The sequence below is a fragment of the Condylostylus longicornis genome, unplaced genomic scaffold (genome assembly GCF_029603195.1).
Source record: "Condylostylus longicornis isolate FDR11 unplaced genomic scaffold, ASM2960319v2 ptg000135l, whole genome shotgun sequence".
NCBI classification, from domain to species: Eukaryota; Metazoa; Arthropoda; class Insecta; order Diptera; family Dolichopodidae; genus Condylostylus; species Condylostylus longicornis.
Genome location: NW_026578103.1, coordinates 16,638,782 through 16,710,870, shown reverse-complemented (window position 1 = coordinate 16,710,870; position 72,089 = coordinate 16,638,782). Strand labels below are relative to the sequence as shown.

Here is a 72,089-nt window from a genome sequence, read left to right as displayed (position 1 = left end):
ACTTCACAAAGTGACTTTGAAATGCGGAAAATCTACACCCATATATGAGAAATCCTAAATATTTTACTGAAATTATAAGGTATGTGGTTTTGCATGTGACACAAAAATGTGCTTTTATAGCTGAAGTATTTATAATGAAAGTAATATTTCAACTTCCAAATCAAGTTTTACAAATGAAAGAATTAGTTCGAAAATATAAGCCCATATTTCCATTCTCTAAAAATTCAAATTTTTCCTATTTTTCTTTATTTTTATATTGATTTTGATTCCTTGAAACAAACTTAATAAAATACTCTCATATTATAAGATGATATAGTTAGAAGAGTTTGTTTGCGCAGTATATAAGATTAAATTGGAAAAAAATAAAGATCAAATGAGTAATTATTTCCTGGGATTATTAAGAAAAACGCTATTCATTGATATTTTTTCGTTCGGTTGATATTCAACAGTTTTGTATCATTGACAGAGAACACATATTTTACTAACAACAGAACTCACTTTTATTACACACGGAACACAATTTTCTCCAATTATTTCTTACTGCATTTGGAAACTATTATAAGTCGATAATTCTTAGTAATTAGTTCTTACAAATATAATAAACACAATTATAGTAAGTGAAATACGGCAAAAATTTGAAAACATAAAACAATTCTTGAATTATAAGCTAAGTTTAAAAATCATAATAGCTCTTTATGTTTCTTACATCTATACACAAATTTTGTGGTTTTAAAAATTTTTAGAAGATTTCCAGATATTCTAAAATTTAAAGAACCAAAAAAGAATTATTTTTAGGCACCAACTTTTTATTCTGACCTCATCCAAATTTTTATTTTAAATTTTTTTTTTACTCATTCTATTTCTAGAAATCAACGAGAAAGGGTGAGAGAAAGAGAGACCTACATAATAAAACAAGTAGTGTACAAACACCAAATTAAAAATGCTGAAATGAAGACCTTGACGTTTTTTTAGCACAAAAATAATAAAAGCAAAGATGTATGGAACCGTCAAGGAACACTTTAAAGAACATTCAAAAATATAGGAGAAGATAATAAAAAGCCACCAGAAAGCAACATTATAAACAACAATAAAAAAAAGGTAAAACAAAAACGACACCACCAATTTGTACCGCGACCTTATCTCTGTTTGACCTTTGAATTCTAATATTTTAAATCAAAGCTCAAATCTAACAAGTAGCAATTTTTTCATATATTTGTACAATTAATTGCATATAAAGAAAGTCTACTCGTATATATATATATATATATATATATATATATATTGAGAGTAAATCTTTAAACACAAACTTGCAAATTTTTCCAAACATTTTTATTTTTGAAATATTTTGATTACATCTTTCGTTATTTTGATTGCGTGCATTTTTGTCCTTTTTTTTTTTGTGTCTCTTTCAACGAAAAAAAGCAAAAATGTGTCCTATATATACACTTACAAGCTGCTATGTTACCTACGACATAATACGTTTTAATGATATTATACTAATATTGAAATATAAAAATAAAAAATTCAGATAAAATTTAAGGTTTTGCAAAATAGCACATTTTCCTTAAATGAGTGAAAACATTGTTCTTCAAACTTTATTCTATTTAGTATTACTTTGTTTAAATTATTTGTTATCTTTAACAACAACGAACGAAACCGAATATAATAGTTATGAACTAATATATTATGAAATTCGGTTTCGATCGTTGTTGTTTTCTTGCATACATTTAGGAGGAAAACCCTAAAACTACAGCATTAACATACATATCTATTTATTAAATTTTTAGATAACCTATGTAATGACCAAAAAATCATTCTACTGTTAATTATGTCATTTAAAATGGGAAAATATTTACCGTTGCTTGTTTGTTTTTATGAAATAACGGTGAAACTCTTAAAACTCAAAAAAATGCAAAAGCCGAAAATTGATTTTTTCTTATTTTAAGATTGGAGTTATTAATCTTAATTGAAATTACTCGAAAGATGCCAAAAATCTTCTTGTAACGAAATGAACTACTTATTAATGTTATGCGGAAGAGATAAGGAGTAACAACAACAACCAAATTGTCACAGTGACGTTTTCTATGTCTATATGCTATTCAATGGTATACGAAGCTATATTCATTCATTTCAGAAAAATAAAAATATTTTCTAGTTTCAATGCATTCTAAAAAAAACTGATTTTTCGGTTTTTGAAAGGCCATCATTTTTATAAGGAAAGAATGGATTAAAATTTCCGTATATACGGAAATAAATTCCCAAGCCAAATCCATTAAAACTTCAGCTTAAAGGTAGTACAAAATTAATAAGAGCACATTTTGGTTGACAAACGGACAAAATAAAGCAATTGGAATTATTACTAAAAACTAGGTTAGATCGGCAAAGAAAACGAGACTTTAATTTTAAGAAAAGCTGATGTTCATCACCAATAAATTAGTTTGAAAAATAAGAAAATGCAGAAAAAAAAAGTATTCACAACATATCTTGATGTACAAGGGGGGTAAAGGGATGACACTACAGCACAGCAAGCAATAAAACCAAAAAATGAAAAATAAAATATTCAAGAAAAAAAAACATAAAAATGGCATGCAACTAATAAAAAAAAATCTAAGGCAGGTTTCGTTTCATTTTAATTTTAGCCCTCCAGTAAATTTTTTATTTATTTTTATTATTACATTTTTCTTTTTTCATATCTTCTTCCTTTTTGAATTTTAATATTATGAAATTCTCTCTGTAGAATCTCTACCATTCCAAAAATATATTTATGTGTTGCCATTTGAATTCAATAAAGAGGAGAACATCAGAAAAACAAAAGAGAAAACAAAAAATACATTATAAATGGAAAGATAAAAAAAAAAACCTACGATTTTTAGCTTCTGTATAATAAGAGGTAGAGGACTTTAAAGAAATGCATAAATTTTGATTTTTACAAAATAATTGCAGGCTTTATACATGGTAATTTTAAATTCGTTATAAGGATTCGCTATACAATTTTTTAAATTTATTACAAAAGCAATAAAAAAAAAAAAGCGAAAACATTTTTAACAGAAAAAAGTAAATTATATTCGAATTTATTTTAAATTCTTTAGAAGATGAAGAAAAAAACATTTGTGTCTAATTTATGTCAAAAATTGCGATAGCAAAACGATTTTAAATTGAAATTTATAATTTTGGGTTACAGAGTTAAAATAAAACACAGAATTTAAAATTTAAGTGTTCTACGATAAATTTTAAATTTTCTCTAGTTGAAGTATCATACTCGTATTTGTAGTAAAAATGGTGCTGCCCCACCTCTTCTCTCTTAAGCTGTTAAATAAAGCAGACGATGCTAATTTTATTACGTTTTTATATTAATAAATACAAAGCTCTTATGCTTATAAAATTTAATTTTCATTTACTTTCCTTGTAAAGCCTATATCTTATGGAGCTGAAATGTTACGTCAAAAGCTGATTGCTGTTAAAAACTCTCACAATAAATTAAATGTCGCCATTTTACTTTTAAAAAGTCTGAGAGTAAATCTCATGAGAATAGAATAATTTCTATTATTTCACAAAATTAAATCTAACATTCTGTCGTATATATTTAAACAGTGTCTTAAATTCTATAAATAAAGTAAAACGATATTGCTCAAATTATTTTCTTATTACCATAAGAAGAGCTTAGGACAAATCTAAATGAACTTCGAATCTTATTCCCATGAAATGAATACTAAAATGAACTTCAATTAATATTTCCAATTAATTTGATTAACTAATAAGAGCATACTGTTGTATTAGATAACGATTATTGCCACATTTTTCCTTCTCTAAAAGTTGGATAAAGCTTAAAGTATAAAACAAATAGGGTAACCGAAAAAAAATTGATCTTTCACGAATTTTGGAAGATATGTATAATAACCACGGGTTACTATATAATAAAATATGTTCCTTTATTTGAAAATGTTCTAAAAACTGTTGAAAATTGTGACACATTCGTGCTGTCGCTTTGGAAAACCACTAAACGAGAAATGAGTATAAAGCCGACTTGAGATAAGAGTTAATTTTATGGGTCAATTTTGCCCTTTTAAGTACACTTAACCAGCATAAATCTAGTATTATTATCTTACAATTTAGAAATTTTGTAAAATTTTTAATTTGAATTCTTAAATTAATTTCTTACAAGAGGAACTTTTGTAATAATTGTTCAATGCAAAATATGGAGGACTACATCACTAGTTGTACTATAGAAAATCTTTCACTTACCAAAAATATTTTACAAGAATTTCTTGACCTCTTACCCTTTCGGGCAAAACAGAAAAATTAAAAAAATAAATGAAAGATCACTTTTGATTGATTCAATTTTGATTCTTAAATATTCTTTGCAGTTAATTTTCTTGAGATGCCCTTAATTAATCAAAAATAATATTTTGCTTGAATCTACATAATTATGCTTGTTAGGCACCTACATTATTACATATTGTTATTATAAAATTTAAAAATCTTTTATATTCTCCTGTCACGGAGAAATTCAATTCGTTTTTTTCTGTTTTTAATTGCATACATAATGTTAAATACCTTTTAAATATACATATTTATTGTTAATAATAATAAATAAGAAATTTCTAAAAAAGAGAAAAAACTTTCAATAAATTTTCATCAGTCATTTTTTTTTGACACGCAAACTTAAAATTAATGATTTTGGAGTAAATAGAATGGCTATTTTAAGTTAATGTAACCATTTACCTTGGGTATTTCGGAGCACTTGCAGTGTAAAACTGCAAGTGCAAGTGAATATTGCAAACTATGTTGGTTATATAGATTCGGCATTTGGCAAACTAGTGTTTAATTATTTTATGGTTGTCTTTTTCACAAATAATTGTAATATATTTAATTACTGCAGAATATGTATTCCAGGTTTAGGCTCTTCGACAATGTGTTTTAAAATTTAAACCCTTGCGATGACACATTAAGCCAGCCTTTTCATTTTGAAAACCGCGTATTTGTGTACTGTACTGTGTACACTATAGATATTTTCTGTTCCACATTAAGTTCTAGCTAAAATGGCCATAACATTTACGAAATGAGATACGAACGCTCATATAACGATTGTTGAATTTAAAATTTTAAAAAATGTTACGAAAGCAATGAGAAATATAAAGCAAATTTGTGTTTGTTATAAAGCGGTGCAAATACCTAATGGAGAATATATAAATAAATTGAAGAAAATGGAGCTTTAAACTTCATAGAAAAACATTAAATTAAGAATTTATCTAATTCATTAAGTTCCAAAATGTCAAATAGTCGAAATGGTTGATGAATATAAGTGGAATTCATTTTATCACAGAACCATTCTGTTTTTAAATTTTGAGTTGAAATAAATTTTTATATGTCAGCAATCGAAAAACAATTAAAAATTTGTAAATTTCTTTAAAAATTCTGACTTTTTGAATTGTGCTAAGCCATACTTTCACAAAGTTTTACGATAAAACCAATTGAAGCAAAATATTTTTTCAATATGAACTTGAAAATATGCAGTTTAACTATGGTGATATCTCGATTCTGTGCTCAATCTACCTAAGATGTTTTATATTTTTTTCAGTTTTGTTTACAGATGCTCATTTTCTTTTCTGCAATTTGTAAATTAGCCAATTTTAGAAATTAAACACAAAATATAATCACATTTATTTAATCATAAACAAATTTCAAATTGGCACTGCAAATATTTAAATTTTATTTTTAGAGGCTCAAACGATAAAACGATGTGATAAGGGACAAAAACATAAAACTCATAAAAAACATGAAAAGAACCATTTGTAGTATCATTAGTTTTCAGCAAAAACAAAAACAAACCTCAACTAATTATAGTTTAACACAAAATTACTTAGAAATCATTAAAAATTCATGTTGCCTTAATGCTTTTCGGAAATGTTAGCATTTATAGTGAAATTGACCAAGATAACCTACATCAGTTTCTGCTTTAAATCTAAATTTTATCAAGTTTAATGTCGAAATAAAATTATAATCATATCAACGATTGTAAATTAGGGTATTAAGACAATAAAAGATGAGAATTTTTATTTTTATATTTATCATCAAATGATGTGATGATAGTTAACCGGACATTCCAAATTATCCAAAAATTAATTTGACAGAAGAAAAAAACAAATACAATGTATCTAAAATTATTTCTGCTGATTTAAAGAATAAAGAAAGCCAACATCAAGGAATAAAAATAATAAAACGATTTTTTAAAAATAAAATTTCCACAAAAGTGTTGGGAAAAATGGGGAACGAATATTTTATTAAATTGTCGTCTAATTTGTTTTAATTGTCTGATTAAGGATTCTAAATAATTTAGTATTTACAAATAAAACCTTTGAGAAAAACTAACAATAACTTCTTCGTACATGCAGTAGGATGAATACCTCAGATTATGGAGCATGCAGCTCTTTACGAAGAGAGTTTAGGGAATAAAACACAAAAGTATTTTAATATTTCTACTAAAAACGTTTTTGATCAGTTCAAGATGATGTGACTGTGTTAACAAATTGAACTGTGTGTGCAATAAAAAACTACAAAATTTTGAAATGTACGAAAAAAACAATGACATGCTTATTAAGAAAAATTGGAAGATGAAAACATGTTGTGTTTATAATTTGAAGGTCTATAAATCTAGATCTTGGTATAGCGACTAGGATTGAATTGACTTGAAATGAATATTGTACATTCGACATGGGAGAAGCTGATGTCACGTGTTAAGCTCACGCTGTTTTATTGCGAATTGTTTTATGCAATTGAAATACTTTTACAACTAAAGATCCCCAGTTAAATGTTTCTTAACTGAACTATTCTAAAATTATGCCAATAGAATACCTGGTATCAAAAAAATAATGGCCAAATTTTATATATCTGTATCTCTATATATTATAATTTTTTTTTGCATGCCCGAAAACTGAAAACAATACTTCTATATTTTTCATTGAAATGCATCGATTATCTACTTTCTCAGTCCTTCCAAATTGATTTGGATACTGAAACAATTCAGATACTGAAATATTTCCCTATTACATTGATTTTGACGTCAAAATGTTAGTAAACCTTCGGATTTATTGTTAAATTTACTTAAGAATTTTCTATCATTCAAAGGTTACATAACGCTTATTAATTATTTATCCGAATATTGTTTATTCGAACCCACAAAACATAATTAAAGGTTTGTTTTTGAGTAGCTTAAGTACGTTCATGTTCAAGTGTAATCATATTTTAATATTGTTCCTTTCAAATTTGGAAAACAACATTTTTTTTTTTATTATTATTTTTGTGTATTTATTTTGTTGTTAACCTCTAATTTAATCCGACATAAAATGAACAATTTCTAGAAAAATATATAATTAAACACTTCAAAATTAATCCTTTCTTACCTTCAAATCCATAATATTCTTCTATCATTAAATTAAAGAAATTTCCCTTTGTCTATGAAGTTTACATATCCCATATTTTCTAAATTGACATCAAAATATGAAATAATGAACCGAAAGGTCTTTGTGATCAAATAATTTCTTCCTATTACAGAAAAAGAAAAAAATATTTTCTATTTGAAAATTTGATTATTCTAAATATTTTATGAAAATCATCCAAAAATAACACGATGGCGTCAAAAAATGCGATTCATACAAATTCTATATAATGTACGTATAAAGATTGTATCTTAACTAACATCGATCGACCCATTTCATTTTATAAGTATGTATATATAAGAATAAGGGATCTGCTTTTCAACAAACTTACAATTAATTTTCCGCATATAACCTATAATTACAATGGTATTTTTTCTCTTACATAATCATATCTTAAATTTAAACTTACAAATTATATAAACATAAATTTTATATTCGAAATGTGAATGCATATTGAAATAATATTATCAATGGTAGACAAGTATAGTTGACCGCGACCCTTACACGGTACTTAAATGCCTGTTTTTACAAGAGAGGGAAAAATTAGCTATATTCAACCATATAGGGCTAGTAAATAGAAAATTAATTGCTGAATTTGTCTATTTTCTAAAATTTTATATTAAAAATATTAAACATTCGATTAAAACGTTTCAGTTCTCCAAATTCATATGGGCTTTTGGCATTTTCAGCAAAAAAAATTTATTGAATTTTAGTTGGTCAGCCCTGCATAAGATGTTCCCTTGTAATTCGTATTCAAAAATATATGTGTACATATCTACATAATATGTATGTAGATGTCTATTAGAAATATTGAAAATGTACTTAATTTTCGTGTAACCTTTCAACTCTATAATCAAAGAATAAGAAACAAAAAAAAAAAATAAAAGAATCAAAATTAAAAATTCTAAAATTCTTTTGTTGTTTTTTTTTTTTGGTTTTTTGTTTCAAACCTTTAATGATTTTGATAATAAAAAACAAAAGAAAAAAAATTAAAAACAATTTCAAAAATTTCAAAATATCACAAGAAACGCATATTAGAATTTGATATGCATTTAATCTGGGTTACCAAATTGAATAAATTTGAAAACAAATTTTCTATTCTATATGTTCATAGATAATTCTTTGATAAGACATATTATAAAATTTCAATAGATTCTTGCGTTCTTGATCAACATTTTTCGAAAGTAGGGCAACTAAACAGCTTACTGCACAAAAATTTAAAATTCTGAAAATGTTCAAAACCTAATACTGGCGCAAAAAATCCAGATCTAAAAAATTCGAAAATTTGTTATTGCTGCATTATGCACTGCATAATATTTGATCTTGAAAGTCGATAGTACGAATTTTCAAAAAAAAAAATGCTTATTAGTCACTTTAAACTGTCAGTCAAAAAAAATGAAAATGTCGTGGGGTTTACTCGAGAGAAGTAAATGAAAAGTCGTACTTATATAATTATTATGGAAAATATTTATGGAAGTAATTTGAAACATTTTATTATAGACACAAGCCATTCCTATAAATTGGTTTGTGTTCAGAATAATTATAAAGAATATTATTATTCTGAGAAATGTTTTCTCAGAAAATAGATCTCATCTGGCAATTCTAAGAAAATTAAATTCTTTATGATAAACAAAAAAAAAAAGTTTTATAAAAAACAAAAATAAAACAAAAAAATTCTTTTGGGATGTTTCGTTTTTTTTTTTTCGAATATCTTTTTCGTCTTCTTTTTTGATTGAAAATTACCCCAAACAACATCATTTTAGACAATAACAACAATCTACATATATAATATACGTACACAAGGTGAGCACCTGAGACCTTGTAATAGAGTAAAGTCGCGACCATTTGTTCAAAAAAAAAAAAAACAAGGAAAAAATCAAATAAAAACAAAAATAATTTTGTATCCTCGAAATAAGAAAGAAAAAATATAAGGTTCTCAACCAGATAGGTACTAACAATTCATGCGCATCGGATACAAAAAACAAAATAATAACATGTACCAACACACACACTCACACACTTAATTCATGAATATCTTACAAATTGAGCAGGTTTTTTTTATAAATGCATAAAGAAGATTTGTAAAAATATATTATGAAAATAGTTGCATGCATATATTTAATAATATACACAGCACAGCACTGATACATGCATCACAAACTCAATGCACTAATACATAAAAACTTGGAAAATTTTTTCTTAAATTCAAAGGTACTGGGACTGGTATGGCATGCATTTTGTTTTGTTCTTGTTTTTTTATTTTTGTTTTTTAACTAAAAGAATTAGAGATTCAAATCAAGCAAAGTGAAAATAGAAAAAAAAAGAAAACCAAATGAAATGAAAATAAAAATTATAAAGAGAAAAAACAAAATAAAAAAAAATTTTAGACTGACGACGCGAACTATACAACAACAAAAACACCAGCAACACCAGCAATACTAGCAACAATAATACCAAACAACGGCAACATTAGCAATAAAAAATTACAAACAAAATAAAAAACGAAAAAATTTTCAAGATTTTCTTCTTCAAAAAAATTTTAAACGAAATGAAAATATCAAAATGTCAAGAGACGAAACGAACGAAACGAATGTGAAACGATGAAAAATTCATATTATAAAAACCGCGAATATTCCAGGCAAAATTTCGTATATGAAAACCCTATATAGAATTGTTTTTAGCGTTCTATACAACACAATAATTTTGTTTTGGTTTCAGTTCTTAGTTTACAAAAAAAAATATATTTTTTTTATAGTTATTTTTAGTTTTATTTTTTCGGGATTTGAAATTTTTTTGTTATAAAACTGCTGCTTCAAGAATTTTTCAGAAAACCAGCAGAGTTTCAGCAAAAAAACTAAATATGAAGGAATAAAAATATAAAAAAAAAAAATATTTTTATAAAAAAAGGTCTTTTTTCAAGGATTGGTATTTTATCTGTTTTAAACAAAATATAAAGATACTCAATTTTTGACCATCTGGCTTTAAGGAATTTAAAAATACAAAAAAGAAACAAAAACAAGAAAAGAAAAAATATTAACGCAAGGAAACAACAACCAAAGAATAAGAGAAAAAAAAAAAAACTCAAGGAATGCTAAAATTTAAAATGTTTTCCTCTTCTTCTTCTGCTTGCTTGTGTAATTTTAAGATTTTTTGTTTTGTATTTTTCAAGCCTTGTAATATTTCTTATAAATGCATATACATACATGCAAACACACATTTTGTTTTTATGTTTATATTTCTGTTTAATTCAAATTTATTTGGAAGAGGTTATCAAATAATAAGTATGTATAAACAATATACTCATAGAGTGGCGTATAAGAATATTCAGATTGAAGTCATATTGTGATTTGTTTCGAATTAAAATTAATCTTTGTCAAAAAAAAGTGCACAAAATTGCTACAATGTACAACAGAAATATGTATATGTATGTATGTATATGCTTGTATATCGTAATATGATTTTGACACGATTTTAAATTAAATCAAGTCTGTGGCACAACACTATATTTTTTTTTTAAATTAAAATTTCGTATTTTTTTTTTTTTTGTAGGAACAACAAATCAGAATGATTTTTTGTTACGCGTACATTTCAAAAATGGCATAATATAAGAATTTAAGTTAAAATTATTATTTAAGGATGATTATATCAGCACATATGTATTTATACAGTGTGATATTCATCTAACATACATTGTAACCGAATAAAATGAACGAGAGTAGATATAGTTGATTGTGTCAACTCTGTGATTCCTGTACAAATTTGTTATCCTATGTGCGAGTAAACATGCCATAGCTGACTATTGGACAGACTATAACGTTAAGTTGCCGTTTTAGTGTATGCAATATTAGTTTCAATAAAGTTAATTACCATATCAGTTTATCCAAAAATTTCAGTACTGTTATTTCAATAATTTCTAAGATATGATCCAACAACTATTGAAGTTGTATGGCAGCAACCACAAGGAGTCAAGAAATTTTAATGATTTTTATTACACCTAATAAGCCCACTAAAGCCCTAATAGTATATTTGCTTGTACAAAATTTCGATATTATAGCTTCAATAATTTCTAAGATATAGCCAAATAAATTTTGAATTAAATTATTTTGTGAAGATTTGATGAATGTAGCTCAATAAGTTTTCCACCAGGTGAACGGACAGACGAACACACATGTTAAAATCGACTTAAAATTCGACGCTAATCAAAAATATATGCTTGTGTCTATATCTCAGAACATTATTTCTTAGCGTTACAGACGGAAAGGTAAATTTATTATACCTTTGAAATTATGTTGGTACGGGAAGTTTAAATTTTAGAAAAATTAGAAGACGTATAATATGCGCACGTCACATATCATACACATCATTGATACATTGTTGCTAAAGAGTAAGTAACTATAATTTGAAATCGCATTGCAAACTTGTCATACATACATATTTCATATAATGTACACATACATATATTATGCATAAATTTTTAAAGATTATGATTTTATAAATAATATGAAGATGCAAACATTTTTGCGTACAATTGCTAATTATATTTCGCTTTTAACATCATAAGAAAGTAACATTGGAATTTTAAAAATTAAACTTTTATAGTTTTAAAAAAATATATATAATATGATATTAAAATTTTCCATAATGATGGTTTAATGGAATTTTTAATGATAATTGGAAAAAGCAAAAAAAAATTTTGATGCGGTCAGCACAATATCGGTCGCAAAGTGTTTTTTTTTTTTGTTTAGGATAACCCAACAGTACGTAAATTTTCTTTAAACACCTTATGTCAAATTTGAAGAAAGGTATATATAAAAATCTTTTAGTCAACTTATATGAAAAATGTAAAATTTTCCGAACAATGTAATCAAAAATGTAAAATCGGCATAAAATAATAAAAATGGACTATAGTTGAGATCTGATCTTTTCCAAATATTACTCAATACATTTCATAGTAAAAAAAAATGCCAGACGTAAACTTTCATAAATAACGGTAACAAAAAAATAAGAAAAAAAATTGAAATAAGAACAAAAATTGAGACACGAAACTGGTCCGACCAACTAATCTAGAGCTCGCTAATATGGTTTCCCTATAAAGAAGAATTGCATTTACATTGAAAACTCTATGTGTGAAAACTCTCACATTGTATTCGGTACCATCACATAACCTCTCTTTTTGAAAAACACATTTAATTTTTTATTAATTTTTAATATATACATATGTGCTTAAGAAGTCAGGCTTAGCATTTATACCAACTATGAAAAATATAATATGAAATTTTAACAAACGGGGTCGTAAATAAATAACATTTCTGAATTATTGCCATCATATCACAAGAACTGTATGAAAAAAATACTGAATTATTTTTAAATAATTTTGCAAAATTTGCAAATTTGAAATTGAATTAGAGTCATAATACATTTTAGTTAGTTTCTATATTATTCTGGACATGTGATTAGTACTCAATCAACAAAATTTAGAACAGTTATGTAAACATATTCAAACGGCTCTCACAACTTTACTTGGCAAATAAGAAGAAAGTGAACAAGTATTTTAAAAATAAAAATTGGTGGAATATACAAAATCTCGTTTAAATAACAGATTGACCTGACTGTGTCAAGTCAATGTGTTTAATAAGTTATGACTGAGAAGTTATTTAGAAGTTAGAGAACAGATTGAAATTGAGAAGAAGTTAACAAATTTCGTCAATATAATAAAATTTTTATATGATGTGTTGAAAAAAATGTAGTAAATTCAATTGAATAAATATTAAAAAAATTGAATTTTAATTTTAGGAATCCTTATGGTAGTTATATAGAAAATTTGGTGGCATTATTTACAAATAGATTAGCGAAAAATAGTTTTTACAACAGCTATACAACAGTTTTAAGAAACACAAATAAATACAAGTTAATTTCCTCCCGTTCAAAATGAAAATTTTCAACTATTTTTTTCAAAAATACTTTAACAATTACACAAAATCAATTTATTTATTAATAAATCCACATATTCCGGAAATAAATTTGATATATTTAATTAGTAAAAAGTTGTTATTGAAATTAATTTTGAAATTTTTAAAAATTACCCTTAAATTTATATTTAAAAAAATTCTATAATAGGAACAATAGTTTTCTTTTATAAATAATTCCCCTGTATTTTGGTCTAAGATTTTGTTTAATTTTTCAATATTTTTATTTTGAATATTTAATTTGTCCGACTTCTATATTGTTGTGCATATACACATATGAGTATTATTATTGAATAATAATGCCACCGTCAATATTTATTTTTTCGTTTTTTTTTTTTTGTTTTTCCCTCAGGATTATCTTTATAATATTGAAATTCCTCTGTAATTTTCACTTATTAATTCAGTAACTTATTATTATTATTGTTATTTCTGCATTAAAAGTGTTATAATATAGAAAATAATATAATATAAGAGATAAAAAAACACAAAAATAAAAAAGAAGAAAAAAATTGGAAAGAAAAAATTCCAAAAATTTTAATTCATTCGATCCGCCCGAATCCAATTTCACTGCATTGCTCTGAAGAAATTCGATTTTGTTTTGATTTTTTTTTCTTATTTCTTTGTTATTTTTTCTTTTGTCTTCTTTTCTTTTCTTATTATTATTTTTGTGTTGTCCTCTTCTTTTTTGTTTTTTTTTTTTGTACCCAAATATGCGTGCTATATAGTTGTTAGCATTTGAAAGAAAAGTTCATCGATGGAAAAATGAATTTTATTATGTACAAATTTTTTTTTTTCTCTTTCTACATTTTTCTTTTTGTTCATAAAATATGCACCTTTAAACAACACCAAAAGCCTATACCTTAAAATGTGAAACAATGAATAATATAAAAGGCAAAACAAAAAACTAAAACTTCAGCATTATTACCAAAAAAAAATCTCTTGAAGCTCCAAAAGAAGAAGAAGAAGAAGAAAAAAAATTGTTATATTTTATTACTTTTGTTTTTTGTGCTCGTTGTTTATTGATCGTCATTTGTAGTTATGCTTATGCTTGCTGGCTGACTTTATGCTCCTGGAATGTGCGAGCACAAGATCAAAGCACATCTGTACATACAAACATAATATCAAATATATAACATGTATGTACATACTTAAATACAAAAAAAAAATTTTTATTTTAATTTATGATTATTGGTTATATATACTTTCTTACTAAACGTCCATACGTACACACATACATATTATATACACAATAAAAAATTTAAAGCTTTTTTTTTTGCTCAAATTTATTTGTTAGATCAAAATTGTATAGGGTTATCTCTGAAAAGCAGTTTGTTTTCTCTTCATCACAACACAACGCAATACGATATGCGCGCATATTACAGCAATATGCAGTATATGTATGTAATTTATGCACGTATGCATGTACAAACTTACATATATGTATATGTACATATAGATGTAACTTATATATGTTTGTTCACTTCTGCTACTTGATTATGTATGATTTTTTTCCTTCTGTTTTTCGAAATTGAGAAAAAAAAAATTAAAATGTTACATCGATAATACTCGGATGATGCTGGCTTTCGTCGCCTGTTTCCTTTTTTTGCTTCTGTATATTTCTGGATTTTGAATAACCATTGAAATCTATTAAACCATTCTCCTTTATTGCTAAAATTTTGTTGAATCATTCATTTTGGAGAGTGATATTATCAAATTTGAAAATTCCTATAAAAATTCCTTTATTTAACATAAATATTGTTATGCAAAATATCTTTTTTATTTCTATTATTTTTTTTTGCTTTTTGTTATTTTGTAATGTTCTAAAAACATACAACTGTATAAAAAAACCAATATAATATTGAAAGAAAAATAGAATAAAATTATTACTAAAAACGAACGAAAATACAAAATCAGCTTTTAAAAAACGATCACTCTTAAAAAAATTTACAAGAAAAAAAAAAAGTAAATATTGAAATATGCAATAAAATCGACCATTTACGAATTAAAAATAATAATAAAGAGGCAAAAAATAAAACACATTTGAATTCACATAAACTAAAGATAAAAATCGAAGTCGAACTTTATATTTATGTATGCACGCCCCCCCCCTCCTTTCCATCACTGCGCTCAATCCTCTTTCCATTTATATTGAACTTTGCGTAATTCAATGCTTCTACGAGTCAACTATATTCCAACGTAATGTACTCTCTCAGTTTTTCTTCATGTTTTTCTTTTTTTTTTTTTTATTAATTCTCTACTCCATACTAAACAGAGCCAGTTGTACTCTGCAATTCACTATTTATCTCTTTTTAAATATTATATTGCATTGTACTAGTTACTTTGCAATATACAATGCAATTTATTAATATCCACTCTCTTCTCATTTTACATTTATGTTGTATTCTCCACAATTTTCACATAAAAAGAAAAAAAAATAAAAAAAAAAAACAACACATAAAATAGTTTTAACTGAAAGATAAATTGTATCCAAAATGGATACATTTTTATTTACACTCACATACATTTTTATGTATGTACTCAAATTATATTTACAAAATTAATATATGCATAGACATACATACATAAGTATACGAAATGATCGAGCATGAATTACAATAATGTAGAAAAAATGTGCTGAAAGTTGTAATCTTGAAATGAGAAAAAAAAATTATAATAAATTTTTATGTTTAACAAAAAAAAAATTGTTATGTATTTGAATGGAGTCCGTCACAATGATTATAACTTGAATGCCATCGACTATTTTCCAAATAGTATAAATTTTTGGTGTTTCTATGTGTGACTCCAAAATATCTTTGAAAATATAAAAATGCCTTCTTTAAGGCCCCGTTTTTCGAAAATATTTTCAAATGAAAACTAGTTCTAGGTTAAATATAAGAAAGAAATAATCCAGTGGTTGCACATAAACCATAATTCAAATCTTTCTAGTATTTAAGTCTGTTTTTCGCGATCTTATCCGTTTAACAAAATTTACAACATTTTAAAATTGTAAATCAAAACCTTTTGTCTTAAATTGTTATGACTACAAAATAATTTTCTTAAGATTATTTTAGTATTGTGCTTTTCAATAATTATTTCTATTTTTCATGCAGAGATTTCATTGACTCGAGCCGTACAATTTCTCTTACCGATTTTTTTTTTAATCAATTTTTTAAAACTTTTCACATTCTTTTCTAAAAGTTCAATTTCTCTAATGATTTGCTGCTCAAGTACAATAATTATTGCCTTTTGAGCTGCGCGACATGTCCATGGTTCTTTAACGTTGTTTTTATGCTTCCAGATAATGCCCTATATTTTTTAGTCTAATAGTCTTTTCATAAATTTTCATAACATCAAAAATGGAAAAGTTACCGATTAAGCGTGTATAACATAAACGCTTTTGTAGAAAAAAATATAAACTCTCATAGAAAAAAGTTTTTTGAGATGTTTCAAGAAGCCAGAATCTAATATACCTGATCCAGCCGAAAAGTTTTTATTTCAAAGGACATCTTATAAAATTTATAGCAATTTCAAAAAATCGCATTAGATTCCAAAAATTTTGCATATTAATTTATAATAAATAAAGAAATATTCTTTCATTCAATTCCAATGTCGTTACTATGAAAAATGACATTATGAAAATAGTTCGTTGGTTGGCTTTGCCGGTGCAGTAGGTCCACCACACACCAATTAGTAAACATGTTCCATTTTGCTACCACCACCCTATCACTATCAGACCATCATTGAGCGTATGATTACAGGTGATTTATCTAAGCCAACCGGTTTCTTTGGAGAATCTATCTAAATTTTCGAAGCCAATCCTCAATATCTCGTCCAGTTCTTACATACTTGCTCAGCCCCACATAATCATCGCAGAGATATCTGTGAAAAATACTATATTATATTATTGAAGTTAAGTATATATTATGTACATAGCTTTTTATGTATTAATTAACAAGAGAGAAAATTACAAGAAATTAACTGAAAAATTTCCTAAATGAGAAATTATAATTCGATCTCATTATAAAAATATACTTCCTAAATTACTTATTTTATACATAAAAGAATAAGTATTTATCCTATATCCAAGATCATTTATTCAGGTGTACTATGTGTAGATTTTTAATAACAGCTCAAAATATTTCTTTCCGTAACAATATGATCCCCAGCATAAAATATTAATAGTAGATTTCGTATAAATTCAGATCTCTATTTAAATTAATCTTAACAATAAAACGATTAACTTTTTGATCTTATACAAATAAATGTTAGCTGTAAGAGAACTATTAATAAACTAATTTTAACAACAAAACTCATTTACAACTCATTTTTTTTTGTTTTTTGATTTTTACTAAATAAAATTAACAAAAAAAGCAAAAAAAAAAAGTGAATTCTTCCAATAGAAAAACTAAAATATTTTTTAACTCGCATACCAATCATAAACAAACTTTTTACATATTTCTTATATTATGCCTGCATACACACATATATAAAATTTTATAAACATACACACACGCATACGTTTAATATATTCATAATCATATCGCCTATTAATAAAATAAAATTTAAAGAATACATAAAGCAAAAAAAAAACTATTGGAATGATTACCTTAAGCCCGGCATAAATATCTGTAGATGTAAGTTTTTAAGTACATATGTGTGTATAGATGTATACATCATATGTACATATGTATATATATATATATATATATATACATCATGTGTATTTTACAGATATATTAATGGTGTATATTTTAAAATTCAATCCACAGTAATATCAGATCGTCGCGTCTTGCTCCTCAGACTCAAAAATTCCAGAGCTCCTAAAAGTTATCGATTTGTTGAAGAAAATACATACATACATACATTAAAAAAAGAATAAAAAGGAAATAAAAAAAAGTGCTATTGCTATGCCGCTCTGCTTGCTATTTTACTTGCTTTGCTGGGCTGCTGCTGCTGTACATTTAGTATTTTTTTTTTTGTAACTTTTATTAAATTTTTCTTGTTTTCTTCGTCTTACCTGTTGGAAACCTGTAATACCAGAAAACCTGAAATATTTTTTTTTTGTTTTTTGTTTCAGTTGTACGTATGTGACTTTGTATATTTCTTTTTCTCGTATACTCTCTTATATGCTCTTCATTTAAATTTCTCGTCTCTTTTCAGTTGTATATATGTATGTGCATAAAGTACTCAAAGCAAATACAAAAACATTTATAAAAAAATTTTTATAATTAAATGTTCTCTTTAAGTATTTGTTAATAAATTTTACCTGTATACATATCATGTATATTAAATTTTATATACATACTATGTGTATATGTATGTATATAAGTGATAATAGAAATTTATAATATAAAATTGTTAAATACAATGTACACAGTAATACCATAATAGTAATAATATATTTATGATTATAACACATGTGCGTATGTATGTTCAATAGTAGCATAATATCTAATATACTTTTTATATTATTACGTTTATATAGTTTTGAATACAAAATGGTATACACAGTAGTAATATTGAAATAATTTTCATACAACAATTTGATTATGATCTTGTTATACATTCATATACACATATGAAAATATAACAAAAACATAATATATATCTACATATTTACATAAAGGTATATAGATATGAGTAAGTGCCTCAGATTTCACATATTATTAATGAGTTTCAAATATTAAATATATATACTATAGGTATTTATTAAAACATATATTGATATATGTAGCGTTATTATATTAAATTAATGATTATAATATAAGTAATTAAGTGTATGACAAAATAATATTAAAGGGCCTTCTATACAAATCAAAATCTTTCAATTAATTCTACATTTTTTACAAAAGTTATATGCAATTGAATATTATTTGCATATAGACGAGCATATATTTTAAATTAATTTAGTACTTAAAATAAATTTCAGAATTTTATAAAAAATATATGGTTTTTCTCTTAAAAAGCATACATGTATACATATGTGTATAACAAACAAAATTAAAAAGAACAGTGCTCATTGAATTCACTCTGTTCGTCAGTTCATTTATGATCTCAATTGTGTTTATTTTTTTAGTAGAAAGTGCTCAAAAATCTCTTATGCTTTTCCTTAAATTATTATACGAGTATCTTCACAATACTAAAATGAAGATGGGTCTAAAATTTTAAATATTTCAATAGGTTCTCTCGTTCTATTTCGAAATTTTAAAATTCTTTTTTTTTTTAAACTAAATTTTTTCTAAATTTTAAACAAATTTTTTGTAATTGTTAAATACAAAACTTTTTTCAAATTTATTTATTTAATAGTCCTAGGAGGATCTTAAACTCGAAAAGCTAGGTGTCATTTATTAATACAAATGCTTTAACTCCTAAATATATGCAACAAAATCTAGTTTTAAATTATTTCAAGAGAACTTTCTTATTTTTTATTTTGGTTGCTAAAGTCCATGAGATTGTAATTTTTGGTCCAAGTTTTTGAAGACGTGAAATATTGTATAAGAATTTAAAAACCTATTTTTAATTTAATACTAATTTGGAATTTTAATATTTGTTAATATCACATTATCATTAACCTAGTTTAACTAGGTTTTTAAAATTATGCAAAATTTTGGTTGAAATTTTGGTTGATTTGATTTTAATTCTACACTTTAATAGGTTCTACATGTTAAATCTGGATTAAAGATGGAAGCCTAAAATAATACTCTTTTTTTATATTCCGTAAAATATGTTAAGACTCTAATGAGAAATCAGTCCATTCCCAATTTTATTCACTTACACACATCTAATGGAATCTTTCAATATTTTGTATTTATTTAAATTTCATATTTCATTTTAAAATCTTTGGATCATTTTGATTTTCATATGAAATAATTTCAACTGTAAAAATTTAAAATCAAATTTAATAAAAATAATATTTCACATTTTATTGACATCAATATAAAATTATTAATATTCCAATCAATAAACAGTTGAAGAACAAGCACTATAAAAAAAAATATCAAACAAGTAGCTCTAGTAATGTTGCTTGTGAAGACTATCAAAAAATGTTTGAATATTTTTACAGATTGGATATCATGATTAAAATATACATAAGTGTAACATGACCTTAAATTTATTTTGGAATTTTTTTTTTTAACATAAATATTTCGTTTTGAAATTCTTTAAGTATTTATTTCTATCTTTTTTTTTTCTGTTTAGTTTATGATTATATTTATAGTTTTCTTTTCAAGTCAATCGCATTAACATACTTCAATATAGTTACATACACGTTTAAAAGAAATTTACCAACACATAGGCAGACTGAAACATATCAAAAAAAATAAAATTATCTCGTGGTGCTTATAATAAATTGTGAAGTGGTTTTATTTTTGCTAAGTTTCCATAATTCAAGTAATGTAGAGTTTTAAATAAAACTAAATGAGTTGAAGAGGGTATGGTTGAATTATTTGTTCAGTACTGAAAAATTTTTAAAAAAATTTTTAAATTAATTGGATTTTAATGAGTTTTCGACTCGATGATTGACAAGAGCCTAGCACTTGGTATAGCGTAAAAAACTAGGAACATAGGGAATTCTTGAATATTAAAATTTCCAAGTAAAAATTGTTTTTATTCCCAAAATGTTTTTTAAAAATTTTCTCTAAATTTCTTTTTTCTATACATTGTCGAAATTCCAAAAATAAAATTTTTTCGATGGTATTTTTTTTAATTTTAGCGAAAAATTCATGTAAGAGATTCAAAATCTCAGTTGCCTTGTCCATATAATTGGTTCTTCTCTCTTAGTTTATTACAAAAATATTTTTTTTTCTAAAACGACTTTGTTTCCTCCATTCCTTTCATATCGCATTTTTATTTCATTTTCGACTCCACTTCAAATTAAATTTAGAAAGTAGAGTTAAAAAAAAAAAACGCAAACTTGTGATCTCAAATAAAAATATTTTTTTTTATCTTTTATTTTTATTACAGAAATATTTTTTTTTTTTTTCAAAAGTATTGGAATTTTTCTGGGTGCTTTTTTTTTTTTACCTTTTGTTGTTTCTCTATATACTATACATTGGCTTTATGTTTGAGCTCAACTTTAAAATTAAAAATTTTTTTAAAACATTCTTATGTATTTTCAAACCTGTAGCTATAAATATTATATTGTTAAATATATAAAGATAAACACATACTTGCATGTATAATATAAAACTACAATTGTATTTATATGAAATGTAAAGAATTTCAAAAAGAGAACAGTTGCCTGTTCAAAGAGAGGATATGTTGTGTATAATGAAAAAAAAAAAAAATTGTGCAATACAGAAAAATTGAGAATAAAAGATCGAAAATTAAAGAGAGTAAAAATAAAAATTGATCAATTTTTTTGAGAAATCAAAGTAAAATGTAGAGAAGCAGAAGAGTCGAGCGAGGAAAAATAAAAAATTCGAAGCTTGTTTTTACTCTAAACATGATTTTGAAAAATAATTTTGTATTTTTAGTTGAGTTTTCGGTGCTGATGATTTCGGACCGTTGTATATCTGAAATAGTTAAAAAAAAATATTTAATTTTTTTTTTTCATTTTTAAATATTTCAAGATTTTGAACGCGCGTTTCTATGTCAATATTTTTATTTTTTATTATTGTGATTTTTTTTTAAAATTCCTTTAATATACATATATATATATTGTACATGGATAATTTTTTTTTTATTTGAATAACGCGCGCAAAAACTAAGTTTTTTTCGTTCGATGTTTGATTTTTTTCTTCGAACCTTTTGGATGTTTTTAACAAGTTTCTTATATTTGTAATATTACTTTTTTTTTTTGGATTTTTTGTTTGCTTGATTTCTATGTGTATAAAAAAAAGTTAACCGTGATACTGGAATTACACGATCCAGAAAGGAACAGGGAACCAGAAACGACGACAAAATAATAACGATGCATTGAAATATTCATAAATACATGCAAAAAAAAATTAAATTAAATTACTATAATATTTCCAATAATATAAAGTTAGTATTAAATATTAAAAAAATATTGTATATTTTTTAAAATGAGGATGCAATGTGCTCAATACACACACACACACACATAAAATATTTTATTTAATTAATTTTCAATTTTGTTGAGAAAGAAAATTCAATTGAATTTTAAAGTAAAAATTTAATTAAGAAAACGTGGATTACTTTTACACACATACAATATGAAAAAAATTAAAAAAAATTTTATGTAAAAACAAATGTGTCTGATTTCAAGTTAGTAAAGTTTTTTTTTTTTTTTATTGCATAGATACAACTAAAATATAAAATGTGAAATAACACGATATTTACTTACTTTTTTTTTATTTCATGAAATTTCAATCCAAATTTGGTATTTAATTTCATATTGGAAAGAAAAAGTAAAAAAAAAACAAAGTAATGTTATAGCAGAAATATTTAAAAAGAAAACAAAAACAACAAAACAAAAATTAAAGAAAAAGAAAACAAGCAAAGAACGAGAAATAAAAAAAAATAACTTGAAAAATTTCTCAAATATCTACCGAACGCACATTTTTATGCGAAAATTAAAATTATGGCGATTTTATACTAAACTTGATTTAAAAAAAAAATTAACAATAAAATAAGCAACAAATACAAAATTTTTTTTTCTTTATAAAAAAAAAGTTGAACTTAAAAAAATGAAAGAGAAATAAAAATTTTTATACAAGGAAAATATTTTTTTTTTTTTGTTATTATATTATGAGAAAGTTATAAATGTTGTAAATTAAATAAAAGGAAAATAACAAAAATATTTCATTAATGAATCATTTAAAAGTCAACATACCAAACAACATAAATATTTTATTATAAAACTACAAAATACGTACATACAAAAAAAAATGTTAAAAATTGCGTGAATTTTCAGATTTTATTTACATTGGAAATTTTTAAATGAGTAATTTTATAATTTTAAATAATATATGATTATTTTATATTGAACTATATCAAATCAAATAATAATATTGCAACTTCATACATGCATAGAATGATGAACGCTACCGTATCGCAAAATGACAAAAATAATATTGTCTGCTTCGTGATATGTTCGTGTCTGCAAACGTTTTATATTAAGTCAGTCATGGAGTGATTTTGCAATATTTTTCACTTTATTTTAAATTCTTGAAGCAATATTGATCAGTAATTTTAGAAAATCAACTTTTATAAAAATAATATCTTCCATCGGGGTCTCATGATTTCGGCTTCGGAGCAATGGGAACTATTAATTATGAACTACATATTATCTAGATACATTTTCCAAATAAATTTTTTTAACTCTATAGCTGCTATTTTGACAAAAACATTTAACATATTGAATATTACCATAAAATTGTAAACGCGGTAATTCGATATTCTTTAAATAGTAAGTATATTCTATAAAAAAAACCTAATTGAATATATGGCCTTCATATACCAATGAATACACAAATATAATCGAAAAGGAAGATAAAATTTTGGGTTATTTCCTCTGTATCCTCTGTGTTATCTTGAATTATAAGTGTACATTTTGTAAAACTTTTAATTGTATTTCCCTGATTTAATTGTTATAATTTTAGGCGCTAAATAACTTAATTCTTGTAACTTGTGTAACTTAATTCTAAATGATATACAAAATTTATTAGAAAATAGCCTCAGTGATGAAAACAAATAGGAAAACTAATTAACTAAAAAAAAATTACTGATTTAACAGAAACTGTTATAGAATACAATACTAGTGCATTTGCTCCGCAAAATATGCAATTTTTAATCACATATTGTAAAATATGCAATATTAAAAATGCACTCTAACCAAAAACATACGTACAATTCCGTTGATTTATATTTCATTAATAATAAAATTTTGCAATATCTTTAAGGCATGTTGAGGTCACCAATGCCCTATTTATTATTCTTTGTACACATACTTATTTTTTTTATCATTTAAATATTTCATACTAAATATTTTACGACAACACATAATTACGTGATGATAACAATATTTTATTTAAAAAGTAATTTTTTTTTTTTGAACAAATATAAAAATATTTTTTATTTATTTATCGTATTTTTTTTTAAATACACTTGAAATAAGGGTTAGTCAAGGCTTTCATAAAATTCAAAAAAAAAAAAAATACCATTTACGTATACACATAACGCAACAGTAAAGAAAAAATATGTAAATTTTTTTTTATTGTATAATAATCGTTTCTTTTCATTTGTTATTGATATTTTCTTGTTTTTTTTTTTGAAATTTTTAAATATTTTTATTTAAACGATAACTTTGTCAATAACCTTTATTAAGTTCAATAATTATATAATTATTATAATGTTGTATTTTTAAACAATTTTTTTTTATTTATCATATAATTATTATTGAAAAAATGTTTTAAACAAGAAATCTGAATCATTAACCGGAAAATCATTAAAATATTTATTAGATATATCTACCTACTCGCACATAAGCTATGTTTGTATACATATAACACTTTAAGTATAATTATATATACATATACTTATATAGTATACATACGAGTTAAGGTCGCATTGTTATCGACCACATCGACACGAAAATAATAATAATTTGACCGTCAGATTATTAGTTTTAAACTTAATTTGATTTTAATTTAACAATTTATAAATCGCTTTGGAATGTTGTGATTAAAATTAAAAACAAAAAAAAAAAATGTTGAAATATACAATATAAATGCAAAGTACTAAAAATATTTTTTTAAGTGGTATATAAAGAAGTTATTGAAAATAAGTATATAATTTTTTTTTTAAATGAAGATTAACGTATATCAATCAGGTTAATCAATACAGGTTAATTAATTTAAATTGAAGTATATTGATAAAAATGAAAAATTAATAATAATATTAATTTAATGAATTCGAACTCTCTTTGAATATTTCCAAAAATGGAATAATTTTCCCTAATTTGTAATTGAAATTTTTAGTATTCAAAACCATTCTATAATTACGAATGTCGTAAAATGAAATGTCTGTAAATATTTGACTAAAAATTTTTAAAAGTATTTAAAATAAATAAAATTTTGCATAAGAAAACTAAAAATTATCGTAACTATAATAAACTATACAATAAGATCTAAATTATTGGCCTTTTCGGTACAAGACTCGTCTTTAATTTCTGTTTTGTTATTATGCTTATTAGTTAAATTATAACCGCTCTAAAATTATACAAACATAATAATATGTGGCTCTGGCCCCGACCGTTATTTGCAATTATTGCAGTAAATATAGTATATAATACAATGGACAATTATATTGAATTAATATAAAATATTTATGTTGTAATTATAGCAAGGACTAACCATTTTAATAATATTTAATTAATAACGAACGAAATGTACAATCTTAATACAAAAATTTCTTAAATTTTTATAATTTTGTATCAAAATATTTTGATGATAACAGACAAAAACAAAAAAAACAAAAGTGAAATTTTTATAACAAAAAATTTTTTAATAGAAAGTCAAACCAAAAAAAAAACAAACAAAATTTGTAATGCAATTTTATATTTTTAATAAAATAACCAACTGTAAATTGTATAATAAGACAAGAAAAAAGGAAACATGAGAATATTGTAATTAGTTGGTTCAAGTATAAAATTAAAACAAAAATAATAATAATAATAAAAACTGTTATACCTACCTATTTATATAAACATATTAATAGTAATAATTACAAACAAGTAGCTAAAGCTGCTCTAATGCACATAAAAATTTTAATGTTGCAAAAAGCAAAACAAAACTACACCAATTCAAAAATACAAAACATGAGATCATAAAAAAATTTTTTATATAACAAGCAAAAAAAAAAACTCTTTTAAAAACAAAAACGTGATAATATTTCAATTCAGAAACAAATGACATAAAAAATAAGAAAAAACATACATACTCATTTTATGTAATAATTGAAAATAATAAACCTTAAATAATTTACAATTACATATTATCATTATTATAATAATTTATAACTATTATTGTCATTATTATTATTTTTTGTTATTGTTATTCTTATAAATACTCAAGTTTAGTGATGCGAATAACTTAATTTTTTGCTTTTTGTACTTATGTTCTCTTAAACTGTTTTCTTTTTGTTTTGTTGTTTTTTCTTACCTTGATTTTATCTCTGATGTCTAGAGCGCATTTTATTGTTTATTAAAATAAAAAAAAATGTATGTACATTTTACCTATTATAAAATAAGACTAGCATAGCATGTACACTAGCATACAAACATTAATAAAATAATTTTATTTTATGGAAAAAGTCAAAGTGATGTACGGTGGTGAGTTTGATTCTCTTTTGTTTTGTTTTAATTTTATTTTAAATAACATTCTCTTTTCCTTAAATAAAAATTTTAAAATACACTCTAAGTAAATTAATAAAACAAAAACAAAAAGAAAAGACAAAAGAGAAGAAAATATTTTTAAATATTTCACAAAAAAAAAAAAATATAATAAAAGAGAAAGAGAGTAAAGAGTAAAGAAATAATATACAGAGGTAAAAATAATAAAAAAAAAATGAAAACAAAAGAGAAAAACACAGAAAATAAAATTTGACCATGTAAGTGCAATGCAACAACAAAAGTAACATTGTTTTTAAAACACACAAAACGAAAACAAAAAATAATAATAAGAATAATAAAAAAAAAATTAAAATAAAATAAAACAAAAAAAAATTTTTTTTTATGAAAATCACGTAAATGCATTGTGGTGCACTTGTATTCCAAATAAAAAAAAAAACAAAAAAAAAAGAAAAAATATTTATGTGTGTGTGTTTGTGTGTGTGTAAATGCATTTAAAATTTATAGTATTTTTTTTATGCTTATATACTTTTGTATCAAATTTCAGAGATCATCATTTACTATATTCATACATACGTGCATATGTTAAAAATATATACTGATGTTAAAATATACACAATATTATAAAAATTAAACAAAAAAAAGTTACAAAAAAGTTTTAAGTGTGATTTTTAATATTTCAAATAAGAAAAAAGGAAAATTTTATTAAAAAAAAAATTAAAATTATTGAATGATTGAATAATGTTTATATGAAAATTATACACAAGTATATATACAGACGTTTCTACACTAAATAACAAACACAATCAAAAGTATATTAAAAAAAAAAATTTAAGTAATTTATACACGTATACTTATAAACGAATTTATATACAATAAAAAGTTATTTCGGCGTTTTCATAAAAAAAAAAGATATAAAAAATAACCACGAAAATAAAAAAATATAAAAACAAACGATAAAAACAAAAAATTTCTCAAGTTTGAACTCACTGGAATGCGCGCAACATAATTTTCTTCTTTTTATTTTTTTTTATTTGTTTGTTTGTGTTTTTTTTTTTGTTTACCTTTATACAATACAATTAATAAATTTTAATAAAATTAATGAAAATAAAAGAGAGAAAGAAAATAAAATAAACTTATTTTAAAATATTATAAATTTTAAATACATTTACGAAATATTGAAAAGAAAAGAATTAATTATTTTAAATTAAAAAAAAAAAAAAATACACTTGAATTCTTACTTACAATAAAATTAAAAAATCATAATAAAAATTATAAAATTTAATTAATGTTTAAAAAATGTTGAAAATATTTAGAAAATAAATATTTAAATAAAAAAATAGAATAAAAAATTTAAATAAACAATTTTAATATATAGTTTTCTATATTTGATGAAAATACACGATAAATAAAAATTATTTCAAGGGCATTGTTTAAAAAAAAAAATAAAATAATAAAATAAAACAGAAATTAAATAAATAAATAATTAAAAAATAATTAAAATAAATAAAAATTTTAGAAAGACGAAACAAAAGTGTCAATTAAAAATAATTTTAAAAAGTTCGAAAAGAAAAATAAGACAAAACCAAAAAAAAAAATTTTTTACCGCCTGCCTTCACACGTTTTAGTTTTTTTTTTTATTCCACTGTAATTTTTTTTTTTTGGTTGAATAATTTTACACAATAATTATGGATACAAATTTGGATATAATTAGCTAATAAATAAAACTGCGAAAAGGTAAGTTAAAAATTTTATTAAATTATTTTTATTTTTACTTTATAATGGTTTTTAACTTTATTTATTAAAATATTTTAGTAAATATTTAAAAAAAAAGATGTTGAAAGAGACTATAACGTACTTGAATTATGATAAACAAAAATATTAGAAAGTTTGTTTTGATTAATTGGTATATTTTTCTCCAATTTTGTATAAAACTTTTCTTAAAATTTTCTTCAAGATTTCACTTTAAGACCAAGACCTAAGTTTCAAAAAATGAATACTTTTATAAAAATTGACACATACTTTTGGATGAGAGGACGATTGTATTCGTAACGATCTTGTTTTTCCATAGAGAGCAGAAAAATTAAATTTTGCATACTTTTAGGAGTTTATAGGTACATGCAAACCAATTTTACTCTAAACAAATTCATTTTTATGTATATATTTTTAAAATTTGACATTCATGTTTGAAAAAAATTATTTCAAAAATTAGTGGAACACCGGTTTACGATAATGGTTAATTTGAGGAGTTAAATTTACCTTTTGTTTTGTAATTTTTTTTTTACATAAAATGAATAATTCCTAAAGTTTCTGCATTTACCAAATTACATTTTTATGACTTTGAGAAATACTTATGTAAATAAATAGATTTTACGTTCTAGAGAATAAATTTTTCACTAGAATTTACAAATTGGAAGATTTGAAATGAAAATTTTGTAAAACAGGCGAGCACAGTCAATGTGAATTTATTTTCTTTGGCTGTGCTCATCTTTAATTTATCAAAGTACTTTTTTTCCAAAAATTTTTGTAAATTATGCAAGGAAGAGTTTCTACTTAAAAATGATAATCTTTATTAACCATTATTGTCATAATAACCAATATAAATAGTAAACAATTTGATGCACAATAATTAAGATAGAGAAATTAATGCTTAAGATTTTTCAATAACCTTAAGCGAAGATATTATTTATCTAAGTATGGTAAACATACAAAAGCTTAAATATTAAGTAACCTTTTTATTTTATTTCTTCTAATCAACTCCACAATAAATTTTATAGTTACATTTTGCTTGAAATCATCAATTCCAACACTGTAATTGTTCTAGAATAAAATTGAATGGTTTTTAATGATTAATTTAAAAACTCAGTTACTATTGCTTATACACTTTACAAAACTAAATATTGTAAAAGAATTAACGTGGGCAAAATGAATAAAAATGTTATAAGTGGTAAAATAAAGAATTTCCAACAACAAAATAACATTTTTCTTATAAATTATTCAATTCAAATACATAAAATATATTCAATGAGAAAAAAAAAATATATAGTTGTACTTATTGAAATTTAAAATTTGTAATTAATTGGAAAACATTTTTATTTTATTTACTGTGATTCTAATAATAGCCATTACTTCATCATTAATTCAGTTTACAAAAATTATGCAAAAGAATTTCAAGTATTAAAGTAGTATGTATGTATTGAGGGATAATTCTTATTTTATTTACTCATTTTATTTTATTTTTTTCTTATTTAATCTAAAAACTGCTTTGCTGTTGCGACACACCTCCATTTCACATGATGAATAATTATTGAGTTTGACATATTATCGCTATTTATACATACATAATTCATTAAAACAACATTATACAATATGCCTTAAGTATTATTCATTTTTTATATTATATTTTTTTAATTGATTGTATAGTCGCAAAATAATATTTTAACTTGAATTTACATTTATTTTATTTTCTAATTTGTATTTAAAACGCATTCTTTAGATATCGTATACTTATATAGAATAGAATTTATTAATTTTAATTTATGTTATCTTGAAAATGAGTACCAGTTTTAAAATTATTATAAGAAATGAAAATGAATATAACAATTTCAATATTTCATAAATTTGACAAAAAAAAAATTTGAGTAATGAAAATCTCTAATTTAAGCCTATAACTGCTTTTGTATTTCTATATATGAGCGTAATCATTAAATTTTAATTCTCTTTTGATTACATTTTAAATCCATAACTTGATTACTTTTATATTACTTATTTACACTAAGTGTGTACAATATATACAAATATATATATATATATATTATATAAAGCTAATGAAAACAGGTTAGATTTTTCCTGTTTAATAAGCTAATATTATAGTACTTATATATTTAACTACATTTATACTTTATAATCAAATGTTTGACATTAAATCTCATTAAAAATTCCAGCATAATTTGCAAAATATGTAGATTGTTAATGAACGCTGTTACCAATTTCAAATTTTCTTTCATTTTTACTTTTTTTATTTTTATTATTACTGTTGGGTTTTTCAATTCTGAATTTATAAATAATTTCGTTCACATTTTTAGAAAATCAAAAAAAAATTCCAATTTCAAGATTTTATACGATGTCTTGTATATTATAGTTGTAAGTATGATTCTAAATTGCAAATGTTGAAGAACAAGTATAATAGAAGAATAAAAAACTTTGATTAAACTATAAACGTAAGTATTTGGTTAGAAGAAGTGGGAGAGAGAAAGAGAAAGGGAGATAGAAAAAATGGTACATATACTATGTAAAATATTTTTTTTTTGTTTTTACCCCGTCATACATATTATTAGCATAAAATGAAATTCTTTATGAAGCGCGCCAAGCCTTAAAAGACTTAACCATAAAATTATTTAAATTATAATGTGAATAATTTATTTTATTAACTAAGTATGGTTAAAAAATATAATAAAAAAATGTAATAAAATTAATAATATTGTTATTTTTTAGACTTATTTCTATACAAGTAACTTTATATATACTTAAATGAAATTATTATACTTAACACTAATATTTTTTAGAATATAGAAATTTTTAGAATATCTGAGTATAATATACAAAGAAAATATTATAATTTTATGATCTTACCGATTATTTCGATGGTCACACCAATTTTGATAAAATTATCTTTGAATGGGTAAAATTATATAAAAAAACTTCTCCATATACAAATTTAATGTTACATTGCTCTCTTTTTTATTTTTTACACTTAATTTAATTAATTTTCGGTTGCTTATTATTAAATTTAATATGAATATGAAAACAGAATCTTTCAATCATGTTCGTTCATTGATATTCGAACATGTTTGATTATTAATAAAAATTAATGGCCATAAACACCGCAATGAAGAAAAATTTAAGATAATAACAATTTATAAAATTTTTTAAAAGCTTACCAGGAAACGTCTTCGTTTTATGATTAAGTAACCCTTCGCTTCCTAGAATAATAACAGTTAAACCATTCTTAAACTTTTATCATATAATTGATCAGTTTTATGCGAAAATAATGTTAATAGTGCTATTAATAAATAATTTTTAAAATCATTTTGATAATCTTATATTTGTAAAATTGTATAACTATAAGTAAATTTTATTTCTTAGTGTTATTTTTGACCACAGTTATTTTAAAAAGTAATCAAAAATAAGTCTTCTAAGTCACTTGTAGTTTAAATTTATAACCCGTAGAAAATAAAAAATGGTGTAGTAATTTCAAATTCTATATAAGCTACACAACATAGAAGTTAATAAAAATACAGTTCATATATTAATGGCATCTATTAGAACATAGAATAAATTGCCTCCATAACTGAAATTGTACCCAAGGCAATTAAATTTTGTTAAGTTAATAAAATAAACAACTCATTCAATATCTGCAAAAATATTATTAAATTTTGATTTTATGATTAAATGTATATACATAAATGAGTCACAATTTAATTAAATTGAATTTTTCGATATTTTAATGCGTTACACATTATAATAAAGGAATGTGATTGAATATAAGGAATTTCCACATAAGCAGTATAGGTTTTTGTTAATTTCAAGATTAAAATATTAAGAACAAAAAAAAAATATAATTAAAAACAAAATTCTATTGTTTTATATATTATCGAAATTTCAAATTGATAACAAATATTTTTTATTGTTTCCAATCAATTGTGACTACTATACGACAACGATTCATGGCACAAATATTTGACACATTCGATAATCAGTAGTTAAATTGTTTTGCATTTCGTTATTCTCTATTGTAAATATAATTAATTTTAGTAAAATATTTTATCAAAAAAAACAAATTAATTCAATTATAAATAAGTATTAAGTAAAATATTTTATGACAAAAAATAAGTTATATCGTAATTAAAAAATTCAAAATTCTGGAACAATTAAGTAACTAAAAAAAAAGTAGTCAGGAAAATAGCGAAAATTGGCTTTTGAATAATTGAAGGTTTTTTTAGTCTGACTGCTTGTATGTTCATTGCAAAAATTCGAAATGAAACTGTGAAATTTTTTGCTTGGGAAAATGTTGTTCTATTTATATTTACCTCTCTCTCCTTTTCCTCAAACCATAATCTCAATATTTCGGGATTCGATAAAAGTTTTAGGACACAACTTCTATCTGAAAAAAAGACCATTTAGGTCAATTGTGGTATCGACGGATCTCTCCTCTTCCCTTTCCTTAGAACCAGCCGGAATTCCTCAGAAACTGGCCAGGGTTCGTAACATTTGCATTCACTAAGTTCGTAACCCGCTGACAAAAGTAAGGTACAAGAAACCAAGGTTGTTTAGTCACAATGTTCAGTATTTAAATGATATTTTGTTTCTAATTTTAAGATAAATTTCCGCGAACTGTAAAATTTTACAATAATTTCACTTAATAGCTTTATGGTTGTATATTGATAAACATTACTAAATAAGAGAAGCTATAAATATAAAAATGTATATAAAGTGCTAATTTTTCAATTCTCAATTAAACTATAAAATAAATATTTTAGTTTTAAATCTGATTAAAACTAAAGATTTCATCATTGAAATTCATTTAAAATAATCTTAAATAAAGATTTAATAGAGATACGATGAAAACATTGTAAGCAACTAAAAGAGCAATTACAAGTATTACAATGTACTCACTCGGTCGGTACCACTAATTTATATTCCATATTTTATTACTTTTCTTCATATATTTTATACTTTTACTTAATTAATTATAATTGAAGATTATATTGATATCATAAATAGTTAATTTAAAAATATTGCAAAATTTCAGTGAGATTAAAAAAAATATATGAAATTAAAAAGTATATTTGAATTTCAACATTCAAATGGAAAGAAAATTAAAAAATCCTAATTGATTTTTTATATAAACCAAATCCAAATGACTTAACTTAAACCTGAAAATTATTAATTTGTCGCTCATTAATAATATGCTAATTGAATTTGGCAAATATAGTTTTCACTAATTAATTAACAGAAGTACAGCTATGGCTATGTGTGTATATGTATATTTGCATGGCAGTAATTATATGACAAAAATCAGATTTTAATGTCAAAATTTTTCGATTTTTATAATTATACTTTCCAATTTAATTTATGAGTAATTGAATAATTCAATTGAGTAATTGAAAATTCTCACGCTCTAAGATTAAGCACGTTGATTTACAGGTTATATTGTGTATATGTTTACTATACACTTATATACACTTGTACGTAATCATGTGTATGTTTAAGTACTTAATTAATTGATGACATGTAAAAAAATTTTACGTTTTTTTTTAAATTTATCAAATTTTGCTTGTTTTAAAATAAACTTAATTTACCACACTAAGTTAATTACTTATTTTCCGCTCAAATGATTTTAATATGAAATTTGTTTCGTTTTTGTTGTTTTATTGAAATGTTATACTTTATGTATAGGGTGTTTTTCGAATAATGAAACCATATAAAAAAATTTTAGCATTATTATATAATAAATATTTATTTTAAATGACGACCAAACTTGTTCTTTAAATGACATGTTTAAAAAATTTTAAAAAAAATTTCGAAATGAATTTTTTATAAACGGAAGAACGTATGACCCTAAATAAACAAGTTATATAAAAGCGATTACTTGAATTTAACACCAATAATTTTTAATGTCAACTGATCAAAATAAATTAAACAAACAAGTTTTGATGCTAATTTTTCACCCTATGAGATTTTTATGCTTATCAAAATTCTTTTAACTATGGAAGATATTTTTTTACAGTCTTACAAAAAATTTAGTAAAAATTCCCAAATGTTATTGATTTATGTAAATATGTTCTCACTACTTAAATATATTTTTTTCGTTCAAATATAATATCCAATTATATTTTGATTTAGAATATTCAAAAACCGAACACATCTAAAACATTTCAGGCATTTAAAATAAGCAATACTTAAACTTTTACTATTTTTGTATTGTTATTTATCTCTTAGAATTCATTCAATTTTCCGAATTAAAAATCATCTTTTTTGAATAATTTTTCAATTTAATTGGTCATCGAAATTTTGAATTTAATTGTCATTTGAAATTTTGTTACCGTGAATTTATAATTGAATTATAATGAAAATTGTGAATAGTTTTCTTAAATTAAAACACATTTTGTAAATTTATCAATATATTGGGGCCATTATTTGGAACAGAAATTAGATTTTTAAATGAAAATATGTGTCAAGCACCAGATAATGAAATTTTTAAATGGTTTTTGGGATATGAACTTTTGGTTATGGGCTAATTAAGTTCACAAAAGAATTTCTAAAGAAAACGTTATCATAATTTTACCAAAATCTTACTAATAACAGAAACAAAATTCATAATAAATTTATCTGCTATAAGAACCTTCCATACTAATTGTGGTTTGCTAGATTAAAAATCGGAAATTTTAAATTGCACAGAAAACCAAAAAATTACGATATCTGGCTTTATTGGTTGTAATACTAAGTCCAACTAGATCTATTAACGTAAAAATAATTTTTCTCATTTCACAGGCGAAACGATGTGTAAATATATTCATTTGTTAATATAATTCAATATTATAAGTTAATATAGCGATTATACGATGACATATTTAATTCTCACATTTTATGTTCAAATACAAGCTTTCATACTTTCTATACAAACACGTGTAAATTCGATTAATGTGTACATTCTTACTCATGTTATTTTTTATTTATTTTATAATACAATTAAATTTTTTTTCTAAGCGATAAAGAAATACTTACCTGTCTACAGTTTTTTTTTTTTTTCAATGAATGTATCAAGAAAATTAATTTATTTTTTATTTATTTACACATTCCTAAGTTATCTAAAGTTTTTAAAAATAACGAAACAAAAAAAAAAAAACAAAATTAAATAAAATAATTTTTGAACTTAAATGACGTTCTTAAGTTTATTGTGAATTTTATTATTAAATAATAAAAATTTTTTTAATATAAAATAAAATTTTTTAGTTAATAAAAGAGAGAAGACAAGAAAAATAAAGGCAAACTTTGATAATCGAAAAATTTTAATAATCGATAAAAAAAAAACAAAAATTTTAAGTGGCGCTGTTGAAATTGACACTTGAATTGACATTTTGTTATTATTATTTTTATTTTTGTTTACTTTTGTTGTTATTTTCAATTTATATTAATTTTTTTGATTATATAAGTAGTTATGTCTTATATAAAATTGACAAGTGTCAGATATTTACATTGATTGGTATTTTAAAAAAAAATTTTTTTATTTAATTACTTAATACAAATAGATAAATAGAAATATTTCGAATTCTAAATTTAATAAAATTTTAATTAAGTATTTAGAATTTGTACAAGCTAACATTAAACTTCGTAACATTAGCTTAAGTATATGTTATAGTTTTAAACACATATTACTTTTTTATGCTTACTTATTATTTAATTTATAAATAATAAAAGTAAAGTCATATTTCAATTAAATTAATCATTTTTAATAAATATGAAAATAAATTGCTGAATTTAAGAATTAACACCGCTTTCTGCACATACTGCAATAACAAGCTTAGTAACTATGGGAACAAAATTTTGAACCAAAAATACAATTAATAGAAATTTTTATAGATTTACTCAATTACTGATATGAGAGTTTAGCATTAGTAAATTATTTCTTTAGGATTTGAATATATGTATATAACTGTAAAGATAAAAAGTATAGATTTAATAATTTTTTCCGAAGAAGTCACGTCATAAAGGCATTTTGATGTCATTTACATTTTTACTGCAATTATTTTGTTTTTAATGTCTCTTTGCATCAAGCTCTTCATTCCTGCGAGAATATTGTTAGCGGGAAAAGTTGTTTTGTTAACTAGAAATGTGCTTCTTCAGAAATCATTGATTTTGCACAGACTTGTTTTCATTGATACACGCGATATATATCAGCAAATGTACACGTATTTAGATGGTTATGCACACTTATTAAATATAAATGAGTTGATGTAAATTTAAGTAAATAAAAGAGAAAAAATATTTTTAATATACAAAAAAAATTATGCAGTGGAACACCTTTAATTTTTTTTTCTCTTACGTTTTTTGTTTCTTTTTAATTTTGAACATTTACCAAAATCAAACTCGAAATTTTTAATCATATCGCATAGCACGTGAAAAATTTCAAAAGCTTTTTAAAAATTTTTTTTTTATTTTCCTTTTCTATCTTTTTACATTTTTAATTCTTGCTCTATCTCTTTCTCTCCCTATCTCCCTCTCCCTTTCACTCTCCTTTAATTACATTTGGACATTTAAATCTGACCTAAAAATGACATTTATATTAAGGTTATATTGAAAATAAATACCTATAACATTATAGTATGTCAGTAAAATGCCAGCAAACTAAAAAATATTCAGAACGAACCATGGCTATTTTATTACCAGTTATTTATAAATTTTTTTAACATTTATTTCGTTTTATTTTTCGATTATTTTTGATTAAAATTCATAAATGAATTTTAATTAAAAAAAAAAATATTATGATTTTTTTTCCTTTTGCTATTACTTACTTATGATCGTCTAATTTTAATGTTTAACTTTTTAAAAAAAGTAACAAGCTATCAAATTCATACCAGAAATTATGACTCTGATATTTAATGCAATTAAATTTTAATTTATAAGAGTAACAAATGTATAAGAAACTTAAATAATTCAATTAGAATTTAATTATCTGTTTGACATTTTGGGAATTTAATATTCACAATAGAAAACAGTTTAATATTCTTAGTTTTATTTTATTGCATAGTTTATTTAACTTTAATTAATTTGCCAATTTGTTTACTGATGGCTAGTTTACTTAATATTCAAATTTTGTAATATACAAGGCAATATTATTATGAAGTTTGTCGTTAACTATGAAGCTTTATACTTCATTCATACACCAACCTCTTTTTCGATATTTTCTGTTTTTGAGCGAATAAATTGACAAAGTAATTTACATAATAATTTAAAATAGCGGAAGAAAACAAGAAAAGATTTGATATAAATTAATTATTAGATAATAATTATTTGATAATAAATTAATGATTAGATATTAAAAATTGGAAATGATTTGTAAATATCTTGCATACTTACAGGCGTATATTGCCTTTATTATTTGTAGTTTATCACATTTTTTTTAATAACAGCTAATTTTCTATGAAAATTATATTAACTATAAGTTTGTATAAGTAAGTACATAATTATCCACAGCCATTAAACTACAACTAAGTATTGTGTAAACCAAAATTTGTTGGAAATTAAAAACCAAATTAATCAAATTTTAAAAGATAATACATTGAATTACTATAATGTATAGAAAAGTATGATTATACTATCATATTTGCCCTATTACTCACCATACTCTTATCATTATGAAATACAAAGAATTGAATAAATTGAGAGTCAAAATTTAACTGTTCGAAATATTCTATCATTAGCATTAATAAATAAAACTATAAGGCTGCTATCAAAACAGACCTAAGAGAATAATCAAAATAAAAGAGTAATAGCGACAACTCCTTACGTACCGTAAATTTTGAAATTATAGATATGTATGAACATGTATATTTCATATGTATATATATATATATATATATATGTGTATTTAGCACACATAAATACGTTCATATTTTCACATTTTTTTTTAAGATTATATCTTTGAAAAAAAAATGAAAAACACAAAATTTATAGTCAACAATTTTATGAATTTGCTATTTTTCCATTTTCTAATCGTAGTAAATATATAATGTATATTTAATATATATACATATACATATATATAAATAAGTGAGTTTTTTTTTATTATATATATATACACGTATGATATGTTTGTTTCCAGTTAGAAATCTGGAACAAAAAACAAAAAGGAACAAAAAAAAAACTTAATAAGTTAACATTTTGCTGCTAGTTTTTCACAAATTGCAACAAATATTGTTTTGCAGTAAGAGTTGCAGCAGCCAGCATTTTCAATTTTGTTTTTTTTTTCTTCTCATTTTCCAATCTTACTTTTATTATATGAATGTTGTTTTGAATCGTAACTTTTTTTTCCAATATGGCTCTGTTCTTTAACTTGCATTATTATTCACTTTATTCTATATGTTTATTACTTTGCTATTGTACTTATATACATATATGTAGTATGTACGTGTTTATGTATATATACAAATAAATTTATTACTACTTACTTACTCAATAGCATCGATAAAATATTTCAACTTTGGACCGATATATTTTTTATGTTGATGACGATAGTTATACAATTTATATAATAATAATAAGAAACGATTATTGTTGCCACAAATATTTTTGCTACTGCCATGCACTCTAGTTTTTTTCTTCTTTTTTTTTTTTGTACTTTCATTCTAACCACATATAATTAGAACGATATATAAATATATAAATTAAATTATATAGTTACTAGAAATATTAGTATAATTAAATTTACGTTATAATAGTGGTCATATTTACGTTGTATTCTTATATTAGCGTTTCTCAAACTATTTACGATATGTAGTTAGCTGAAATTTGAATTTGTTTCATTTAAATGCTAGTAAAAAATTTTAAAATTCTCATTACTTTCGGAATAATTAATTCATTCTCGGCAAACTAAAAAAAATGGAACTGCTCCGTAGTTAAAATAAGTTCGTAATACTTCGTTGTTATTAAATCAAAGACAATTTTTTAATTTAGAAAATGGTAGCTACATTTTATTAATAAATTTAATAAAAGCCATTTGAAAACTAATATTAGAGCTGATCACCTTCCTTCAGTTGTATTTTGTTTAATATGAATCATTAAAATCCTTCGGATTGAACTTAATATGTCATTTCAGTGGAATGCGTAAATTTATTTAAATTTGATAAATCTGAATGAATGTGAATGTATGATACGTGGGTAACATTATACAAGTTAATAAAAGTTCTTAAAACACTTTCCTATGTATGCACTGCCGCCATTTTTGTATGGAAAACTTGGTTGAAACTAAGAAATAGTTCACACGCTGTTTGTGTCCTCTTTTTTTCCCTTTTGATTTAAGTACTAAAGAAATTTTTTTTTTCTAAAAGAATTTTCTCTAAAATTCCAGCCCGAAAACAGATAGAAAAGAAAATATTCGAAATATTCAGTTTCTTTAAAATGCAGAATTCTAAAAGTATGTATGCATAAACACTTTGTAATCAAAATGATCGCTTTAAAAAAAAAAAACAAGAAAATTTCCAACATTTTTGAAATTAGAATGACCGCAACAACATACATATTTTATGTACATCCAAGAGAAGAAAGAACAGGATAGAAAAAAATGTAGTTTTTCTTTATTACGTTCTTTTTCATCCTCGTCATGTTTCTTTTGAAACTTCAAAAGAAAAAAAAAAACACAATATTCGATTTTAAATGCAAGACGAGAAACGAAAAAAAAAACTAAAACATAATAAAAAAAGGAATAATAATAAAAATAAAACTGCTACCTGAGTTACTTACCTAAGAGTAAAGTCCTTCAACAAAAATTTTCGTCTTTTTTTCTGTTTTTTTCATTACAACGTTTTTCTTATCATTATTTCGATTGTTTTTATTTATTTATTTTATTTTATGTTTTTTGCTTTTATATTGCACCTCTTGATTTTGCATTAACATCTAAATACAAGTATGTCTACTTATATATATATGCATACAAACACATACATATGATTATAACAATATTATTCTCTTCCTTCTTTTTCATAAAATGATTTTAAATTTTTTATTTCTATAGGTATTTAAAAATTGGCTCACACTTGTATGCTCATCTCATGAATTCTTTTTTAACGTCTCTATCCCTACATCTATTTATGTATTTGTATCGCGTGATCTTTCCATAAATCTATAGAATTTTACAGAATCATTTAAAAGTTGTATATATATACAAGAATGTATATAAGAATAATTCCGCTAAGATGGAAGAAAATTTTAATATCTATAAAATGAAAATTTATATTGTTAATATACTCTAATTTATATTTAGTATAAATAATATTCTATATGAATGAATATGTATATGTAAATATGCACCTGATATATGAAAGTTGTATTGTAAAAATGAATAGCTTACTACTAAGTAAGTATAAGAAAATATTAGAAGAATTTACGTGATTGTAGAAATTTTAAATCTGAAAGTCAACAGTATTAAAAAAATGTTTGTATATCCGTAGTAATTTTAAAAATATTTTCCTCTTGTATACCATAAATAATGAACCCATACATACAATCACAAAAAATATAATATATATGCATTATTTATACTCAATGGTTTAACTAATACCAACATAAAACGTAAGTCCGCATTATATTTCAGATAAGAATTTGAAGAAGAAAAAAATTCTTTTGAGATGCAATTTAAGAAAATGTAAGTATGTTATACGCGCGCGGTTCATTATCATCAGCATCAACATGTCTTACCATTCTTACAAGTTTTAACTTAACTATTTTCATATTTAATTTTAACAGATTACACACGTTCAACTACAACTTCACTATACATATTTTATTCATTAACACACTATACATGTTAAAGTACCTAGTTATTATACATAATAAAAATTAAAAATATTATTCTTGAGATTCTTGAATCGAAATATTTTCACTAATACTAAAAAGAAATTCAATATGGAAGATTTTCAAATATTCTGATTTTCTTATACTAACATAAGTATGTATAGGCACATATAAATTTTAATCCATTCTTAAACTACATTCAAAGTATATTCATTCCGTGTATGTGTGTTTATGTTGATATTCTTATGCATTTTGTACTAATACATATACAAAATATTAAAAATTGATACATAGTTAATAATATATTTCTTATACAACTTAAAACGCAGCATAGCATTCAAGTATAAGCACTGCTTACATTTTGCACATTTTTCAAATGAAATTTTTTGGTTTTTTTTTTCTTGGTTCATTTCTCTTTGGATCACATACAAATTCACTTAATAAAAAAAAAACGAAAAGGAAAAGGTCTAGAAAAAAAAACTCGATATTCAGATTTACCTGTGATTTGAGTCAGAAAGGTCAAAACATTTTAAGATTTTTTGTATAAAAGTACACTTTTAGAAGATTTTCTTATTTTTGTTACAGTAAACTTTTTTAATTAATAATTCACAATATAAATTAAAAATATGATTTAATCACTAACACTAATAATTTAATCACTAGATCTTTTTTGATAGTCACTACAAAAAATAAAATAATTTAAATTGAATTCTAATCGCCAAATTTTACGATAAATTTTCAAATGCTGGTGCCTGCCTGCCTGCCTGCCTGTATGTTACGATTACTAGCTTAAGTTTTGCTATATTTTGTTTGCATAATTGAAAGTTTCTAGTTGATCACCAAGTATAATTTCGCCAAATCGACTCATGTTGAAAATAGTCAATAACTGCTAGAAAATAGAAACTTGAAGGTCAATTAACCGTTCAATTTCTCGGTATTAACTTAAATATATGAAATTTTAGTAAATCGATAGTTTGAGCTACTGAATTCAAGAGCCACGGTGAAATCACAATATGCTAGAGTGATCTATTTCATCTATATTTTTCCGAAGCTTATTTTGGTATTACTTTTTTCGATACTTTCGCTATTTTTTTTAAAGACCAGATAAACATAAAAGTTATTCTTATAATAAATTATGAAAAAAAGAACATTTTCACGCCTTTCTTTACATTTTGTAATCGTTCATTCTTTACAAACAAGCTATGTAATCATTATTTACAAATGCAAATATTTCATATTGTGTGCTCAAGCCTAAGTTATGAACAAATTTCTGAATAACTTTCGTATATACTTTGAAAGTGATTCAAATAATTTGAAAATTTCCCTATGAGCTCTTCATCTTATTAAAATTTTATGATTCCTTTAAAATTTAATTGTAATTTTCTAGTTTAGGAACCTTTAAACATATTAAATTAAAATTTTTCCCAACTTCTCTATATGTATACATATATTTTATATACATATGGTATGTATAAAAAATTTATACATAAATTCTTTGACTTCCTTTTTTTCATATTTTTAAATTTACACCGTAACGAAAGAAGCCAAAAAATATCTAAAGGTAACTAAAGTAAAAGATGGTGAAAAAAAATAAAATATTTTTTACGTGTATTCTAAAAAAAAAAATAAAAATAAATAAAAAGTAAGAAAGAAAAAACCACCGAAAAAAATTACTTAAACCTTTTCGACATTTTAAATTTACCTTTAAGACGTAAACCTAAAAACAATAAAAATGAAAAAAGAAAAAATCATTAAAAAAAAATTATTTAAAAATTCCTTAATGGTCATTGCACTTTTCAACCTTCTAATGACCTTGATGAATTTAAATCTGATGAATTCTTCAACCCAAACCGTATACACCAGCATTCTTTCATCTTCTTGAAAATACAATTTTAAAAAATCGGAAAAGAGAGTGGATTGTGTATAATAAGTAACTACACTATAACAATAAGAGAATAAAAATCAAAAAAATAAACAAAAATAAAAATTCGATTGCCTGATGCGCGCGCAACACGCGGTTCTGCATCGCTTTTTTTTTTTTGTTGTTAAATATTAAACGAAAACAAAAAAAAAGGAATGAAAAAAAAATTTTTTTGGAAACGCAAAATGTAAAATTACAAACAATAAAAATCTCTGGTTGAGGCCCTCTACAAATTGTTTTTGAAAAAAATATTTTGCGTTTCAAACAATATGGGGTTTTTCATTTGAAAAAGTATTTCAGAAATATCGTATACGATATTGAACTTAGTAATTAAATTACGATATTATGGGATTACAAAAATAAATGCTTTTCGCAGTCATCATTATCCAAATAATATTTTTAAATTGCTAGATAATACTGAAATTTTACGCCTAAATGAAATTTTACAGGCAAGATCACACATTGCACGGCTTATATAAATTTTTACGCAATGCATCAAGAATTTGCAAAGCAAAAATATGGGACAGTTTTGACAATATGTTTCTTCATGTTTTTATTTTTGGCACATTAAATTTTGGCACAAAATTTTAAACATTAAATAAATTCTATAGTGGTTATGTTTTCATAGAGAACTGACTTACGATATTACTTTCAATAGTAACTAATTTCGAGTATATAGAAGATATAAATTCGTCACAAAATGTGATTCGACTTTTTTAAATTGTTTACATTACATTTACATTATTTGAAATGTTGTGTTTATATCTGGTATTTATCTGGTATCGATTAGTAGTTCTAAAAATAATTTAATATATAATTGATGATATTGCTAACGAAACAAACTCACTCAGAATCATAAATTTCAAAATGTCAAATCAAAAACGTAGTTGGAGACAATTCATTTTGGCATAATGTATCAAAAATAATATAATGCAATACTCAATTATTGCATATTTTTAGGATGACAAAAAAAAAAAAATTTCAATTAGGATGGAAAAAAGAAGAATGCAAATTTTATAAATAATTAGCTGAATTAATAAATAAAATGGGCACTTTAACATTCATATACTTAATTAATATATATAAGTATCACAGGCTACTCTAAGATAAGTAGCAAAGGCTGCAAAGTTTTGAATACAAGTTTACTTTGACATACGAAAAAAAAAAATTTTTTGTAAGAAAGAACTTTAATACTTAACAACAAATTTTAATTGAGTTTAATGAATAAAGTTACTATGAAAATATTGCTGATAAACATAATTAATATTTTATAAATTATACATTATATTCTTACATATTATATACATTGATTAATATTAATGTTAGCATATAATAACTAAGAGCTACTGTATTTGAAAAATTCTTTCAATATAAAATCGGAACTTTCTTAATTTTTGTATTTTTTCAAAATAGCAGTAGCAACAATATTATAACCGGCTGCAAAAATTTACTTAATTACTTAAATGCATTTTAATGAACACTCATAAAAATCCTATCAAAATTTCATTAATTTCTTGTAAAATAAATATGGGCAGGTATGATCAGTTATTCGAAAAAAAAAAAAAAATAAATGAATTTTTAATACAATATGCGATTTTAAGGTTATTTTGATAACAAAAAAAAATTATTATTCTGTTATTCTTTCAGAATCAAAAATGCCTTTAGGCTAAGCATTAGTTAGGAGTCATTAAAATGCCATGAATAATATAAATTCATATCATAATATGTACATATAAACATACATACCTGTATATGTAAAAATTAATATTTTCCCTCAAGTATAAATTTGATATTGAAAGAATGTAGAAAGCAGACCCAAAAAGCAGGTACATTCATTTATACATATATAATATGCATTATATACACATTAAATCTGTTTTTGTAATAAAAACTGGAAAGGCGATTTGGCCGTTGTACCCGGAAAAATTATTTTAAAGAAAACTAACATCATTATTCAGTTATAAAATTTGATGTAATACTGAAGATATAAAAAAAAAAAATCTTGAAAAATAAAATAATAAAAAATAAGAAATTTTTTTTTTTTTTTTGGAAAAATCACTGAACATTTTGAGTAACCATGACATGCATTGAAATTTCGAAATTTTGTGAAAGTAATTCTAATTTATGAAAGTAATTTTGATTTTAATTTGAAGTGTAAATAATTTTAAATTTGATTTAGATTTAGAATTTTTTAGTTGATCTTTTATTTATTGTACAAAATATTTGAAATTCTATAATGAATAATAATGATCAGTTTTAGATTTAAGACCCTACACACATAGTTATTTTAAAATTTAAACAACTTAATTTTTTCAATATTATGCAAATTATGCTTCATTGGAAAAATAATAAGATAATGTGATTTTAAAATGCAAATCAAATATTAAATTTATATGAAATTTAGAATTCAATTCAAAATCCTAACAACTAATCACAGACTAACAACAATCATATCATGCCGCCTTTATTTCTTCTACTAAAATATACTATATATTAAACTAAAGTATGGCGATGGATGGTTATTTTCTCTGAAGAATTTTTCTCTGGAAAATAAATTTCATAAATTTAAAAATTTGAAATGAGACTTTGCTTATGATTATAAAATATGGTAGTATTAACAATCGGATTTTGACAGATCAATGATCTATAATGTGGGGCAAGTGTTCTTATAACAAAATTAAAGAATTACTATTTAATGCCCAGTAGCAAATAGATTCTCACAAACTATTATAAAAAAAAAAAAGAAAATTAATTTCGTTAATTCAAAAAGAATTTTGTTGACGAATCAAAAATTTTAGAAAGAATAAGGAAAATTATATTAAATAAGGTTAATAAGCACAATCTGCTCGTCCAAATTTCTGTTTTCTATCTGAGAAGTTTAGAGAAAAGTTTCATGAATAAATGCAACGGACGTTCAAAAAAATTTATTTAATTTTTTTTATCTCTATGTAAATGAAAAAGCATCAAAGCTGCAATAATTTCTGATTGCTTTATTGCTACGCTGATGTTTTACTTGTTTTTGATTAGACAATGCTGATACCATATTATATTAGAAGATCAAATGAATTTCTTATAATGGTTTTGAATACTCACAACAAATTGTATAAAAAAAGAGGCGGACGAATTTCAAATTTAGTTAAATTTCATAATTTTGTAAAATGGTGAACTCTCAATTGTTGTTTTCAATAAAAAAACCAAGCGGACGAATTCCCATATCATAATCACAGAAAAATTGGCACACTTGCATATCAAATTTATTACAAAAACGCACTAAAAATTGCCCAAAATAAAAATGGTAAAATATTTTTTTTTTTGAATTTGGATGAGTCTTTTATCGTCACTTCTTATTGTTTTTTATTTTTGTTTTAACGTTTTATTCTCTGTGTCTGCTTTTTACATGTTGAACTCTCAATTTTTTTTTTTAATCTCTGAACAGGTGCTACATATTTTTATTCTCTTGTTTTCCTTTTATTTATGTTCACATTTTTTTTTCTCAGATTTTATAAAACATTGAAAAATATTTCTATAAAAGCTGTAGGTACAAGATGGTTTTTAAAAATTTCAATTTTAAAAATTTTAATACCTAACGTCACAAACTAATACCAAACACACACACACCAACACAACCAAGTAAAGATTTGTTTCTTTTTTGTTTAATTTTTTGATGTATTATGCAGGTGCTATTTTCGTACCTTTTATCAGTGCGGGCATATATTCTAGCAACCTTTTCTCTTTTCTTTGCTTTTTATATAGAAATTGAAAATATGTCCTAAGATATTTTGTGTTTTTCTTTTTTTTGTTTTTATTTTCCAAAAAAAAAAAAAAATCCAATGAATGTGTAGTGGCTTTAATTTTCTTTATACGAGTCTCTCGCATTTTGTTTGTAAGGTGCTAAATATTAATGTCATGAAAAACTTTTGTGAATTTGGAAAATGACGACATGACATGAGTAAGAAATAATGAAGTATAAGTATATGAAATTTTTGATTTGAAATATTTCTGTTATATAATTGTTATACGAGCCCAAATTTTTTCTTTCTTTTTAATACCAAAACTGAAAAACCATAATAGTAGTTTGAAAACGTATGAGAACTGTTAGAACTAAATCATGTACTCCTTGTACATAGTGTTTAAAATAAAATAAAGTTGGGTTAAAATAATGGTTTGTTATGCAGTATTTTTTCCTTTAACAACTGAAAATACTGCTTTTTAAAACAATCTATACTTATAGATCTCTTAAAATACCTTTCATTCATCTAAGAATATATTTTAAAGATTGCATACATTTAGGATGGACATTGTATGCAATATTTGCAGTAAAGCAAAAATAAATTTAAAGTGGGGTTAAGGTAATGTTAATGATTTTAAGGGTTATTTGCGTGAGTTATGTAAAATAATTATATTTTTTAATGGCATGGAATTTACTGTTAGCTTTCTGTATTTATAGAAATTTAGAAAAGCTTGCAATTTCGGAAATATAGGGAGTTAAAAGTTTAAATTTTACAAATTTCGACGGACGATGACTTGAGAGGAGGTGGAGGTCGAAAAACATTTTCTTCTAACTAAATGAACTATTTGTTAGTTTCTAAAAGGTTCTAAAAGTTCAAATATTGTATACCGTGGTAGAAGAAACAAGCCGCTACTTTTTTTCAAGCCGCATTTGCAGAATTAAACAAATGTTTCTGATTTTCCAACAATAATTAAGCACTTAAGAAATGGCATTTTTAGGGAGATAGGCTTTTTACGGAAATAAGTTTCTAGTAAAGATCTACATATATTTCAGATTTCTATCTTTAACGGTGTAGAAGTTTTGTAAAGATGTCCACGGACGGACAGAGTGAAGTTAATAATCACAATTTTTTTTTTAAATTGAAGTATAATTTTGATACAATGAATATAGAATGCTTGAAAACACATTAAACCAAACTAATTACAATTTAAATATACAAACATTAAAAACGTCATCATTAATTGGAATGCAATTAAAAAAGGCCTATAGACAATGTTTTATTTTTGTTTATTCAAAAAAAAATATTTTAATTATTCTTAACACATAAAACACAAAATTATTTTTTTTTATATACGTTAAAAATAAAGAAAATCAAAACAATTATTTCCGCATTTCAATTTTTCTGATTCCTAAATTTATTCTTAATTTTATGTGTAAATGAAAACCAAAAAAAAAAGACTCTTGAATTCCAAAATTGATTAGGTCAGAATGAATCAGTAAAAATGAATATACAAATTATTTAAGCAGCGAAAAATTACCATTTTTTTTTATTGATTGCTAAGAAAAAAATAAACCTTTAAAATGAAAACCCACAGATTTTTTTTTATTGTTTTCTTTTATTATTTTTTTTATTATTTATTTATTTAATAAAACATTTTTCTTAATTTAAAAAAAAAAAAAACATTTTTTTTCTCTTCAATTCATTCATTAATTTCATTCTTTACTTTATTGTAATACTCAATTATTTATACCTGAATATTATTATTATTATTACCTCTTCAGGTAAAATTCCATTGATTTTATGTACATATACTTTAAAAATAAAATAAAAACAGAAATAACAAGGCATGAAACACCTTCACACTATTATGATAATAAAAAAATAAAAAAAAAAACAAATACAAAACAAAAAATAAACAATACCAAATAAAAGAAAAATGAAACAACAACAAAACAATAAAAATAGTTCGTAAACTCAACATTCCAATCATATTTTTCATATTTTGCCAAACTAAATACAAAATACAATATCTATAATACCTAGTTTTAATTGCATGAACCTTTTTATACAATTAATTATAAAAAATTAAAGGTATAGAGTACAATTTTTGAAAATTTTATATTGGAGTTAACAGGATTGTTCAGAGTATACTATGAGACTGTTAGAGTGTGTTTAGAATTTAGAATTTTTTAAGTGTGAGCAAATTTTTTAAAAAAATTGAGAAATTTTAATATTATCTCGTTCTTCACTAGTATCAGAATATTAAATTAAATTGTGAATTGTGAAGTTCAGATTGTGAATGTTGGACAGTTGCGATAGCGCTTTATGCACTCCCTGTTTCGATATTTTTCACTATTTTGAATACGCTGGGCAATATCAGCAGGTGAATTCACAATTTCAACTAAAATTATCGAAAAAAAATAAAAGAATGCGTAAGATGAACTCTAAATATAGCCTTAGAAACAACATTATACCCAAACAACCATTCTTTACACTCTATATATCAATTCTTACTTTTTATTAAAATCTATAACATATTTTAATAATATTTTTGAAAATATCTAAATATTAAACATTCATAAACTGGGTGAATAGTTTTTAAATAATTTTAAGTACCTAATTATGTTTTGGTTTTTCTCTCATATTGTAAAATTTTTGATAATTTCTTCATAACCAAAAAATTATCTGAAATAGACTCAAATAATATCAAAAAATTCTTAATTTCTTTAAAAATATTCAAATATATATACTTATAAATTGAATTACAATCTTAGGTTACTTAAATCAAAAATCTTTAATGTCTAAATAGCTTCTGACGTCATATTTTTTCTCTTTAACTGTTTAAATTTATAATGAAAAAGTAAACAATCATAAAAAAAAATTTATTTTTCAAACGAAAAATTCCAAAGTTTTAAAAAATTTTTTTTTTTTGGTCTATGACGCTTTAGAATTAATTTCTATTCTTTTCAGTGTTCTTCTTGCTATTTCTCAAATATCAGATTACGAATTCATACTAATTTTGATTTTAAGATTTATTATTTTCTATTCTAGCTATTCAATAAACAAAAAAATAAAAATTCGCATATAGCAACTAGGAAAATAAAAACTAGATTAACGCCAATCATATTAGAATGAAAAATTTTTTTTTTAATTTTTAGTTGACGTGACAACGTTCTCATATTTTTGTTCTTTACGTATTTTCTGATTTTAGCAAAACCAAATTCAAATTATTTTCTGTACTAACAACAAAAATATAAAATTAGATTTTAATTTTTACTAAATTATTTGTGGGCAGTAATGACGTGTTAAACCATTTTTAAGTAGACAGACAGTTAGAAATGGTTGCCCGAATTAGGTGAGCCCGCATTTTTGCCTGTTTTAAATCAATGAAATTTTTTTTAAATTTATAATAAAATATTGCTAATAAATTTATATATTAAGTAGTAAGTTAACACTAATCATACCAAGACTTAATATATACCTATTTCTACCATAGCGGATCAAATGACCCGTTGTGGTAGATATCGGTATACAACAAGAATTACTCAGAATAAACAAAACAAAACAAACAAAAAAAAATTGTTATAACTGCACATTAATTACTTAGAAAAAGTCGTGAAGTCAAATGTGCAAACGCAATAAAATTATACGTGCATTTTCAATGCAAAAGTTCAAAATGGGTCATTTGACCCGTTGTGGTATGTTTAGTGTTAAGAGCTGAAAATCCCGAAAGAAATAAGTATAAGTGGTTGAATGTGACTGTCAAATGAAGAAAAGCAGGTGTTATAATATACTTAGCTTTTTCAATTTAAATATCCTTCACATTCTCCTTATTCGGCAGTAATATTTAATAATATTATATGCATCCAATTTTCTACAGAATTCAAAAACGGTATTGTCAATCAATTAGAAACCAAAAATTTTTAAATACAAACATAAATTTTAGTTAATTAAACAAATTATATTACAATTATAAAAAAAAATTTTTAATTATTAACTAAATTTTTTCTAACTTTTTTTATTCTTTTCTAGAACTATTTCGAACAAATAATTGCAGTTTAGTAATAATGCAGCATGCGAACTTTTTGTACCGTAAGCGCGCCATTAGAGGCATGCGCGCCACCAGCAAGACCGCTATCACCAGGCTCACGGTTTTTAGCATTAAGGTATTATAAATATATTGAATAAATTTAAATAATTGTCTAATGCAAATTCTACGAATATAAGAAATATTTTGGTATTAATTTCTATTAAATTGTTATACAAATTTATTAATTCTATTTTATATATTTTTTTTTATTTTTCTATTTAGACTCCTAGGAACACCACAACCAAGAACACTTTACTTTCTTGTAGAAGCAAAAAGTCGTGTACGAGAAGTTTATTCTCAAACATGTTTACATTTTGCAAAACAAGGAATGTTAGATACAGAATTATTCGGTTTAGCAGTACTAATAGGTAAGTTTTTTTTTCAGAATTTTAGAAAAAAACAATTCTACTTATTTACGTTTTTGAGTTTTTCCAAATTTCTACAAATGTTCAGAATTTTTCTAAACTATAAATGAAAATTTTTGAATAAAATCAAAAATATTAAAATATTAATAGGTTTCTCGCCTGAGTCTTTTGTTTTTAATATATCTTAATTCTATTAATGTAAAAGTTGAATTTAAATTAAGAAAATTTACAAATTTCGAAGGAAATTGTAAAATTCTAAAGGAATCAAATTTTATAAGCAAATTATAAAATTTAAATCTGCAAGATAATTTTGACCATTGGATGTAAATTATTTATTAAAATTATTTTAGTAAATTTTCAATACGCTATATCTGCGTATTGATCCCATTATGAAGAAGATCTACTAAAACTGATTTTAATTAAAAAGCGAATCAAGTTAATTTTAAATATTCAAATAGTATTGAAATATTTAGTAATTTAAAAAATAATCATCATTCATTTATAGCCTTAAATCAAACTTTCAATGGAATTTAATTTCATTTTTGCAGAATTTTCCCTTGCCGTTCTTACAATTGTTGTGGCTGCTATTAATTTAGTTTCTAACTTTTCAACATTTTTCTTAATTTTTTTTTTACCTATAAATTATGTATAAAAGTCCATGTTTTTTTTTAGTTTTCTGCTTATTTTCCTTCTTATTTTACTTTAATACATAAATAAGAATATATACACGCAAAATTATAATAACAGCCAACGACACAAAATCCAAATGAACCAAAATCATGAAAAAGTGGAAGAACAAAATAATATATACAAGGGGCTTAAGAAAAACATAGGACACGAGCTCTAACTTAAATTTTTTTTTAAAACTTATACATTTTTCACTTTTCATGCTTCCAAAATTGTAGACATAAATTTCTTTAAACAAAACAAAAAAAAAAATAAAATGAAGAAAATAGGAAAAAAAAAATATTTAAAATCACAAAACATTGAATTCATTTCATCTTTAATAGAAAAAAAATCATAGGAGCAACAACTAAAAAAGAAAAGAAAAAAAAACATAAATTTTTACTTTAGTTTTTCTATACGCTTTCGAAATGAAGTGAAAAAATTCAACTGAATTGAATTTGAAAATATGATGGAAGACAGGCGATTAATTTGAAAGAAAAGAAGTTTGAGTTTTTAGTTCAGAAAAAAAAAAAACTGAAATAAAAATAACAATTTTTGTTTAAGCCGTTCTTCTGTTCAACCTTTCTTGGCTTGTAAATTACTTTGTTCCGAATTATTTGTCCGAATAATTAAATCAGTTCAATTAAGTTGTAATTGTGATTACATACTTTTGGGAGTCAATTTTTTGTGTTTTTTTGTCATGGTTATCTTAAAGCCTCCAAAGGAAAAAAACCGAGTTCCTTATGATTTTCTATATAATTTTCTATATAATGATTTATTAAATACTCGCAATAAACATAATATTTTTCGAAATGAATAACTATGTGTCCTTTAAACTCAACTAAATTTATGTGCAAAATAATCTTTTAACTGAGTTATGAAAAATTAACTTAAAATTTTAATATTTAAATTTGTAAACCCCGATTTTATGATATACTTAAATATTAAAGGAATCTAAAGTTACCATTTCTTTTAATATTTTTTTATTCTTCTACCGAGTCTATTTACTCGTTCTTGAGTTTTCGAAATTCAAATTTTCCATAAAATAAAGAAAATTAGGTAAATTTAACGACGCATACATTTAGTTACTAATCTTATTTTCGAATGAAATGGACCGGTATATAATTATAGTTTTTAATAGCTCAAAAAAAGTGTCAGTTTTTCTAATTTTCGTTCGTTTAACCCCAATGAAAAAACACATGAATGTTTCACATGAAGTCTTAATTTTACTCTTAATCTGTTCATAAAATTTATTATTCAAATTTATTATAATAAATTAAATATTGAAATTTCAATTAAATTACAAATTACAAAATGAGTATATTTTTTTTTCCTTCTTTACTCCTAGGAGAAGCATAGGGCTAGTGCGTGATATCATGCCCTAGTTTCATAGCGTCATAGAGTTAACTAGGTAGGTGACTAGCCTGCAGTAGTTTAAAATGAGTATATTATGCACGAATAATTCAAATTAAAAACGAAATTTAGAATATTTTTTAAAATAAATTTTTTCACTAGAATATAAACCCATTTATATATATATATATATATATATACAAAAAAGATATACAAACAAGCATAATAATACGATAATAAAAATTTTTGATATGAAACCTACGAAAATGATTTTTTTTATATTTTAATATAAAAAAAAACTTTTTTTGGATATATTCGTACGTTATAGCATATAATAAAATCATTGTAATCATCATCATCACCTTCATATAAATCATCATTATACTATCATCATCATTACCATTATTTATTATCATTATCAATATTTTTTATATTCTCTTCCCTCTTTTACAACATTTTTGTATATATTTTAACGTAGCGCATATAAAAATCTCGTAAATATTCTTTATATATAATATATAAATATTTTTAATGCAAAAGAATAAGCATATAAATTTACACAATAAATTTGTAAAATATGTATGTATATGATATTATGAATATAGTCATATACATAAAATCGCAATAGAACTTTTATCTGTATGTACAGAATATATACAAACCTATTCCAATGTAAGTATGAACTTTAAATATTCTTTAAAAAATGCTCTATCTCCAATAGTCTTAAAAAATGAAAAAAAAATTAAATGTAGAAAAAATGTACAGGTAATATGCAAGTAGATAGAAATATTCTTAAAAAAATAAATCTATATACATAAATATATTTAAGAAATCAAAGAGGAGACGTTTAAAATACAAACACATACACTTGTATGTATATGCACATATACAGGATGTTTCGCATAAGGCGGAAAATAATTTCAAAAATCATTCTTTGATCAATTTCAAGTAAAAAATTGTACGGCGGCGGGGGCGTGGTGCAGGTGCGCGTCATAGAGTAACAATCGGCGGTTTGTTTTACAAGCAATTGATTCCTCTTTATTTTTGGTCTTACAATCTATTTGATTTGTGAAATAGTTTAAAAAGTTAGAATAAAAATAGTGAAATAGTCGTAAAAGTTAGAATTTTTTTTTAATTCGAAATTTCTCGGAAATTTCAGTTATTAAAAGTTAACTCATATAATATTTTCCCATATCATTTATTATTATTGGAAGGCAGAGGAAAATGCATTTAAATACTCAAATGTGTATTTAATTACCTTATGTGAAATACCCTGTATACATATGTATATAGTAAAATTCTATGTTTCCTTAAAATAGACGTCTCCCTTCCTTTTCTTCCTTTACTTATTTTAATTTTTATTTTGATTAAAAAAATTTTTTTACAAAAAAATCTAAACTTCTTTTTTAAAAATATTCCAGTATAAAAAGAAAACAAAATAGAAATAAACTGAAAAAAAAACAGGCCCCCGGCCGCTATTTCTCCTTTTCGTCACCGTCGTCCATTTAAATTTTAAATCGTAATATAATATTAAGAACAAACCAAAAATAAAATACAACCTAAAACAACAATAACAAAAACACAAATAGGAACAAAACAAAAACTCCAAAACATTAAAATACGATCATAACAATAAAAGAAAAAAAAAGAAAAAAAAAGAAGAGTTGAATACCAATTTAATATGATAACTTACAATATTAATGATGCTGCTGCTGCTGATGTTAATCATCATCATCGTCATGATATTGATGATTACAAAAATTTTTTTGTGATTATAAATGATAACAATGATGATGATAATCATCATCATCAAAATCATTAACAATAATCATAAAACAAGAACATAGAATTCTTGAATTTTTTTTATAAAATTTCCAAAAAAAAAAACAACAAAAAAATGAGAAAAGTCCAACAACTCCTCAAGATACAAAAACAAAATATCCAAGACAGAAAATTATCTTATAGGTAAAATTTATGTATAAAAACATATATACAAAAAATTATTATTTGCACACATCCAAACATACTTATATTCATAATTCTATGTACCATTTTATTATAAAAATACATACATACATTCATATATACATAATATATAAATGTATAAGCAAGATTTGTGTACAACCATTACAACATATATATATATGTAAGAGGTATATTGGCAAAGAGCCGAGGTTATATTAAAAGACATAAGACGCGTGTTCAGTAATTCAGGTAGCTGCACGGATATAACTGGAGGAATTTCTTGAAGAACAAAATTACAAAAACAAAAAAAAAAAAGAAGGAAAATATTTGATAGTTTAATTTTTTTGTTTTTTTCATTTTTATTTTTATTACTTCTAATTTTTTTTTTTCATAATATTTAAGAGTTTTGTTGTCGTATACCATGAAAACTGAAGGGTGGAGGTATATAGAGATAGTTGAAGGTATATAGTAAAGGTAAAATTAAACAACGAAGAAAATACAAAGAGAAAAGAAAAAGAAAATAAAGAAAAAAAACTTGTTTTCATCGTTATTTTCTTTTCTCCTTTTTAAGAGCATTGTTGTTTTTTTTTTCGTTTTTAGTTTTCCTTGTATATTTGGTTGTGTTGTTTTGATGCAGCCAGGCATCATGCATTCAATATAAAAATATCAGAGAATTTATAAAATAGCAACAAAATATTCCATAGCATCTGTACTGTTTTTTTTTCCTATCTAATTTTTGTTTTTTTTTTTTGTTCATTTTTGATTTTGTTTTGATGTACATAAAATTGTAATAAAGGAAAATGAAAATAAAGAGAAAAAAAATATTCAACAGGCAACATAGAATTTCAGCATAATAAAAATAATGTTATTTTTTTTAATATATGTGAAGATGCAATGCAACATACAATGATGCAATAATGTAGCAGCAATAGCTAGCCAATAACAATAAAAATAATAATAATAACAAAAAGAACAACAACAACAACAATGTCACTAATAATTTTTCATAGTTTTATTTTTTTTTTTTTCGTTTTTTTCTTCTTCTTCTTCGCCTTGTTATTATTTTTCATTATTTTTTTGCTCTTCTATTTTAATTGTTTTGTGTCTTTTTTTGTACCTTTACCATGTTGATTTGGTTGTGTATAAAAAAAAATGTTGATTGTTTGTTATTAGAGAAGAGAGAAAGATGGAAAGACCAACAAATTTATAGCCTCGTACCATGCACCTTTTTTTTGTTTTTCCTGATTTTTATCGTAAAGGAATTCATTTTTTTTTTCTTACTTTTTCTTCTTTTTTTTGTTTCATTCTTTTTTATCGTTTAATATATACTACATGTATATACAATAAAATTGTACATGTAAATTTATACTTAAAATTTCTTATATACTTGTGTATGTGTATATGAAAACGTATTAATAATCATGGTTGGAATCAGGTTTGTTTGGCTCAAGTTTATATATATATATTTTTTTTTATTCTTGTTGAACTTCCAAAACAACCAAAAACTTTATCGATTCTAAGTGCACTGTGCGCTGCTGATGAGTATTAACGACATCATGTATGTATGGATATGTACGAAAAGAAAATGATAATAAATATAAAAAAAAATAAGACGAAGAAAACGAAATTTTTTTTTGTAAATTAATGCATTTTTGGTTGGAGGAGAGCTCTAAAAAAAAATAAATAAAAATGTTGATATAAATTCTATAATATAAAGACAAGAGTTACCAAACTATCGTAAAACTCAATCTAATTTTGACAGAAATAACACTGCAGTAACTTAGTAATTCAACACAATTCAGTAAAAAATACTTAAACATATATGAGCTGTACTGTCTTTTAAAACAATATTTCTGCCATTATTTCCGATATCAGGTGTATTGTCAATTCTGTGGTTTGAAGCAAAAATTTACTAGGTTGAAAAAAAAAATTCTAAATCGCGTATTTTAAATAAATTTAATTTTGAAAATTAAAAACGAGTAGAACTTGTAATTAAAATCCCTTTGGTCTATTTAAAAAATTCTCTAATTACTTACTCACTTTTTTTAATTTAACGTTGCCTACTGTTAGGATGAATGTTGAAGCAATAGTTTATGTCAATATAGATGTTTAATTAGATTGGTAATTAATTATGTTGTAGCATAAATTTATACTTTTGTGTAAAAAGAAGATTACAGTCACATTTTTGCTTTAATAGAAATTCAATGGATTTCATAGCACCAAAGGATGAATGATGAAAAATTGAAATTTTGTAAATTTTGAGGAATTCGGAGAGAACGGAAGACGGAGAGGATATCTTTAAAATTTTGAATAAATCAGCGACAATAACGCTTTTAGATTAAATTTAATTCGAACTATAAATTTGAAACTAAAATATTTTCTTATACTAAATGATTCAAATTTTATGGTTTACTTTAAGTCAAAAAAAAATTTTAAACCCTTGTGAGTAACAATTATGAAATCATTAACGAAATTCAAAATCTGATTATAATTTGTATTTACAAAAACAAAATAGGAGAGCAAGCTTTCATTATTAATAAAACAATGTTCTGGTCTGGTCAGTTATAGAAAAAATTTTGGTCTTAACAAAATCCCCTTCAAAAAATGCTCTTAAAATAAACTTTTAAATTGAATAAAATTGGGTAATCCCAATTTAAAAGAGTCCTATTTCGAGATTCATATACATGCATACATAAAAATGTTCAGGAGGAACATGGTCATAATGGAGTTTCTCGTTTTTATTGTTATTACTTTTATTTTCTTGTGAAGAAAAAAAAGAAAAAAGGAATTCGATAAAATTTTATCAGAGATTTTTGTGGAGCATATCAAACGAATTTAACTTTCTCAAGGTTGGAATTTATAATAAAAAAATAAGAATAATATAACAAAAAAAAAAATTAAAAAGAAAATTATAATAAAAAAATCAAAAAAAACACATGAAAAAAAAATGAATAATTTAAAATTTACACATGTGTACCTATGTGTGTTCATAACACGTTATGTCTATTGGTATTATGCATACAAGTATGTATAATAGGTAGGTTTTTACACATAGAAAACAAAATTTAATGTGGAACAACACATGAACGATTGAAATTTTAATTTTTTTTTTTTGTAAATATTGTTTACAAAAATCTAATCCACTTAGACATTTTGATTAAAACTAGAACTGCAATACAAATTTTTATTAACAATTCTTGTAATCAAATTGGTTACTAAGTTAATTATTGAGAAAAAAGCCTTGTTATTCGCAACTACTCTTTCATAAAATTTAATAAATTGATTACATCTGAATTGAAAACTGACGTCTAAATAATATTAATCAAGAAGGTACAATAGATCAAAATGCAAACAAACAAATCAAAATAGCTAAAATGAACAAACATTTGATTTGATAGGAATACCTTCCTTATTGCATTCCAATGATGGGAGTATAAAATTTATTTTCATTACAATTTTAACTCGTCGCTGGTTTTGATTTTTTTTCTTGTTGTTGTTTTTACCCATTTTATGGAAATTATTTTAAAATTTGTATTATTTTTTTTTCCTTTATCGTATTTTTGTGCTTTTTGGATTTTTTTCACTCAAGTTTTGAATCTCCATTATGATGATTTCCTATGTCACGTAGGCATAAAATTTTGCACATCTTTCCATTTTAATTTCTAATTAAATAAAAAAAAACACAACTATAGCTAATAATTTGTTATTGGAAGAAAATACAAATATTTTTCTTTTTGGCTTTGACACCTTATTCTAATTGTCATCAAAAAAAATTTCGAGCGTAGAATTAAAAATTTTTTACAAATAAAACGTAATTTGTTAAGCAAACATTAAAAAAAAGTAAAAACAAAAATAAAAAAATTTTTCATTATTTTTTTTTAACCCAAATCTGTTTTTCGTAGTCTGTAAATACATAAAGAGTTAAGAGGATATCAAAGTTGAATGCATTCGCATTTTTAGGTGAAATAATTTGAATTGGTTTCAGTTAAACCAAAAAAAAAATATTTGTCAGTCCAAAGTTTTAGCGTTACTCACATTTTTCATCCTCTATTTTGTTTACTTTTGGGTTGACGAAGTTAAACTAAAATTAACTTTGTACACTTACTTAGTTAGTTAGTTAGACAGAGGAGATGGCACTCTCAACGCTGCCACTTGCCACTCGCCACTGCGTTAATAGAAGGCAAATCGGTATTCTCCCACATCCTTTCATACCCTTTCCCACTAAATCAATTGAGGTCCCGTGAAAAAGCTAAGCAATCCCACGAAGCGATATCCTCCTAAAAAACGTCTTTTCCACCACAACACAACGGAGCACACGCAGAGCACACGTGATGCACATCCCCCTCCACTCCGATATCTTGGGGAAATACCCATTGTTTTGAATATTATTCTTTTTATATTGATGAATACTAACGTATGTACTCAGTGGATTAGTTTAGTTTCAATTTAAGCTTTAAAATATTAAAAGTATACCGCAATAAGAATTGTTAACTTTAAAAATCATGGAGCACTTACATAAATATGATAAACTTTTTTTAATAAAAATTTTCCATAAAAGCATCGAATTTTAAATTTAAATTACTTACAAAATATCAAAAAAAAAATTCCTTGTCTCTCATATATGAAAATTTTCCAAAAAAAAAAAAATGTGTTAAATGCTTAAGCAATATATATGTGACTAAACGGAGTAGTTTCCATTTATTTTAATTAACATTACAATAGAAAAACAAAATTTCAAAATTCAAAAATTTTAATTTTGTAAAATAAAAAATAAAAATCCCATGATATAATATGCATGTAAATAATTAATAATTTATAAATTATAAATAACTTATTTTTTTTTTTGTAAAATAACGTACAGCCAAACCACAGACACAGAGAAAAAAAATTAGAAATAAAATATGAAATTTTCAAAATATTTTTATTACTACCTACCAATTTTATTAACATAACGCGTTTTAAAAATTTCAAATTTTTGCTTCCGAATAAAATTTATTTATTTTTTTGTCTCTCTCTCTCTCTCTTCAAAGTATATTTTTACGCCTGCCATTTACATAATGTATATGGGTATGTATGTATAATGTTTACGTATATTTATAATGTGAAAGATGATGGTTGAATGAAATTTTTACCGCATATTATTGGAATGTATGATCATCCGACGCTACTCTTATATTAACTTGCGTATATATAGACGTATGCAATGCGTTTTTATTCAAGAATAAATTAAATTAAAAATTCAAAAAATTATTTTTTTGGTATTTTCATTTTTAATCAAAATCTTTTGTATACATATATTTTTTAATAATTTTTATTAATAATATAAAAATTTTAATTTTCTACAGTATCTCTAGCTCTTCTTTTCCCACATATACATAATATGTGTATGTAGGGACAACTCTTTGTGTTTCATTAATACATTATGTAAAATACATTCAATTTTACTCTGTAATCAAAAAAAAAACCAATTCGAAAACAAATATTTTTCTAAATTCATTTCTTACCCTAATTAGGGTTTCAGTGTTTTATTGTATAGTTTTTTGTTTAAAAGAAAATTTATAATATAATTTTCATTATTGAAAAACAATTTAATTTTTTGTCTATTTCTTTCTTCACCATATAATCTGCATTTTAATTGACGGCTAATGAAAAAAGCTAAACAATACTTGTATTCCATCCCAAAATAATTTACGAACTATGAAAATTCTTCGAATTACTTATAATATAAAAACTATTATAAAAAATATTCATTATTGAAATAAATTTTATTTTTGTAATTTTTTCTAATGCCGTATATGAAAAATATTATTTTTGTTATGTATATTTAATGGAATTTAAATAAAAAATGTTACAATCTATGTTCGAAGTCAATTATTCAGTATTAATTATGAAATTCGGAGCCGATATGAATTTGACTGTGTTTTTTGGAATTATGCAAGCAAGAGAATAATTAATATGTTTATGATAAAATATACTGCAATTGGCTTTTGTAAAGCAAAAAGGTGACCCAAATAAATAAACCGAAAAATCCCCATTTATTATACCCGTACGAACGTATGTTCGAAGGGTATACTAAATTTGCCTTACCGTTTGTAACGCTAAGAAATAACGGTGTTAGATATAGACTCAAGTGTATGTTTTTGATCAGCGTCAAATTCTGAGTTGATTTAGCTTTGTCTGTCCGTCCGTCCGTCCGTCCGTCCGTCCGTCCGTCCGTCCGTCCGTCCGTCCGTCCGTCCGTCCGTCCGTCCGAACGATAACTCAAAAAATAATTGAGCTAAGTTCACCAAATTTTCACAAATGATTTATTGTAGTAAGTGCCAGAACCCTATTTAAATTGGACATGATCGGGGTACCGGTTCGGGTAGCTGCCATACAACTTCAAAATTTATTTGGCTATATCTCAGAAACTATAAAAGTTATGGTATTGAAATTTCACACAAACGAATATATTAGTAGGGCCGATGTGTCTGGTAAAAGTCGTTGAAATTACTTGGCTCCTTCTGGTACCTGCCATACAACTTCAAAAGTTATTTGACTATATTTCAGAAACTATTAAAGCTATGGTATTGAAATTTCACACAAACGAATATATTAGTAGGGCCAATGTGGCTTATAAAAGTCGTTGAAATTACTTGGCTCCTTCTGGTACCTGCCATACAACTTCAAAAGTTATTTGACCATATCTCAGAAACTATAAAAGCTGTGATATTGAGATTTCACACAAGTGAGTATATTAGTAGGGCCGATGTGCTTGATAAAATTCGCTAAAATTTCTTGGCTCTTTCTTGTAGCTGCCATACAACATCAATAGTAGTTTAGCACAACCAGTATTTTGAATAACACATAGTACTGAAATTTTGCATAAATTAATATGATAATACGGCAACTTAAAGTCATAGTCTGCCCCATAGTTAGTTATGGCACATTAGTTATTCGCACATAGGATAACAAATTCGTACGGGTATCACAGAGTTGACAAGGTCAACTCTATTTTTTTTCTCGTTTAATTTTAAATCTCATTTTTATTGTAAAAAAGAAGTTTTCGACCAACTAATTTCTGAAATATAAATACTAAATACTGAACTATAATTTAATACATTTCTTTATTTTATATTAAGTTTTTAAATATCAGAAATGGAAAGGTAGTATCATACAAATTGATTGGTACTACCTTTCAATTTTATGCAAGAGTCCCCAGCACATTAATATTTTTCAATAAAAAAAAATATTGCTTTTATTAAATATTATTGTAACACGCGTTTGAATAATATTATTAAGAGTAAATATTCGTGCATTTAAACGAAGAAAAGCGATCATCTATTCAACTTTTCCATAAAATTGTTGTAGATGACAATGAAAGAATAAGTAATTGACTATTGTGTTTCTTATTTCCTTTGTGTAGTTTTTAGGCAGTTGAATTACAAAAATGATTTTCTTATATTAATTTTCTGCCCCTTTCGATTATTATTCCAAATAGATTCCAATTCAAATAGGTTAAAAAATACGAAGGTAAATTTTTTCGAAAGAACGTTAACACAAATTTTGTGTTCTTCAAAAAAAAAAAATTTCAATAAAGAACATTTATTTTTTGTTTTTGCTCTTTCTTGGGTCTTGCTTTTAAAATTTTTTTTTTTATAAATATTTTAAAGAAAAAAGTTCTGATTAAGATTGATAGGAAAATTTCGAAATATTCTAATAGTAAAAAGAAAAATAATTAAAAAAGTCAAAGAGGCCTCTTAGGAAGAAAATAAGACAGTTAAATGTGATATGAAATAACATTCACACATATATAGTTGTACTGAAAAACAATAGGATGGAATGATAAATAAATAATATTATCATATCATTATTAAAGGTCTCATTATACCCGTACGAATGTATGTTCGAAGGGTATACTAAATTTGCCTTACCGTTTGTAACGCTAAGAAATAACGGTTTTAGATATAGACTCAAGTGTATGTTTTTGATCAGCGTCATCAAAAACTAATTGAGCTAAGTTCACCAAATTTTCACAAATGATTTATTGTAGTAAATGCCAGAACCATATTTAAATTGGACATGATCGGGCTAGTGGTTCGGGTAGCTGCCGTACAACTTCAAAATTTATTTGGGTATATTTCAGAAACTATAAAAGCTATGATATTGAAATTTCACACAAACGATTATATTAGTAGGGTCAATGTGCCTCATAAAAGTGGTTAAAATTCCTTGGCTTCTTCTAGTAGCTGCCATACAACTCCAAAAGTTTTTTGACTATATCTCAGAAACTATAAAAGCTATGGTATTGAAATTTCACACAAGCGAATATATTAGTAGAGCCGATGTGCTTGATAAAATGCGTTAAAATTTCTTGGCTCTTTCTGGTAGCTGCCATACAACTGCAATAGTAGTTTGGCACATACAGTATTTTGAAAAACACATAGTACTGAAATTTTGCATAAATTAATATGATAATACGTCAACTTAAAGTTATAGTCTGTCCCTTAGTCAGTTATGGCATATTTATTCGCACATAGGAAAACAAATTCGTAAGGGTATCACAGAGTTGACACCGTCAACTCTATTTGTTCTCGTTTTATTATCATTTCATTACACATCTATTTAAACTTCACACTACATTAGGTGTACCTTCTCTGCCACAAACTTTTAAATTCATACAATAGACGCTTCGAAATAAAGTGTATAAAAAATTACGTTCAAAAATCTTATTTGTATAAGTAAACTTAATTTTCTGTTTTTATTTAATTATTTCACTGCCACTCCAATAGACCATTATTGAAATTAATATAAAAATTTCCTACAGCTTCAGCTGTCAGACTGACTAGTAATAATAACAAATATGGTGTTACAATAACGATAAATTTTATTTAATCTAAAATATCTTATTAAAACGATATTGACTTAAATGAGTAAATTTAAAAAAATTTTTTGTTTCATGTTCGAAATTTATAATACCTCGCAAATATTAAAAGAAACTTAAATAAAATATTAATTTGACTTTCTCAATAATTTTTTTCAAATGCATTTTTTAAAATCCAAACTGTTATATGAAAAGGAATTTAAAATGAAATATTGAGCAGTAAAATGAACATTAGCTGTGAATGCTATTCAAAATTTATAAATTATTAAACTAATTTTGGATTAACAGCAACACAATAGGAAAAAAAAAGATTGAAAATAATTTAAAAAGTTCTTAAACTTTTCTTTTTAAATTCTTAATTTTTAATTTTTTTTTATCTTTGTATAAAAAGCATTTCAATTATTTCTTTTTCTTTTTCTATTATAATTTCGTTTATAAGATTTACCTTAAGGGTATTTTCTTGTAAATTATTTCAATTAAATCTACTTCAATTTTAAGACAAGAAAATATTAAAAAAATATTATTATCTCGCATGAAATCCCTATAAACCTATTTCAAGACCGAAATGGTCAACAATAAGAAAAAAAGGTGACCATTCTTAAATGATCACTCACGTATGATTAAATATAAAATGTCATTGAATAATAATTACAATTAAAAACCTTAAGAAGAGCAATAGTTTTCGGGAATATTATGATTTTTTTACACATCTACATTTTGATTGTGAACCTTATTATGATCGTGATTATTTTTGTAGTTTTAATCCTGATCCTTACTTGCTGGTTTTCGTTTGTACGTTTCTTTCAAATAATTCTTTGTTAAATTTCTTATTATAACAACTGTTCACCTAAAAGAGCAATACTTAATACCTGAAAGCTGGTTACTCTGTGTTTATACTCTGTACAACACTTATACTCTGTTTTATTCACAAAAACAAATGTGCGTTTTTTTTAATTTCTTTCTCATATAGTACTCAACCTTTCTCTTTATTTCCCTAAAGTTTACTTTTATCTATCGAGTTGTTTAAAGTAGTTATGATGTATACTTTATGTTATGTCATAATTTTTTTTGTTAATCTGTTTATCTAATACCGAAATAAAATTATATTCAATGATTATAAGATTTTTAAATCGACAATGCAGCTATCACTAATATCAGACATGACAGCAGATTAATTTAACAAAAGTGAGCATAGCAAAATAAATTTTTTCTTCAGTCTCAAATAAATTGAAAATTTAAAAAAATAAATTTTCAGATATTATATTTAGTTTTCTATTTAAATACCTACATGTTTTCATATTTAGAAAGTAAACTTTGAGTCGTTTGTTAGACACATTTTTGCTTTTAATAATTTAATTATTAAAAATGAAATCTACTCTACAATTTTATTATAAGTAAATAGTAATGCAACATCTTAATTAAATTTGTTTAAATTTTTTTTTTCAGACGGAGAATACATGTTTGCCGATCCGGAAAGCAAATTATCAAAATATGGCCCAAAAAGTTGGCGCTCATCCCACACTCATGTTAGTATTAAAATATAACATTAAATAAACATTTACAAATTTTAATTTTCATTATTTAAATTTTAGGGTCTCGATGCGAATGGAAGGCCTCTCCTAGAACTACACTTTCGTGTTCAGTTCTACATCGAGAGTCCGTTTATGCTACGAGATGAAACATCACGTCACAATTATTATTTACAATTAAAAGCGAACGCTATAAGTCGAGATGTTCCAAAAGAATACTCTGAACAGTCGATGATATTATTAGGTGGTTTAGCTTTACAAGCGGATTTAGGTGATTGCCCTGATGATGATTGTCGTCCTGTTGCAGAATCTCCAGCTATATTATCATCATCATCATCCTCAGTTGGTGCAAGTAGTAATAGTGTTGGTGGTATTCTAATCAATGGCGGTATTTCTTTAGCAAATTTAAAAAATCAGTCAACAGTATCCAATGGAGGTTCAATAACATCAATTAACGCAACAATCGGTAATATATCATTAAAGAGTGGTAGTAAAAAATCTAATACAAACATTAAATGTAATACAATAAGTGATGTATTACAATTAAAATCTTCAACAAATTCAACAGTTACAACGGGAACTAGTTCATTACGTAAAATAATGAATAGTGGAAGTGTTCGGCAAATAGAAAGTATTTTAATTCCACCGGCATCATCAACATCATCGTTAGCAACAAATAGCTCAACATCAGCCATCACGTCTTCGTCATCATCATCAATTGGTGCCAGTAATATTTCATCAAATTTACAAGAATATTTTCGTTTAGAGGATTACTTACCAGCTGGCATACATTCAGCATGGAGTTCAAGTGCAATGCGCTCATGTCATAGGGAAAATCGTGGAATATCTAGAGCTGAGGCCGAATTAAATTATATTCGGCAGGCATGCTCAATACATGATGCCATCAATGCACATGTTTATCGTATGAAGCTTTCTAAAACAGAAAATGGCATTGGAACTGTTTTATTTGTAGTTTATGCCAAAGGAATACGAATTTACAGTGAAAATGCTCAACCAGTAACATTTTTATGGCCAAACATCACTAAGCTAAGTTTTGAACGTAAGAAATTTGAAATTCGATCAGGCGACAATAAAATAACACTTTATTCAATGAGCGACGAAAAAAACAAAATGCTATTGACTTTGTGCAAAGAAACACATCAATTCAGCATGAAAATTGCTTCAAGACTTAAAGAAGCTATAAGGAGAGAGGAAGAAGAAAATCAGTGCTTAGATGCATGTTATATCTACTCTCGCAGTAGTCTTCATTTGCCATATAAAAATAAAAATGATCAACGAATATCTGTTATATCTTCTACTAGTTCTAATACAACTTCTGGTATCGTCAGTGATCGAGTTCACTCGGAAGATGAATTGGAAATTATGATCAATACTCCCCCGAATGTTCCCATAGCAGCACCTTCAACTGAAAGCTTAGCTCTAGCCCACCTTTTAGATAGACCAAGTGTTAGTAGACAAGCATCATCTGCGGGACAAGTTTCTTTGAAAGATCTTGAGGAACATTTAGCTGCTCTATCTATTAGATCAAAAACCAGATCAAATAGTAGTGATTCAACTGGAGGAGCAGTGGGAAGTACCAGTGGAAGTAGCACTGAACATACATCGACAACAACGAATAATATTCATATTACAGATCGGATAAGAAGCGGTCCAACTCTTGGAGACAGTTCTGGATCTATTTCAATAGAAACAGAGTCACCAAATTCACATCACAATATAGGATCACAATGTTCTTCCACATGCAGTACTGTTGTAGTTGCCACAGATACAATTACTCTGTCATCATTGGCTGCTCATACGGCAGCATCAAACAGAAGGTCATCTACATCAAGCAGCTTAGAATTGGGTTTTAGTCATACAGCACAAAATTCAGCTATAAGTGAGGATGCAAGTACTTGCGTTGAACATGAATTTAGAAATCAAGATGGTTGCGAAATCGATGAAACTCAATCAGGTGTGTACACTTTAGAACACGGAGCCCCACCGACAGAAACGTCAGGGGTCTACACAATGAACAGTAGTGAAATTACAGGCCAGTCTTCGGAAATAGCTGAATCTGAAAGTCACGATAGTTCACACTACGGTTGTTTTCAACCAAATGCTAATATAACAACGGACGTAGACGAAGGAGTAAGTGAAACAGCTGATTCTGTAGATGGTTTAAGAAATGTGAGTTTTGAACACAACCGATTAAAAAACGATGATATGAGTGAATTTCGCTTGAGATCCGATTCAAACATTAGTGCTAGTGGCTCATTTCGAGGTGATGGTAGTGATCCTACTGATAACAAGCACACACTCTTAACGGCTGAAGAATTAACGGATTTAATAGTTGGTCGGGGTTCTTATCCCTCACGTAAAACTGTCAGTGCTACTCTTGATTCAGATTGCGATTACGTTACATTACCGTTAGCTTTAGAAGGGGATAGTTATATACAAGGCCATCAAGACACAGCTCCAAGTGAAGATGCCGACGTTGACATGATGGATGTAATTCTACCTACCGATCCTCCAGCACCTCCAAAACGAATTGATAGTAACATGCCACATTCTAGTTTGGCGAACATTGGAAGTCACCTACGATCACCACCTCCGTATCATGCCCGACATGAAACCACTGGGCTCTGTGGCCCTTCAGTTCGGAAAAGTTTACAAAAATTAGCCATAAGCAGTCCTATTAATAAAAATAGTACAGAAATACAGAAACCTGTCATCTCACAGCCGCCTATTCCTATTCCACTAAGAGATCCTCCGCCATATCCTCAACAACCTACTGCAATAAAATCACAGGTTTCTGACGTTTTGAGAAATTTGGAAATATCACAGAATACTATAACCAATACAACAATTCCTGAAGAAGTAACAGCACGTTTCATAACCACTAGACCTCACATAAATATATTAAAAGCTCATACATCAGTAGTCTCAGATAACGCGAAACCGAGCTTTGCAGCTCCTACACTTCCAGCAATTATACCATTAGGAACAACTTCAAATCCAAATCAAAAAATTTCTCAAGTAACGCAAGTTTCTCGTGGCCATAGTAATCATAATGTTAATTCTTTAACTCCTTCTAAACCTCAATCATTAGCTAGTCAACAGCAAATAACAGCAACCGTACCAACTACCATTGGTATACCAATAGTTCCTTATAATATTCACAGTGCACATAAAAGTATATCGTCAATACCAGCACCACCTCCACCTTATCATCATGAAGTCAAACCAGCTACACCAAGAACATGCGTCTTGTTGCCAGTTATTAAACCTCGTCAATATTTACCACCTCCACCACCAACACTTCCTCGTCAACCGCCGCCACCACCACCACCTCCACAATTAGCCACTGTTTACACAGGTCAATTAGCACGTTCGCAAATAGAACTTTATCAACAACAATTATATAGTGATGTAGATTATGTAATTTATCCGCTCCAAGATCCTGCTGTTAGTCAACAGGAATATTTGGATGCAAAACAAGGTTCAATATTGGCTGCAATGGCGGCACAGAGCCCACCACCGCCGCCATACCTCGCATATCATACTACTGCAGCTACTGCGAACACGTGGGATACTTGTAAAGGCCACGCAATATATAGAAGTACGCCATATTTGCCAATAGCGTTATCATCACACTCGAGATACGCATCAACGCAAAATTTGTCAGATACTTATGTTCAATTGCCTGGTGCATATTCACCTTTATATAGTCCTTCAGTAGCAAGTCTTTGTTCTTCATACGAACCCCCGCCACCCCCACCTTTAAGACCAACGCCTCAAACGACTTCTGCTGCACATCATACAGCATCATTATTTGCTAGATCACGATCCGATGATAACATTTTAAATTCAGTTGATGGAATGCCAAAAATCAAGCGTCATCCACCACCACCTCCGCCGCCATATGTTAACCGGAGAGTTAAAAAACCACCAATGCCAGTTCCTATTGAAAAACCTCCACCTAGTGAGTATAAATGTTTTTCTATATTTGCTTAATATTAACTTGAAGTTAATTCATAAATCATTAACTAATACGCATATGTGTATATATTAAACATTTTAGTCCCAGTTAAACCATTATCACATCATTTAAATGTACAAAACATTAACCATCCCAACATTATATCGAATGGATGTAGCACATTACCTCATCAGTCAACTATATCACCACTAAAACGTTCAATTCCTGTTTCATCAAACACATTGCAAAATAATCAAAAATTATCAACTTCAGTACACAATGTTAATTTAATTTCTTCGACTTCAGCATCAACCAGCTCTCTTACATTATTATCTACGTCATCTTCTTCATCATCGGCAATTTTAATAAATGGATCACCAACAATTAGTTTAAATTCTTCATCAACAAATTTACAACAGGCAGCTACGAATCATTTATCCACACCATCAATACAGCAAAATCAAAGCAATGGAACTGCAACTTCAATTGATATACAAACGCTTCGAGAAAAAAGTAAAAATATGGATTTACCATTAATATCAGCGTTATGTAATGATCGATCATTGTTAAAACAAACGAAAGCATTTGTAATGCCAAAACATCCTAAAAATACATTAACAATTTCACCAAATTCACTTAGTAGTAAAACAATACAATCAACTAAATATCCTGTATCAGGATTAAGTACAACACAATTAGCTAAGCCTAGAAAAACTACAATAAGTCATAGACATCCAAATGATAAATTACCACCATTACCTATGCAAACTGCTGAAGCTAATAATTATGTAATGGATCCAACACCATCTGTTATTAAACATAAAAGCTATAATAGTACACAGACTGGATCTTAAATGTATTTTAAGTCATATAAATTTTGATAGATAAAGTGATAAAGTTAATGGCATGCAAAAAATATGTACAGAAACGAGCCTATGCTTGAAAGTTTAATTTAACAAAATTGAAGAACGCAAATTATAAAAAAAGATTTTTTTTTAAAAATGCATCGTAATCGTAGTTCAATTTCCAGTTCAAATGAAATTAAGTTTGTGAAATTTAGTCAAACTACATCTTAAGAACTTAAAATAACACTTACATTAAAAATTTTTGATTGTCGAAAAATAAATTATGTTAGAATTCATAAATTATTATAATTAAAATTAGAATAAATTGCCTTTGGCTTGCCCACCGATATTTTATATTTACTAAATTAAAAATAAAAAAAAAACGAATAAATTGTTACGAAAATATTAGAAAAATCAACGTCCGAATTTGAAGATAATTTTAAAAATGATACCTCACTACAAAGAATACGCATTTTATCAATTTTAACACATACAATTCCGTATTTTTGAAAAATTTCTCTTTCTGAGTGTAATAAAAACCAATTACTTTTAGTATTAATTTCATTTTGTAACTTCTTAATAAATTTGTAATTAAAGTAAATTAAAGTAAATAGCTTTTATTATTTTATATTCAAATTCGGTTTAAAATTTCCTTTATTTTTTTGGTATACGAAAATTATAAATGGCAAAATTTAAAAAAAAAAACAAAAAGTATGAAAACAATATTAAAATTTTTTAATTATCATTTCATAATTAGTAATTTTTGTTATTATAATTTAATTATAATAACAATTAATTATTATTATTTTTTTTATATTAATTTAATAAATAAATGAACAAATAATTTTTTAAGTTATTACTGAAAAACGAATAAAATGCATTCCATTGTGCCTTTAAATCAATTAAAAAACGAAGTACATGTCAAAAATAAAAATTTTAAAAAATTGATTTTTAATTTTTAAGTTATAAATTTAAAAAAAAAATAAAAAGTATATTTCTTCAATAAATAAATTACACATAACTATTATATTATCAGAAGAAAAGCAAGTAATTAATTTTAAAAGAAAAGAAGTTAAAACGAAATTTATTAATAAAAGGTGAAAAAGCAAAAATATTATTTGAATATTTTGTTCAATTTTAATAATTTAGATAAACATAAATTTATTTTAATTAAAAAGTCACACTTATTCTAAATACTACGATTATAACAGTTTAAATGTAGTTCATTTAACTAATGTTTTGTTAAATTTCTAAGCTTTTATGTCATAAAATAATTTTTTTATTTTAAAGTTATAAATTGTTTACTTATATTCTTACTTTAATTTTATGTTTTTAATAAAAAAACTTCCTGTGATACATGTAATTAATCATAATTTTTTTTTCTGTAATTAATAAGTAAAAAAAATTGAATATGATTTTCAAATGTTTAAAAATTAAAGTTTAAAGCATTTACAAATTTGATAAATTATTAATTGATTCTAAAATTAAAATAAA

General features: G+C 24.6%; 1 protein-coding gene across 2 annotated transcripts; it reads left to right on the top strand.

The window, feature by feature from the left end:
• Window positions 1-21,900: 21,900 nt before the first annotated feature.
• On the top strand, window positions 21,901-71,129 carry LOC129615451 (protein expanded). Of its 2 annotated transcripts, none has more exons than XM_055530669.1 (7): window positions 21,901-22,387; window positions 27,262-28,451; window positions 50,970-51,103; window positions 51,250-51,395; window positions 65,686-65,765; window positions 65,832-69,753; window positions 70,057-71,129. In XM_055530669.1, exons 3-7 carry the CDS (start codon window positions 51,012-51,014, stop codon window positions 70,602-70,604), a joined length of 4,788 nt encoding a protein of 1,595 aa, XP_055386644.1. In that variant the 5' UTR covers window positions 21,901-22,387; window positions 27,262-28,451; window positions 50,970-51,011; the 3' UTR covers window positions 70,605-71,129. The 2 variants fall into 2 exon arrangements, with proteins under 2 accessions (XP_055386644.1, XP_055386643.1); XM_055530668.1 differs by having other exon boundaries at window positions 69,853-71,129.
• The last annotated feature ends 960 nt before the right edge of the window (window positions 71,130-72,089 follow it).

Bases quoted from the DNA above. Each gene is read 5' to 3' on its own strand.
- LOC129615451 (XM_055530668.1), top strand. From the start codon at position 51,012: ATGCGAACTTTTTGTACCGTAAGCGCGCCATTAGAGGCATGCGCGCCA. The intron at 65,766-65,831 runs GTTAGTATTAAA...TTTAAATTTTAG, and splicing joins GGCGCTCATCCCACACTCAT to GGTCTCGATGCGAATGGAAG. The intron at 69,754-69,852 runs GTGAGTATAAAT...TAAACATTTTAG, and splicing joins TATTGAAAAACCTCCACCTA to TCCCAGTTAAACCATTATCA.